The sequence below is a fragment of the Pseudophryne corroboree genome, chromosome 9 (assembly GCF_028390025.1).
Source record: "Pseudophryne corroboree isolate aPseCor3 chromosome 9, aPseCor3.hap2, whole genome shotgun sequence".
NCBI classification, from domain to species: domain Eukaryota; kingdom Metazoa; phylum Chordata; class Amphibia; order Anura; family Myobatrachidae; genus Pseudophryne; species Pseudophryne corroboree.
In genome coordinates, this window is record NC_086452.1 from 185,486,959 (window position 1) to 185,559,047 (window position 72,089).

A 72,089-nucleotide genomic window follows, 5' to 3' on the forward strand; every position below is an offset into this window, starting at 1 on the left:
GCAACCGACACAATTGGAGTCGGACTCTCCTTGTGGATTTGGGATTTCGAAGAACGCACAGTTCTTTGCGGTGCTACTGCTTTTGCCAGCTTTAGTCTTTTCATTTTTCTAGCGAGAGGCTGAGTGCTTCCATCCTCATGTGAAGCTGAACCACTAGCCATGAACATAGGCCAGGGCCTCAGCCGTTCCTTGCCACTCCGTGTGGTAAATGGCATATTGGCAAGTTTACGCTTCTCCTCCGACAATTTTATTTTAGGTTTTGGAGTCCTTTTTTTACTGATATTTGGTGTTTTGGATTTGACATGCTCTGTACTATGACATTGGGCATCGGCCTTGGCAGACGACGTTGCTGGCATTTCATCGTCTCGGCCATGACTAGTGGCAGCAGCTTCAGCACGAGGTGGAAGTGGATCTTGATCTTTCCCTAATTTTGGAACCTCAACATTTTTGTTCTCCATATTTTAATAGGCACAACTAAAAGGCACCTCAGGTAAACAATGGAGATGGATGGATTGGATACTAGTATACAATTATGGACGGGCTGCTGAGTGCCGACACAGAGGTAGCCACAGCCGTGAACTACCGCACTGTACTGTGTCTGCTGCTAATATATAGACTGGTTGATAAAGAGATAGTATACTCGTAACTAGTATGTATGTATAAAGAAAGAAAAAAAAACCACGGTTAGGTGGTATATACAATTATGGACGGGCTGCCGAGTGCCGACACAGAGGTAGCCACAGCCGTGAACTACCGCACTGTACTGTGTCTGCTGCTAATATATAGACTGGTTGATAAAGAGATAGTATACTCGTAACTAGTATGTATGTATAAAGAAAGAAAAAAAACCACGGTTAGGTGGTATATACAATTATGGACGGGCTGCCGAGTGCCGACACAGAGGTAGCCACAGCCGTGAACTACCGCACTGTACTGTGTCTGCTGCTAATATATAGACTGGTTGATAAAGAGATAGTATACTCGTAACTAGTATGTTGGTATAAAGAAAGAAAAAAAAACCACGGTTAGGTGGTATATACAATTATGGACGGGCTGCCGAGTGCCGACACAGAGGTAGCCACAGCCGTGAACTACCGCACTGTACTGTGTCTGCTGCTAATATATAGACTGGTTGATAAAGAGATAGTATACTCGTAACTAGTATGTATGTATAAAGAAAGAAAAAAAAAACCACGGTTAGGTGGTATATACAATTATGGACGGGCTGCCGAGTGCCGACACAGAGGTAGCCACAGCCGTGAACTACCGCACTGTACTGTGTCTGCTGCTAATATAGACTGGTTGATAAAGAGATAGTATACTCGTAACTAGTATGACTATAAAGAAAGAAAAAAAAACCACGGTTAGGTGGTATATACAATTATGGACGGGCTGCCGAGTGCCGACACAGAGGTAGCCACAGCCGTGAACTACCGCACTGTACTGTGTCTGCTGCTAATATATAGACTGGTTGATAAAGAGATAGTATACTCGTAACTAGTATGTATGTATAAAGAAAGAAAAAAAAACCACGGTTAGGTGGTATATACAATTATGGACGGGCTGCCGAGTGCCGACACAGAGGTAGCCACAGCCGTGAACTACCGCACTGTACTGTGTCTGCTGCTAATATAGACTGGTTGATAAAGAGATAGTATACTCGTAACTAGTATGACTATAAAGAAAGAAAAAAAAAACACGGTTAGGTGGTATATACAATTATGGACGGGCTGCCGAGTGCCGACACAGAGGTAGCCACAGCCGTGAACTACCGCACTGTACTGTGTCTGCTGCTAATATATAGACTGGTTGATAAAGAGATAGTATACTCGTAACTAGTATGTATGTATAAAGAAAGAAAAAAAAACCACGGTTAGGTGGTATATACAATTATGGACGGGCTGCCGAGTGCCGACACAGAGGTAGCCACAGCCGTGAACTACCGCACTGTACTGTGTCTGCTGCTAATATAGACTGGTTGATAAAGAGATAGTATACTCGTAACTAGTATGTATGTATAAAGAAAGAAAAAAAAAAAAACCACGGTTAGGTGGTATATACAATTATGGACGGGCTGCCGAGTGCCGACACAGAGGTAGCCACAGCCGTGAACTACCGCACTGTACTGTGTCTGCTGCTAATATATAGACTGGTTGATAAAGAGATAGTATACTCGTAACTAGTATGTATGTATAAAGAAAGAAAAAAAAAACACGGTTAGGTGGTATATACAATTATGGACGGGCTGCCGAGTGCCGACACAGAGGTAGCCACAGCCGTGAACTACCGCACTGTACTGTGTCTGCTGCTAATATAGACTGGTTGATAAAGAGATAGTATAATCGTAACTAGTATGTATGTATAAAGAAAGAAAAAAAAACCACGGTTAGGTGGTATATACAATTATGGACGGGCTGCCGAGTGCCGACACAGAGGTAGCCACAGCCGTGAACTACCGCACTGTACTGTGTCTGCTGCTAATATAGACTGGTTGATAAAGAGATAGTATACTCGTAACTAGTATGACTATAAAGAAAGAAAAAAAAACCACGGTTAGGTGGTATATACAATTATGGACGGGCTGCCGAGTGCCGACACAGAGGTAGCCACAGCCGTGAACTACCGCACTGTACTGTGTCTGCTGCTAATATAGACTGGTTGATAAAGAGATAGTATACTACTAATATTATATATACTGGTGGTCAGGTCACTGGTCACTAGTCACACTGGCAGTGGCACTCCTGCAGCAAAAGTGTGCACTGTTTAATTTTAATATAATATTATGTACTCCTGGCTCCTGCTATAACCTATAACTGGCACTGCAGTGCTCCCCAGTCTCCCCCACAATTATAAGCTGTGTGAGCTGAGCACAGTCAGATATATATATATATACATTGATGCAGCACACTGGGCTGAGCAGTGCACACAGATATGGTATGTGACTGAGTCACTGTGTGTATCGTTTTTTTCAGGCAGAGAACGGATATATTAAATAAAACAAACAACTGCACTGTCTGGTGGTCACTGTGGTCGTCAGTCACTAAACTCTGCACTCTCTTCTACAGTATCACAGCCTCAGGTCAATCTCTCTCTCTCTCTCTCAACCCTAATCTAAATGGAGAGGACGCCAGCCACGTCCTCTCCCTATCAATCTCAATGCACGTGTGAAAATGGCGGCGACGCGCGGCTCCTTATATAGAATCCGAGTCTCGCGAGAATCCGACAGCGTCATGATGACGTTCGGGCGCGCTCGGGTTAACCGAGCAAGGCGGGAGGATCCGAGTCTGCTCGGACCCGTGAAAAAAACATGAAGTTCGTGCGGGTTCGGATTCAGAGAAACCGAACCCGCTCATCTCTATTGTACTCATATTATAGTTTTGTTTGGGTGTACTCTACATGCGTGTTACCAGCTGCTAACTACTTAATTAGAGTGCAAGGCTTTTACCATCTTTTGTTTCCTATCAATAATAATAATAAATCCCATATAAAGAACCAATAAACCCTAGAATTTTAATTTACGAATTTGAATTATGATGGTAACTGATTGCTATGAGGTAACACAATATAGTTCTGTAAAGAGTAATGTATTACCTCTACACTTCATTACACACAAGCAATCTTCCTCCCCAGGGGTGTTACCAGAACTTTGTGGGCCCCATAACAAAATTTTGAAAGGGCCCCCCTATGCCATTTCACTACAATGCCCCTTATGGGAGTAGGGGAGAGAGAGTGTGAAGGGACTGAAAATGAGAGACACAGGGTATCAGGGAGAGACAAAGAGAGAGGAGCAACAAAGAGAGGGAGAGAGGGGGTCAGAGAGGGAGTTTCATGGAAAAAGAGGGAAATGAGAGAAAGAGACAGGAGCAAGAGAGAGGGTGTCATGGAGAAAGGGATAAGAGGGGGTAGAGAATGAGGGCATCAGGGAGAGAGAGAAGTTGTCAGAGAGAGAGAGAGAGAGAGAAAATGGGGAGGAGGAAGAGAGAGAGGGATTGGAGCAAGCAAGAGTGAGCTGGTCAGGGAAGGAGAGAGAAAGAGAGGGGAGCAAAAGAGAGTGAGAGTGTCAGGGAGAGATGGATAGGGAGAATGAGGGAGAGAAGGTGTCAGGGAGGAAGAGAGTGTTAGGGAGAGAGAGAGAGGTAGACAGTGTCAGAGAGGGAGAGAAACTGTCAGCGAGAGAGGGGGAGAAAGACAGTGTCAGGGTAGAGAGAGAGATAGTGTCAGGGAGGGAGTGGGAGAGAGAGGGAGATAGAGAGGGACAGCATCAGAGAGAGAGACAGTGTCATGGAGGGAGAGAGAGAGGGGGGCAGTATCAGGGAGAGAGGGAGACAGTGTAAGATAGAGGCAGTGTCAGGAATAGAGAGAGAGTGTCAGGGAGAGACAGTGGCAGGGATAGAGAGACAGTATCAGAGAGAGAGAGCAGCAAGAGAGAGAGTGTCAGGGAAAGATGCGGGAGAGAGAGGGAAGGATAATGAGCAGGAGATACAGTACATCACCTGTCCTGAATACAGCAGAGGTCTCTGATGGGGTTGGGCATTTCATTGAATTAGGCCCCACCCCCTAAATATCTGCAAATCATGGTACTAGTGACTGCTCTGCAGCCAGGACTCGAAGCCGGTTAGGTAGAGCCTCCGCACCACCCCCTTTATATCCTCCGCATGGCTGCAGCTTGACTCGTAGGTGCTATCTGCGGCGTCGGCAGTTCTCACCATGGGAGATGTGCGGGTTGGTAGAGTTATGGTTAATATTGTGTTACACATTATCATCAATAATTCAGCTACTGAAACTGTACATTTAAAATTGTTCCTGATTATTAATACTTATTAGCACTGTCCAATTCATTTGTGGTAAAGGTTAAGTATCCCATATCCAAAAGGCTTGGGACCAGAAGTATTTTGGATATCGGAATTTTTTGTATTTTGGAATAATTGCATACCATAATGAGATACAGTATCATGATGATGGGACCCAAGTCTAAGCACAGATTGCATTTATGCTTCATATACACCTTATACACACAGCCTGAAGGTAATTTTATCCAATATTTTTATAACTTTGTGCATTAAACAAAGTTTGTGTACATACACACAATTAATTTATGTTTCATATACACCTTATACACACAGCCTGAAGGTTATTTAATACAATATGTTTAATAACTTTGTGTATTAAACAAAGTTTGTGTACATTAAACCATCAGAAAACAAAGCTTTCACTATCTCACTCTCTCTCAAAAAATTCCGTATTTCGGATATATTTGGATATGGGATACTCAACCTGTATTAATGATATACCAATGACATCTTTACGCTCAGCGGTGCAAGTATGCGGGTACGCCCGGGTGCGGAGTACCCATAAGAATTTGGCAATGGGTACGCAGTACCACCTGCCACACACTCTGCCATTACCACAATTATAATGTGCCACAAAGCAACAAGACCATTGTGCATGGCAGCATGACGGCTCCTCCCACTTTGTCAGGGTTACTGGGAGTGCGACTGTGGCTGTGTTTTCCTGTTATAAGAGGTATTACTATATATAGTTATTAAATTGGGGTCATCACTAAATATTTCAATTATACTATAGGTGTCACTATATATTGCTATTATACTGGAGGCATTACTATATATTTTTAGCCTTGCCTCCAGATAAAAAAAAAAGGCTGTCGTGTGGCCACACCACTAGTGTCATGTAGCCACTCCCACTAGCAGCATGTGGTCACGGCCCCTCACAACACATGACCATGCCCATATTCCGGCACTCAGTACCACTAAGAAAATATTTCTACTTGCACCACTGTTTACGCTTTACTAGTAGACAGAGGAGTACAATGAAATGATTCATGGTTACTTAGTGTCTGCTGGACTACAAAGAATTGCATTCTGTATTCTGATCCACTTTCCAGTTCCAGTTAGTCGATACTGATAAGGTGTACAAGGCCCAAAACAGATATTCCAGGCAAGCTTAGGATCAGAAAGAAAGAGCTTCAACAAATTGGGTTTTACACCTAATCATTCGGCAAGTTCATCCATGAAATCTATAAAATCCACTTGTATAGTGTGACGCTGACTGCACACATAGCTGTAATAAAGGGAGATGATAGATTAGTGGAAAGCATACTTACCAGGAGGTATATAATTTAGTCATGTCTTTAGCACACAATTACAATTATTATTACATTATGAGTTGTGTTATTTTTTTCAAAATTTTAACACCCAATATACGTACAGTTAAAAAGTAGTGATGAGCGGGTTCGGTTCCTCGGAAACCAAACCCCCCCCGAACTTCACCCATTTTACACGGGTCCGAGGCATACTCGGATTCTCCCGTATGGCTCGGTTAACCCGAGCGCGCCCGAACGTCATCATCCCGTTGTCGGATTCTCGCGAGATTCGGATTCTATATAAGCAGCCGCGCGTCGCCGCCATTTTCACTCGTGCATTGGAAATGTTAGGGAGAGGACGTGGCTGGCGTCCTCTCCGTTTATTCATTGTTGAGTTGATGCAAATATTTGTGCTTGCTTATATCATTGTGGGGACTGGGGAGCAGCTTTATATTAATATAGGAGGAGTACAGTGCAGAGTTTTGCTGATCAGTGACCACCAGTTTTATCCGTTCTCTGCCTGAAAAAAATGTCCTTATCTGTGCTCAGTGTGCTGCATATATCTGTGCTCACACTGCTTAATTGTGGGGACTGGGGAGCAGCTGTATTATGTAGGAGGAGTACAGTGCAGAGTTTTGCTGACAGTGACCACCAGTATACGTTGTCTGCCTAAAAACACTCCATATCTGTGCTCAGTGTGCTGCATATATCTGTGCTCACACTGCTTTATTGTGGGGACTGGGGACCACCAGTATAATATTATATAGGAGGAGTACAGTGCAGAGTTTTGCTGACCAGTGACCACCAGTATACGTTGTCTGCCTGAAAAAAACTCCATATCTGTGCTGCATTGTGTAGTATATAGTAGTACAGTGCATAATTTTGGTGACCACCAGTATATAATATATAGAAGTACGGTACAGAAGGCCACTGCTGTAACTACCTCTGTGTCGTCAAGTATACTATCCATCCATACCTGTGGATGCATTTCAGTTTTGCACAGTTTGCTGACCACCAGTATATAATATATAGCATTACGGTACAGTAGGCCACTGCTGTACCTACCTCTGTGTCGTCAAGTATACTATCCATCTAGATTCTATACCTGTGGTGCATTTCAGTTGTGCAGTTTGCTGACACAGTGACCACCAGTATATATAGCAGTACGGTACGGAAGGCCACTGCTGTACCTACCTCTGTGTCGTCAAGTATACTATCCATCTAGATTCTATACCTGTGGTGCATTTTAGTTTTGCAGTTTGCTGACAGTGACCACCAGTATATATAGCAGTACGGTACGGAAGGCCACTGCTGTACCTACCTCTGTGTCGTCAAGTATACTATCCCTCTACATTCTATACCTGTGGTGTATTTTAGTTTTGCAGTTTGCTGACACAATGACCACCAGTATACTATATATAGCAGTACGGTACGGAAGGCCACTGCTGTACCTACCTCTGTGTCGTCAAGTATACTATCCATCTACATTCTATACCTGTGGTGCATTTTAGTTTTGCAGTTTGCTGACACAGTGACCACCAGTATATATAGCAGTACGGTACGGAAGGCCACTGCTGTACCTACCCCTGTGTCGTCAAGTATACTATCCATCTAGATTCTATACCTGTGGTGCATTTCAGTTCTGCAGTTTGCTGACACAGTGACCACCAGTATATATAGCAGTACGGTACGGAAGCCCACTGCTGTACCTACCTCTGTGTCGTCAAGTATACTATCCATCTACATTCTATACCTGTGGTGCATTTCAGTTGTGCGCAGTATATATAGTAGTAGGCCATTGCTATTGATACTGGCATATAATTCCACACATTAAAAAATGGAGAACAAAATGTGGAGGGTTAAATAGGGAAAGATCAAGATCCACTTCCACCTCGTGCTGAAGCTGCTGCCACTAGTCATGGCCGAGACGATGAAATGCCATCAACGTCGTCTGCCAAGGCCGATGCCCAATGTCATAGTAGAGAGCATGTAAAATCCAAAAAACAAAAGTTCAGTAAAATGACCCAAAAATCAAAATTAAAAGCGTCTGAGGAGAAGCGTAAACTTGCCAATATGCCATTTATGACACAGAGTGGCAAGGAACGGCTGAGGCCCTGGCCTGTGTTCATGGCTAGTGGTTCAGATTCACATGAGGATGGAAGCACTCATCCTCTCACTAGAAAAATGAAAAGACTTAAGCTGGCAAAAGCACAGCAAAGAACTGTGCATTCTTCTAAATCACAAATCCCCAAGGAGAGTCCAATTGTGTCGGTTGCGATGCCTGACCTTCCCAACACTGGACGGGAAGAGCTTGCGCCTTCCACCATTTGCACGCCCCCTGCAAGTGCTGGAAGGAGCACCCGCAGTCCAGTTCCTGATAGTCAAATTGAAGATGTCAGTGTTGAAGTACACCAGGATGAGGATATGGGTGTTGCTGGCGCTGGGGAGGAAATTGACGAGGAGTATTCTGATGGTGAGGTGGTTTGTTTAAGTCAGGCACCCGGGGAGACACCTGTTGTCCGTGGGACGAATATGGCCATTGACATGCCTGGTCAAAATACAAAAAAAAACAGCTCTTCGGTGTGGAATTATTTCAACACAAATGCGGACAACAGGTGTCAAGCCGTGTGTTGCCTTTGTCAAGCTGTAATAAGTAGGGGTAAGGACCTTAACCACCTAGAAACATCCTCCCTTATACGTCACCTGGAACGCATTCATCAGAAGTCAGTGACAAGTTCAAAAACTTTGGGTGACAGCGGAAGGAGTCCACTGACAACTAAATCCCTTCCTCTTGTAACCAAGCTCCTGCAAACCACACCACCAATTCCCTCAGTGTCAATTTCCTCCTTACACAGGAAAGCCAATAATCCTGCAGGCCATGTCACTGGCAAGTCTGACGAGTCCTCTCCTGCCTGGGATTCCTCCGATGCATCCTTGAGTGTAACGCCTACTGCTGCTGGCGCTGCTGTTGTTGCTGCTGGGAGTCGATCATCATCCCAGAGGGGAAGTCGGAAGACCACTTGTACTACTTCCAGTAAGCGATTGACTTTCCAACAGTCCTTTGCTAGGAAGATGAAATATCACAGCAGTCATCCTGCTGCAAAGCGGATAACTCAGGTCTTGGCAGCCTGGGCGGTGAGAAACGTGGTTCCGGTATCCACCGTTAATTCAGAGGCAACTAGAGACTTGATTGAGGTACTGTGTCCCCGGTACCAAATACCATCTAGGTTCCATTTCTCTAGGCAGGCGATACCAAAAATGTACACAGACCTCAGAAAAAGAGTCACCAGTGTCCTAAAAAATGCAGTTGTACCCAATGTCCACTTAACCACGGACATGTGGACAAGTGGAGCAGGGCAGACTCAGGACTATATGACTGTGACAGCCCACTGGGTAGATGTATTGCCTCCCGCAGCAAGAACAGCAGCAGCGGCACCAGTAGCAGCATCTCGCAAACGCCAACTCGTTCCTAGGCAGGCTACGCTTTGTATCACCGCTTTCCAGAAGAGGCACACAGCTGACAACCTCTTATGGAAACTGAGGAACATCATCGCAGAATGGCTTACCCCAATTGGACTCTCCTGGGGATTTGTGACATCGGACAACGCCACCAATATTGTGCATGCATTACATCTGGGCAAATTCCAGCACGTCCCATGTTTTGCACATACATTGAATTTAGTGGTGCAGAATTATTTAAAAAACGACAGGGGCGTGCAAGAGATGCTGTCCGTGGCCCGAAGAATTGCGGGCCACTTTCGGCATTCAGCCACCGCGTGCCGAAGACTGGAGCACCACCAAACATTCCTGAACCTGCCCTGCCATCGTCTGAAGCAAGAGGTGGTAACGAGGTGGAATTTAACCCTCTATATGCTTCAGAGGATGGAGGAGCAGCAAAAGGCCATTCAAGCCTATACAGCTGCCCACGATATAGGCAAAGGAGGGGGAATGCACCTGACTCAAGCGCAGTGGAGAATGATTTCAACGTTGTGCAAGGTTCTGCAACCCTTTGAACTTGCCACACGTGAAGTCAGTTCAGACACTGCCAGCCTGAGTCAGGTCATTCCCCTCATCAGGCTTTTGCAGAAGAAGCTGGAGACATTGAAGGAGGAGCTAAAACAGAGCGATTCCGCTAGGCATGTGGGACTTGTGGATGGAGCCCTTAATTCGCTTAACCAGGATTCACGGTTGGTCAATCTGTTGAAATCAGAGCACTACATTTTGGCCACCGTGCTCGATCCTAGATTTAAAACCTACGTTGTATCTATCTTTCCGGCAGACACAATTCTGCAGAGGTTCAAAGACCTGCTGGTGAGAAAATTGTCAAGTCAAGCGGAACGTGACCCGTCAACATCTCCTCCTTCACATTATCCCGCAACTGGGGGTGCGAGGAAAAGGCTAAGAATTCCGAGCCCACCCGCTAGCGGTGATGCAGGGCAGTCTGGAGCGAGTGCTGACATCTGGTCCGGACTGAAGGACCTGCCAACGATTACTAACATGTCGTCTACTGTCACTGCATATGATTCTCTCACCATTGAAAGAATGGTGGAGGATTATATGAGTGACCGCATCCAAGTAGGCACGTCAGACAGTCCGTACGTATACTGGCAGGAAAAAGAGGCAATTTGGAGGCCCTTGCACAAACTGGCTTTATTCTACCTAAGTTGCCCTCCCTCCAGTGTGTACTCCGAAAGAGTGTTTAGTGCAGCCGTTCACCTTGTCAGCAATCGGCTTACGAGGTTACTTCCAGAAAATGTGGAGAAGATGATGTTCATCAAAATGAATTATAATCAATTCCTCCGTGGAGACATTCACCAGCAGCAATTGCCTCCAGAAAGTACACAGGGATCTGAGATGGTGGATTCCAGTGGGGACGAATTAATAATCTGTGAGGAGGGGGATTGATTGCTTCTTTTTTTGGTGGGGGCCCAAACCAACCAGTCATTTCAGTCACAGTCGTGTGGCAGACCCTGTCGCTGAAATGATGGGTTCGTTAAAGTATGCATGTCCTATTTATACAACATAAGGGTGGGTGGGAGGGCCCAAGGACAATTCCATCTTGCTCCTCTTTTTTCTTTAATTTTTCTTTGCATCATGTGCTGTTTGGTCACTATTTTTTTGAAGTGCCGTCCTGCCCGACACTGCAGTGCCATTCCTAGATGGGCCAGGTGTTTGTGTCGGCCACTTGTGTCGCTTAGCTTAGTCACACAGCGACCTTGGTGCGCCTCTTTTTTTCTTTGCATCATGTGCTGTTTGGGGACAATTTTTTTGAAGTGCCATCCTGCCTAACACTGCAGTGCCACTCCTAGATGGGCCAGGTGTTTGTGTCGGCCACTTGTGTCGCTTAGCTTAGCCATCCAGCGACCTCTGTGCAAATTTTAGGACTAAAAATAATATTGTGAGGTGTGAGGTGTTCAGAATAGTCTAGAAATGAGTGGAAATTATGCTTATTGAGGTTAATAATACTATGGGACCAAAATGACCCCCAAATTCTATGATTTAAGCTGTTTTTTAGTTTTTTTTTTAAAAACACCCGAATCCAAAACACACCCGAATCCGACAAAAAATTTTCGGTGAGGTTTTGCCAAAACGCGTCCGAATCCAAAACACGCCCGCGGAACCGAATCCAAAACCAAAACACAAAACCCGAAAAATTTCCGGTGCACATCACTATTAAAAAGGATTTTTTTTTAAAAAAAATTTCAAAGCATACATTGGTCACAGCGCTCCTTTATAAAATATAAAGCCAATACTACTGTATATTATTCAGGAAATGTCCAATATGTTAAAGCGTACCCCTCCAATGCATAACCTAGTCCTTAGGCTGCTCCTCCATCCCCCAGCCCCACACCTTGAACATCTCTGCTTTGCTTGCATACTGCCATCAGGCTGCCTCCTGCTTGCTTGCACCTCATGTCATCTGTCTGTCACCCCTCCCCACTAGATTGTTAGCTCTTCAGAGCAGGGCCCTCTTTCCTCTTGTTGTCTAAGCCCTCTTCTGATACTCAGACTGCAGGACACGAACTGTCCATCTTTGATCAGCAGAAGCAGCCAGCTGGATCTCCTTTAAGCAGCATAAGACATCTGCAGGACAGCTCTATCAAAATCACACGGTCGTCTTCTCAAATCTGAGGCTGAGTTTGACTGCACCTAGCATGGTGGTAAAGGAAGTGGAGGAGGAAGCGCAGGGATTATTGTGCAGTGCAGTGAGGGCTGATGAAGCCTTCTGTGCAGTCATAAGTAACAGTCTTACTCGATGCTGTCATTTGAACCCCGCGCCTGGGCTGGACTCTGGCCAGATGGCAGTGGGGGAGGTAGGTTGTGGTGTGAGCAGGGAAGGCTGGAGCTGCAGCTCCAGCCTGCCCATTGGTTACCACACAGACTTGCTGTTAGAGCCACGGCGGGTCCTAGTGTAGTCAGTAGAGATGAGCGGGTTCGGTTTCTTTGAATCCGAACCCGCACGAACTTCACTTTTTTTCCACGGGTCCGAGCGACTCGGATCTTCCCGCCTTGCTCGGTTAACCCGAGCGCGCCCGAACGTCATCATGACGCTGTCGGATTCTCGCGAGGCTCGGATTCTATCGCGAGACTCGGATTCTATATAAGGAGCCGCGCGTCGCCGCCATTTTCACTCGTGCATTGAGATTGATAGGGAGAGGACGTGTCTGGCGTCCTCTCCATTAGAATAGAGATAGATAGATTAGATAGAGAGAGATTGTGCAGAGTCGCAGACAGAGTTAGTTTACCACAGTCAGTGACCAGTGCAGTTGCTAGTTAACTTTTATTTAATATAATATATCCGTTCACTTCTCTCTGCTATATCCGTTCTCTGCCTGAAAAAAAAAACGATACACAGCACAGTCAGTCACACAGTGTGACTCAGTCTGTGTGCACTCAGCTCAGCCCAGTGTGCTGCACAGTCATCAATGTATAAATTAAAAGCTTATAATTAATTGTGGGGGAGACTGGGGAGCACTGCAGGTTGTTAGCAGGAGCCAGGAGTACAATTATATTAATTAACAGTGCACACTTTTGCTGCAGGAGTGGTGACCAGTGCCTGACCACCAGTATAGTATTGTTGTATACTACTAATATCTCTTTAAATATCAACCAGTCTATATTAGCAGCAGACACAGTACAGTGCGGTAGTTCACGGCTGTGGCTACCTCTGTGTCGGCACACGGCAGGCAGTCCGTCCGACCAGAATTGTATTATTTATTATTATATACCTACCACCTAACCGTGGTTTTTTTTTCATTCTTTATACCGTCATAGTGTCATCCTAATTGTTACGAGTATACTACTATCTCTTTATCAACCAGTGTACAGTGCGGTAGTTCACGGCTGTGGCTACCTCTGTGTCGGCACACGGCAGGCAGTCCGTCCGACCAGAATTGTATTATTTATTATTATATACCTACCACCTAACCGTGGTTTTTTTTTCATTCTTTATACCGTCATAGTGTCATCCTAATTGTTACGAGTATACTACTATCTCTTTATCAACCAGTGTACAGTGCGGTAGTTCACGGCTGTGGCTACCTCTGTGTCGGCACACGGCAGGCAGTCCGTCCGACCAGAATTGTATTATTTATTATTATATACCTACCACCTAACCGTGGTTTTTTTTTCATTCTTTATACCGTCATAGTGTCATCCTAATTGTTACGAGTATACTACTATCTCTTTATCAACCAGTGTACAGTGCGGTAGTTCACGGCTGTGGCTACCTCTGTGTCGGCACACGGCAGGCAGTCCGTCCGACCAGAATTGTATTATTTATTATTATATACCTACCACCTAACCGTGGTTTTTTTTTCATTCTTTATACCGTCGTCATAGTGTCATACTAGTTGTTACGAGTATACTACTATCTCTTTATCAACCAGTGTACAGTGCGGTAGTTCACGGCTGTGGCTACCTCTGTGTCGGCAGTCGGCAGGCAGTCCGTCCGACCAGAATTGTATTATTTATTATTATATACCTACCACCTAACCGTGGTTTTTTTTTCATTCTTTATACCGTCATAGTGTCATCCTAATTGTTACGAGTATACTACTATCTCTTTATCAACCAGTGTACAGTGCGGTAGTTCACGGCTGTGGCTACCTCTGTGTCGGCACACGGCAGGCAGTCCGTCCGACCAGAATTGTATTATTTATTATTATATACCTACCACCTAACTGTGGTTTTTTTTTCATTCTTTATACCGTCATAGTGTCATCCTAATTGTTACGAGTATACTACTATCTCTTTATCAACCAGTGTACAGTGCGGTAGTTCACGGCTGTGGCTACCTCTGTGTCGGCACACGGCAGGCAGTCCGTCCGACCAGAATTGTATTATTTATTATTATATACCTACCACCTAACCGTGGTTTTTTTTTCATTCTTTATACCGTCATAGTGTCATCCTAATTGTTACGAGTATACTACTATCTCTTTATCAACCAGTGTACAGTGCGGTAGTTCACGGCTGTGGCTACCTCTGTGTCGGCAGTCGGCAGGCAGTCCGTCCATCCATAATTGTATTATTATTATAATATATACCACCTAACTGTGGTTTTTTTTGCATTCTTTATACCGTCGTCATAGTGTCATACTAGTTGTTACGAGTATACTACTATCTCTTTATCAACCAGTGTACAGTGCGGTAGTTCACGGCTGTGGCTACCTCTGTGTCGGCAGTCGGCAGGCAGTCCGTCCATCCATAATTGTATTATTATTATAATATATACCACCTAACCGTGGTTTTTTTTTCATTCTTTATACCGTCGTCATAGTGTCATACTAGTTGTTACGAGTATACTACTATCTCTTTATCAACCAGTGTACAGTGCGGTAGTTCACGGCTGTGGCTACCTCTGTGTCGGCAGTCGGCAGGCAGTCCGTCCATCCATAATTGTATTATTATTATAATATATACCACCTAACCGTGGTTTTTTTATACCACCTAACCGTGGCAGTCCGTCCATAATTGTATACTAGTATCCAATCCATCCATCTCCATTGTTTACCTGAGGTGCCTTTTAGTTCTGCCTATAAAATATGGAGAACAAAAAAGTTGAGGTTCCAAAATTAGGGAAAGATCAAGATCCACTTCCACCTCGTGCTGAAGCTGCTGCCACTAGTCATGGCCGAGACGATGAAATGCCAGCAACGTCGTCTGCCAAGGCCGATGCCCAATGTCATAGTACAGAGCATGTCAAATCCAAAACACCAAATATCAGTAAAAAGCCTCTTTTTTTCTTTGCGTCATGTGCTGTTTGGGGAGGGTTTTTTGGAAGGGACATCCTGCGTGACACTGCAGTGCCACTCCTAGATGGGCCCGGTGTTTGTGTCGGCCACTAGGGTCGCTAATCTTACTCACACAGCTACCTCATTGCGCCTCTTTTTTTCTTTGCGTCATGTGCTGTTTGGGGAGGGTTTTTTGGAAGGGACATCCTGCGTGACACTGCAGTGCCACTCCTAGATGGGCCCGGTGTTTGTGTCGGCCACTAGGGTCGCTTATCTTACTCACACAGCGACCTCGGTGCAAATTTTAGGACTAAAAATAATATTGTGAGGTGTGATGTGTTCAGAATAGGCTGAAAATGAGTGTAAATTATGTTTTTTGAGGTTAATAATACTTTGGGATCAAAATTACCCCCAAATTCTATGATTTAAGCTGTTTTTTAGGGTTTTTTGAAAAAAACACCCGAATCCAAAACACACCCGAATCCGACAAAAAAAATTCGGTGAGGTTTTGCCAAAACGCGGTCGAACCCAAAACACGGCCGCGGAACCGAACCCAAAACCAAAACACAAAACCCGAAAAATTTCCGGCGCTCATCTCTAGTAGTCAGTGGAAAAATCTTCTAAGAGTACAGTATTTTTGACAAACTATTTTCTCCAGGTAAGCTCTCTAAATGTAACTACTCGAGATGAGCCGGTCCAGTTCTCCAAAAACCGAACTCACCTGAACTTATTGATCTGGTCCGGATTTTGAGTGTAGTCAGTCTGTGGGCAATATACTTAGGCTATATACTGCCTTATACATTACTTAAGAAATGTATTGTAGACAAAACTGAACTGTCCATTTATTATAACATAAATGTTTAACAGTAAAATAAATATATTGGGTGGTATTCAATTCTTTTCAGACCCTTCCACACCTCTTCTGTTTCTGCTGACAGGAGTGGCATAATCATTTCAGCTTGCTACCCTTGGGGTAGTGAGGGCACCCAACCATTTGCACAGCTAAACCTGATTAATATGGGTGCAATATGTGCGATAACGGGAATCACTTTAGAAAGGACATTGGCGTGATATATATATTTGAATACTGCCCATTATGTGCAATATAGATATATGTGCATATTGCTCTGATAAAAGGTGTTAATATATGCATTCATTGATGGGAAGTGTGAGAGAAAGCTCCAGAAGCAGCACATGCACAACATACAGCTGGAGACGCAGGCACTTAAGCAGGTAGACAGTTAGAGGGACGTGCGGCAGACAGAGAGGGAGAGGAGCAGCAGCAATAAGCTAGGTTGTCCCAGGAGTATACAGCTCCCTTTATGGTTTGGAGCCATATTTACCGGTGGGAGAATTGAGAATGGTGGTGAATAGTATCAGGAGTAGTGACCGTGTACTAATCTGGCTGTGCAGGAAGCTGAACGACTTGGGAGGCAGAGTTGACAGAGTGGAGAGGCAGGGGCATGAGCATCAATGAGTACCCAGCAACTGTGGCCCTGTGAGTGTTTATGAGTGGTGATAGGTGGGTACCTGGGTGGTAGTAGTCATCAGCTGCAGCCTGATATTGAACCACAGGAAGCGAGAGGCAGCTCCTGATTAGCGCTGCATAAACTGACTGGAGGCTATCAGCATCTACAGAGAGGAGGAATTGGTAGCATAATAAATAATTGATTACATGAGGGAAATAGCAGTGCCTTGTTCAGTCAAGCTATCTGTGGCATTTAGACTGTGAGGTGAAAGGACAGAGGTTAACACCGACAGAAAAGCGGTTACTACTTCTTTAGCTGGAATAATCTACATATTCTGCATAATAAACTGCATAATCACGGCCCAATAGCAGTGAGCCGGGGGAGTTTGGCCCAGTGCAGCGAATCTACCTGAAAAAAGGGGAAGTGTACTTAGTCTAAAGCTGTATTACCATAGTCATATGAGACGTACAGCACTAGAGGTTATACTAAATTAAAGTATAGAAGAAGAGTTCAACTCAGAGGGGGAGTTAAAGGCCACAATTGTACTAAAAGTACCAAAACAGCGCTTAATGAATAATTAAATATATGCAGACAGGTGGAAAGGATTAATCAATATTTAATGGATGTCTATTTGACCTTTGATAAAGCTGCCCCTGGAAGCCAGCGAAACGCGTAAGGACTCACATATTGGATCTTGGGACAATACTATCCAGGACCTTGGACGGTGGACCTTTAAAACAAGCCTGGGACTTTCTCTGACTACCCATCTACTGCTACATGGAGGACCTATTTTTCCTTTAATCGGTGTGTGGAAATCTCTTTTGCTGAGACATCACCAGGGAATTCTGCATTGGTTCCTCTAGGATTGGTAACTATTAACGGAGAGACTCACATCTGTTTTGGCCTAGGAAACTTAGGTCCACCAACCACTGGCTAATTCTACCATTTATGCCCCGCACAAGATCCCCTGGCTTTTTTAAAGTCAGTTATGTTTTAACCTGTTCTTATGATGCTCTCCATGTGCACTAATTACTTTTAAACTGGTCAAATAGACATCCATTAAATATGGATTGATCCTTTCCACCTGTCTGCATATATTTAATTATTCATTTAGCGCTGTTTTGGTACTTTTAGTACAATTGTGTTCTTTGTTTAGTTTGGAGTGATGGTCCAATTTCCACAGCCGCTTAGGAGAACCAGCTCTGTCAAGCGCGAGGTACAGCCACTCCTGTGAGTGAGGTCAGGTTCCCCTTTCTTTGGGAGTAAAAGGCCACTGGCCCGCACCAGCAGGGAAAAAATAAGATTTTAAACCTACCGGTAAATCTATTTCTCCTAGTCCGTAGAGGATGCTGGGGACTCCGTAAGGACCATGGGGTATAGACGGACTCCGCAGGAGATAGGGCACCTAAAAAGAACTTTGACTATGGGTGTGCACTGGCTCCTCCCTCTATGCCCCTCCTCCAGACCTCAGTTAGAAAACTGTGCCCAGAGGAGATGGACAATACAAGGCAGGATTTAGCAATCCAAGGGCAAGATTCATACCAGCCCACACCAATCATACCATGTAACCTGGATCATACATAACCAGTTAACCGTATGAACAACAACAGTAACGGTCCCAAACCGATTTCAACTGTAACATAACCCTTATGTAAGCAACAACTATATACAAGTCTTGCAGAGTTTCCGCACTGGGACGGGCGCACAGCATCCTCTACGGACTAGGAGAAATAGATTTACCGGTAGGTTTAAAATCTTATTTTCTCTTACGTCCTATAGGATGCTGGGGACTCCGTAAGGACCATGGGGTTTATACCAAAGCATCCAATCGGGCGGGAGAGTGCGTATGACTCTGCAGCACCGACTGAGCAAACGCTAGGTCCTCATCAGCCAGGGTATCAAACTTGTAGAATTTAGCAAAAGTGTTTGACCCCAACCAAGTCGCCGCTCGGCAAAGTTGTAATGCCGAGACGCCTCGGGCAGCCGCCCAAGAAGAGCCCACCTTCCTAGTGGAATGGGCCTTAACCGAATTTGGTACCGGCAATCCAGCCGTAGAGTGAGCCTGCTGAATCGTATTACAGATCCAGCGAGCAATAGTCTGCTTCGAAGCAGGAGCGCCAATCTTATTGGCCGCATACAGGACAAACAGAGCCTCTGTTTTCCTAATTCTAGCCGTCCTGGCTACATAAATTTTTAAGGCCCTGACTACGTCCAGGGATCTGGAATCCTCCAGGTCACTTGTAGCCACAGGCACCACAATAGGTTGATTCATATGGAACGAAGAAACCACTTTAGGCAAAAATTGTGGACGTGTCCTCAATTCAGCTCCATCCACATGAAAAATCAAGTAGGGGCTCTTGTGTGACAAAGCCGCCAATTCTGACACTTGCCTTGCCGATGCTAAGGCCAACAACATGACCACCTTCCAGGTAAGAAATTTCAACTCAACCTTGTTAAGTGGTTCAAACCAGTGTGATTTTAGGAACAGCAACACCACGTTCAGGTCCCATGGTGCCACTGGAGGCACAAAAGGGGGCTAGATGTGCAGCACTCCCTTTACAAACGTCTGGACTTCTGGAAGAGAAGCCAATTCCTTTTGAAAGAAAATCGAGAGGGCCGAAATCTGAACCTTAACAGAGCCTAATTTCAGGCCCATATCCACTCCTGTCTGTAGGAAGTGGAGAAAACGACCCAGATGAAAATCTTCCGTAGGTGCATTCTTGGTCTCACACCAAGACACATACTTTCGCCAGATACGGTGATAATGCTTAACCGTCACCTCCTTCCTAGCCTTTATTAAAGTAGGGATGACCTCTTCCGGAATCCCCTTTTTTGCTAGGATTCGGCGTTCAACCGCCATGCCGTCAAACGTAACTGCGGTAAGTCTTGAAATACACAGGGCCCCTGTTGCAACAGGTCTTCCCTCAGAGGAAGAGGTCAGGGATCTCCTGTGAGCATCTCTTGTAGATCTGAGTACCAGGCCCTTCGATGCCAGTCTGGGACGAGTATCGTCTGTACTCTTCTTTGCCTTATGATCCTCAACACTTTTGTGATGAGAGGAAGAGGAAGAAACACGTAGACCGATTTGAACACCCACGGTGTTATCAGAGCGTCTACTGCCACTGCCTGAGGGTCCCGAGACCTGGCACAATACCTCCGAAGTTTTTTGTTGATGCGTGACGCCATCATGTCTATTTGAGGAGTTCCCCAAAGACGTGTTATGTCTGCAAAGACTTCTTGATGAAGTCCCCACTCTCCTGGATGGAGATCGTGTCTGCTGAGGAAGTCTGCTTCCCAGTTGTCCACTCCCGGAATGAAGACAGCCGACAGAGCGCTTACATGATTTTCCGCTCAGCGAAGAATCCTTGTGGCTTCCGCCATCGCGACTCTGCTTCTTGTCCCGCCTTGGCGGTTCACATGAGCCACTGCTATGACATTGTCTGATTGAATCAGAACCGGTAGGTTTCGAAAAAGACTCTCCGCTTGTCGAAGGCCGTTGTAAATGGCTCTGAGTTCCAACACATTGATGTGTAGACAGGACTCCTGGTCTGACCAAAGTCCCTGAAAGTTTTTTCCCTGTGTGACCGCTCCCCATCCTCGGAGGCTCGCGTCCGCGGTAACCAGGATCCAGTCCTGAATCCCGAACCGGCGACCCTCCAGCAGGTGAGCACTTTGCAACCACCACAGGAAAGACACTCTGGCCCCTGGGGACAGAGTTATTTTCTGATGTAAGTGCAGATGGGACCCGGACCACTTGTCCAGAAGTTCCCATTGAAAAGTCCTTGCATGGAACCTTCCGAAGGGAATGGCCTCGTAGGCCGCCACCATTTTTCCCAGAACTCGAGTGCATTGGTGAACTGACACCCTTTTCGATTTTAGCAGGTCTCTGACCATGTTCTGGATGTCCTGGGCTTTCTCTATTGGGAGGAAGACCTTCATTTGTTCTGTATCCAGTATCATACCTAGGAACGGTAGTCGAGTTGTCGGAATCAAGTGTGACTTTGGTAGATTTAGAATCCAACCATGTTGGTGGAGCACTCTCAGAGAGAGAGCCACACTGCTCAACAATTTCTCCCTTGATCTCGCTTTTATCAGGAGATCGTCCAACTATGGGATAATTGTGACTCCATGCTTGCGCAGGACCACCATCATTTCCGCCATTATCTTGGTGAAAATCCTCGGGGCCGTGGAAAGTCCAAACGGCAACGTCTGAAATTGGTAATGACAATCCTGTACAGCGAATCTCAGGTATTCCTGATGGGGGGCATATATGGGGACATGAAGGTACGCATCCTTTATGTCCAGAGCCACCATAAACTCCCCTTCCTCCATGTTGGCTATTATCGCTCTGAGTGATTCCATTTTGAATTTGAATCTTTTTATGTACAGGTTTAGGGATTTCAGATTCAAAATAGTTCTGACCGAACCGTCCGGTTTCGGGACCACAAATAGGGTTGAGTAGTAACCTCTTCCCTGCTGGTGCAGGGGAACCTTGATTATCACTTGCTGTATACACAGCGTTTGAATTGCAGCTAACACTACATCCCTTTCCGATGTGGAAGCTGGTAGGGCCGATTTGAAACATCGGCGCGGGGGCACCTCGTCGAATTCCAGTTTGTACCCCTGGGAAACTATTTCCAACACCCAGGGATTCAGGTCTGATCTGACCCAGGCCTGACTGAAAAGTCGAAGACGTGCCCCCACCGGTGCGGACTCCCTCAGGGGAGCCCCAGCGTCATGCTGTGGGTTTTGGAGCAGCCGGGGAGGACTTTTGTTCCTGGGCACCTGTCGAAGCAGGTGCTCTTTTGCCTCTGCCCTTACCTCTGACGAGGAAAGAGGATCCCCGACCTCTTTTAGACTTGTGCGACCGAAAGGACAGCATCTGATAGGGTGTTACTTTCTTTTGCTGTTGGGGAACATATGGTAAAAAATTTGATTTATCTGCTGTAGCTGTGGAAACCAGGTCCGTCAGCCCATCCCCAAATAATACATCACCCTTATAGGGTAGTACTTCCATATGTTTTTTTGGAATCCGCATCAACCGTCCATTGGAGAGTCCATAAGGATCTTCTCGCTGAGATAGACATGGCATTGGCCCTAGAAGCCAGCAATCCAATGTCCCTTTGAGCATCCCTCATAAATAAGACTGCATCTTTTATATGCGCTAGAGTTAAGAATATAGTATCCTTATCCATATTATCAAATTGATCTGTCAGCTCATCTGTCCAAGCTGCAATTGCGCTACACACCCATGCCGACGCAATTGTCGGTCTTAGCACAGCCCCCGTATGAGAATAAATACACTTTAAGGTAGGTTATTGCCTGCGATCTGCAGGGTCCTTAAGGGCCGCTGTGTCAGGAGACGGTAGCGCCATTTTCTTGGACAAGCGCGTCAGGGCCTTGTCCACAGTGGGGGGTGATTCCCAAATCTCCCTGTCCTGCTTAGGGAAGGGGTATGCCATATAAATTCTTTTGGGGATCTGCGGTCTCTTTTCCGGAGTCTCCCAAGCTTTTCCAAAGAAATCATTTAATTCATGAGAAGTGGGAAAATTAATAATCTGTTTCTTTTCCTTAAACATGTGTACCCTTGTGTCGGGGACCGAGGGTTCATCCTCAATATACAACACATCCCTTATTGCCACAATTATACACTGAATGGTTTTAGTCACCCTAGGGTGCCATTTTACTTTGTCCTAGTCGACACTGGAATCAGAATCCGTGTCGGTAGTAGTGTCTTGTGTTAAGGGACGCTTTTGAGACCCCGACGGGCCCTGTGAGTCGGTCCAATCTGAGGATTGACCCCCTGATGTCCCCCCTAAGTCAGCCTTATCAAGCCTTTTATGTAAAGATGCCACACTTGCATTCAACATATGTCACAAGTCCATCCAATCCGTAGTCGGCACAGCCAAAGGGGACACACCACTCATTTGCTCCACCGACTCCTTGGAGAAGCCTTCCGCCTCAGACATGTCGACACACACGTACCGACACCCCACACACACAGGGATTAACCTATAAGGGGACAAAACCCCAACCAGGCCCTTAGGAGAGACAGAGAAAGAGTATGCCAGCACACACCAGCGCTTAAAAACACTGGAATATATATACCAGATAGCGCTTTTATATATATATATAGCCTTAATTCCCACTCACTGCGTTCCAAAGTGCCCCCCTCCTCTTTTTTCCAGCCTGTGAAGGTTCAGCAGGGGAGAGATCAGGGAGCCAGCTTTTCCTCATGCAGTTTCTGTGGAGAAAATGGCGCTGGTTAGTGCTGAGGATCAAGCCCCGCCCACCCGACGGCGGGCTTCAGTCCCAGTAAACTTATATAAAAAATGGCGGGGGATTTGTGGATTTACTGTGCCACAGCCTAATCCTGCTTATATTTCCACAAAATGAGGAATATTGCTGCCCAGGGCGCTCCCCCCCCCTGCGCCCTGCACCCTTCAGTGCCTGCTTGTGTGTGAGTATTGCGCGCTTACCTCATGAAGATCTGATGTCTTCTGCCGCCTGATGTCTTCTTGCCTTCTCATACTCACCTGGTTTCTTATCTTCGGCATCTGTGAGGAGGACGGCGGCGCGGCTCCGGGACGAACCCCAGGTGAGACCTGTGTTCCGAATCCCTCTGAAGCTAAAGGTGTCCAGTAGCCTTAGAAACAGTGCCCAACTTGACAAGCTAGCTCTGTTTCTCTCTCCTCAGTCCCACGATGCAGGGAGCCTGTTGCCAACAGGACTCCCTGAAAATAAAAAACCTAACAAAATTCTTTAATACAGAAAACTCTGGAGAGCTCTCTGCATTGTACCCTTTCTCCTCTGGGCACAAGATCTAACTGAGGTCTGGAGGAGGGGCATAGAGGGAGGAGCCAGTGCACACCCATAGTCAAAGTTCTTTTTAGGTGCCCTATCTCCTGCGGAGCCCGTCTATACCACATGGTCCTTACGGAGTCCCCAGCATCCTCTAGGACGTAAGAGAAACTTACCATATTGGGGGAGTTATAGGAGCGAAGTGCACCTCGCCCTGGTACTGAGATTAATTCACAGCTTATTCCTTATATTTTATGCTAAAACCACTAACATACCAGGGAACTGAGTAGGGAAAGACTCACAATTTATGTCATCCGTTTAAGCTATTTATGAGACTATTATCCTCAGTGATTAGACAGTGATACGCCAGAATATACATCACTTATGGGACTTCTGCCTTTTTATTGTAACTTATGAATCACCGCCCTTGGTAACATTGGGACAACAGTGAGTCCGGACTTGTGAGTGACTATTACTGTTCCAACAAGCCAGTGATAACATGAGGCAGACTCAGCTACAGAGTAAACTGGGAGGAAGAGGCAACTGTCAGGAGAGCAACGTTCCCGACTGAGTACCAGTAGATACTAACCTAACTCCATCTAACACCCAAGTGGGTAGATCGCCAACCTGGCAGCAGGTAGCACTTTAATCTGTTTATAATGGATACAAATACATCATTATGAGGAACTGTCATATATCATAGATGTCATCATCTCATGTACAAGCTTGACTAACTTTTGCAGTTTAGCTTGAATGATTGAAAATTACAGCCAGCAACTTCCATTTAAATAGTTCATCATTTTATCACCATGTTGTATAAAGGATCCAAGTCAACAATACCATAAAGTGCAAAAAATAGTGCATAATATGCAGGAGACCAATTAGTAAGAATATAGTAGCATATTAATACTCATCCACGATGTCACAGATGAATAGACAAACTGGCCATCCTGTAAGTGTGTCCGGCTCAACGGCCATTTCGGTGTACTGCCCACACCTTAGTCATAAGCTATGGACACAATTCCAAACAGATGCCTAAATACCCCAGCGCTGATCACAAACACCACTGACCTGCACAAATTCAAATCACCGCCGCGCAGGTGCCGCACCCGGAAGTATCCTCCATTGCCAGGGAACCACACGGGATGCGGAAGTGATGTCACAAATCCTGTCCTGCTGCATGAAATAGTCTTGCCAACCATACGTAAAGCAGCCACGCCAACCACCTCACAACATGTGTCCGGAAAACATATCCGGTTACATGGGATGGCTGGCTCAATCAAAAAATATATATACTGCCAGGACAGAAGCATAAATAATAACCATATACTAAATAAATCTAATAAGTAAACACCATTATACTGGCATATTCTAGTCATTATATAAATATATATATTATATATTATATATAATTATTATTTGTGTGTGTGTGTGTGTGTGTGTGTGTGTGTGTGTGTGTGTGTGTGTGTGTGTGTGTGTGCTATACCCCAGTGTACTATACTATTATTTTTCTGTGGCACTGCCAGTCAGATCGCAGTGCATCATACTGTACATGTGTTGTGTTACACTGTAGGTGGAAGTGAACAGCTGTGTTATATTATTTTTTCTGAATCATAGACGTATTGTGTGACACTAGGTGGAAGTGAACCGCAGTGTTATATTATTAATTCTGACTTATACACATATTGTGACACTGTAGGTGGTAAATTTTTTGTACAAATTGTGGTGTGTGCTGTACCTTTCTTTGTGTTTGTTGATAGATATGGAGGACAAACAATTGAGAGGAGAGCAGGATGAACATGCTAGTGCTGCTGAAGCCCAAGGGTACAAAGAGCTTAAGACAGGGCATGTAAAATCAAAGAAGCAATATCATTTTATAGTGGTAAAGAAAAAAACATCAAAAATAAAGTTAGCTACAGGGAAACAAAATTGGCAATATGCCATTCACTACACGAAGTCTGTGCTACAGGCTAAACGCGTCGATCGCCGAGCAACGGACTTGGGAACACGCTACACGCTGACCACCGTTGCTTATGCCTAGTGTCTGCCGGCAGACATCCGTCTCTTTGGTATACCCACAAGACCCTTCACGGCTTATAGAACACCAGCAAAACTCAATAATAGCGGTGAGTGACATTCGGATTCATCCTTATCAACTACTACTGCCTTGCCACTGCTTACTAAGATCTTGCTGGAAAGACTGTTACTCTGTATCAATATTGGGACATACAAAAGACTATTTCCTGGATACAAGTATCACTCAGGATTCTTTATTATTTAGCACCTACGCACCAGCCTGGTAAAAATACATCGCATGTGCGTTTCTACTAAGGAAAAAGACTATTTTATTCTGAATCATTTTCCATTTTTCATTTTTCCATTTTTATTTTTATTTTTATTTTTATATGTTTGTCCAGTGTCCCCTTTGTATGTATACCGGTATTAGGCATATGATCATACACCTTTACGCACACATCAGGTGTTGATACATATCGAATTTTAAGTACGTTTTTACTTGTATATACCAGTTTCTGCTGTTATTTCTATCCAATATTCACTATTTGGCACCTTATCAGATGTATATTGTTTTTATGCTCTTAAGGAAAATAAAAATGTATAATTTTTTCAAACCATTCTCCATACTGTTTCTTGTGAGATAGCGCTGGGAGGTACCACTCTTTCCATATAGATTATAGGGCTAGTGGAAGCCCTTTCTCTCCATAGCTGCTCATCACACAGAAGGTATAGCGCAGCCCTCACCCATACCCCTTTCTATAATGAAAGGAACTTGGCCTTTATTTATGACTGGTGGTTCTGCCTCTTATGATGAGGTTAGCACTTCTCCCTGTAGAAGTGTAAAAAAAAAATGAAACTCGTTATACAGGAACCAACTATGTGCTCAGAAACATTACAAATCCCTGAGAAGAATCTAAGTGTGTCCACGGGTGCCATGTGTGAGTCTGACCTTTCCAATACTGTACTCAAACAGCAGGTTCCTTCCACCATTTGTGAGCAGTGTGCAAATGTGGGGATGAGCAGCACAAGTCAACATGCTGACATAGAAATTGAGGATGCTCCTGTGGAAGTGCACCAGGATGAGGAGTATATTTGTGTAGCTGGCACTAATAAGGATGTTGATGATAAGGATGTTGTTTATGTAAATTAGGCACCAGTAGAAACAGTTGTTGCCCATTATAAGAAAAAGCCCATTTTCATGCCTTGACAAAAGACAAAAAAAAAACAACACCTCTTATGTGTGGAATTACCCAAATCCAGACAACAACTGTCAAGGCATCTGTACATTTTGTAAAGTCATAGTAAGTAGAGGATGGAACCTTAAAGATCTAGGAACCTCCTCCTTGTTATGTCATATGCAGCGAATTAATCAAAAGTTTTTGACAAATTCAGGAAAACATAACAACAACCCGTCCAGCATCACCTAGCTCCCTTCTCTTTGTTAGATTCAAGTGCCTGCAATCTCCACCACCCACACTTCCATCATTAAGATCCTCAATCATGATTGGAAGTAGTCCTGCATCCAGTTTCATAAGTATGACCGATTCCTCTCCTGTCCAGGTTTCCTCAGAAGGATCTTTAAGTGATACACCTTCTGCTGCTGCTGCGAGTGGATCTTCATCCCAGAAGGGGACCATGAAGACTACTTGTAGTAGTTTAACAAAACAATTGACTGTTAAACAATCCTTTGTATGACAGCAGTCACTCAGTTGCAAAGCTGATTACTGGTGCCATAACAGCTATGATGTTATTAGATATGCATCAAGTATCAGCCACTAAAGCAGCTGAAGAAGATGAAGGGGAAGCAGAAAGGAAGCAATTCCACTAAGCATGTCGGACTTGCAGATCAAGCCCATCATTTACTTTGTCAGGATCCAAGGACCGTCAATCTCTTGAAATCAGATCACTATATTTTAACAACCATACTTGATCCTAGGTTTAAGTCATACATTGTGTCTTTCTTTCCATTGAACACAATCTGAAGAGATGCAAAGAGCTGTTGGTGAACAAATTGTCAACTCAAGTGGAACATGACACGGCAACATATCCTCCTTCAGTTTCTCTGGCAACTTTGGCTACTAGAAAAAACCTAAATTTTCTTAAGAGACCCACTGGTGGTGATGCAGATCTGTCAGCAAAAACTTTTTGCCTCTGGTCTGGACTGAAGGAACTGTCTACAGTTAGTGAAATGTATACCGTGACTGCATATCATATGGTCACCATTCAAAGAATGGTTGATGATTATTTTAGTGATAACATTCAAATAGGCATGTCAGACAGTCTGTTTCACTATTGGCAGAAAAAAAGGCAAATTGGAGGCCCTTGCACAAACTGGATTTGCTTTACTTAAGTTGCCCACCCTCCAGTGTGTACTCAGGAAGAGTTTTTAGCACAGTCAGGAATCTTGTTACTGATCGGCGTAGGAGGTTACATCCCCAAAATGTGGAAAAGATGATGTTCATTAAAATGAATTACAAATTCCACGAGGAAGACCTTTACCAGGAATTATGTCCATAAAATACAGAGGCGCCTGTAATAAAGGATTCCAGTGGGGACAAATTAATAGTGTGTGAAGAAGAGGATGTACAGGCTGATGGAGGGGAGGAATTGGATGATGATGATGATGGCCATATATTGAATACGTAGTGCTAGTTTGTGTACGTAGAGACCATTGTCAGCTTGTTTGAGGGGGCCCAAATAAACCAACCATTTAATCCAAAAGTAGAAGTCTCTGTCACTGAAGTGATTGGTTTGTTAAACTGTGCATGTCCTGTTTAATTGATATATACAGCATCAGGGTGGGTGGGAGGGCCTAAGGACAATTCCATCTTGCACCTTTTTTATTTGTATTATGCGCCGTTTGGAGCAATGCTGACTGCCTTCTTGTGTAGATGACAAAATTGTCATTGTTTATTAAACTACCACCCTGCCTGCCAATGCACGGCCATTCTGTTTTCTGGATGTGCCATGTTGGAAGTTTAAGTGCCACATGTTTGTGCCGCCCACTGCTGTCGCTTAGCTCAGTCACCCAGCTACCTCAGTGCAACCTTTTGGCCTAAACTGTATTATTATAATATTGTGAGCTGTGAGGTGGTCAAAATTTACTGGAATTGAGTGGAAATTAATGTTATTGAGGTTAATAATACTATAGGAACAAACACAGGCCACAATTCTGTAATTTTAGCTGTTTTTATGATATTTGTAAAAAAAAAAAAAAAAAATACAGATCCTAAATCAGGCACCAGTAGAAACAGTTGTTGCCCATTATAAGAAAAAGCCCATTTTCATGCCTTGACAAAAGACAAAAAAAAAAAAACACCTCTTATGTGTGGAATTACCCAAATCCAGACAACAACTGTCAAGGCATCTGTACCTTTTGTAAAGTCATAGTAAGTAGAGGATGGAACCTTATAGATCTAGGAACCTCCTCCTTGTTATGTCATATGCAGCGAATTAATCAAAAGTTTTTGACAAATTCAGGAAAACATAACAACAACCCATCCAGCATCACCTAGCTCCCTTCTCTTTGTTAGATTCAAGTGCCTGCAATCTCCACCACCCACACTTCCATCATTAAGATCCTCAATCATGATTGGAAGTAGTCCTGCATCCAGTTTCATAAGTATGACCGATTCCTCTCCTGTCCAGGTTTCCTCAGAAGGATCTTTAAGTGATACACCTTCTGCTGCTGCTGCTGCGAGTGGATCTTCATCCCAGAAGGGGACCATGAAGACTACTTGTAGTAGTTTAACAAAACAATTGACTGTTAAACAATCCTTTGTATGACAGCAGTCACTCAGTTGCAAAGCTGATTACTGGTGCCATAACAGCTATGATGTTATTAGATATGCATCAAGTATCAGCCACTAAAGCAGCTGAAGAAGATGAAGGGGAAGCAGAAAGGAAGCAATTCCACTAAGCATGTCGGACTTGCAGATCAAGCCCATCATTTACTTTGTCAGGATCCAAGGACCGTCAATCTCTTGAAATCAGATCACTATATTTTAACAACCATACTTGATCCTAGGTTTAAGTCATACATTGTGTCTTTCTTTCCAATGAACACAATCTGAAGAGATGCAAAGAGCTGTTGGTGAACAAATTGTCAACTCAAGTGGAACATGACACGGCAACATATCCTCCTTCAGTTTCTCTGGCAACTTTGGCTACTAGAAAAAACCTAAATTTTCTTAAGAGACCCACTGGTGGTGATGCAGATCTGTCAGCAAAAACTTTTTGCCTCTGGTCTGGACTGAAGGAACTGTCTACAGTTAGTGAAATGTATACCGTGACTGCATATCATATGGTCACCATTCAAAGAATGGTTGATGATTATTTTAGTGATAACATTCAAATAGGCATATCAGACAGTCTGTTTCACTATTGGCAGAAAAAAAGGCAAATTGGAGGCCCTTGCACAAACTGGATTTGCTTTACTTAAGTTGCCCACCCTCCAGTGTGTACTCAGGAAGAGTTTTTAGCACAGTCAGGAATCTTGTTACTGATCGGCATAGGAGGTTACATCCCCAAAATGTGGAAAAGATGATGTTCATTAAAATGAATTACAAATTCCATGAGGAAGACCTTTACCAGGAATTATGTCCATAAAATACAGAGGCGCCTGTAATAAAGGATTCCAGTGGGGACAAATTAATAGTGTGTGAAGAAGAGGATGTACAGGCTGATGGAGTGGAGGAATTGGATGATGATGATGATGGCCATATATTGAATACGTAGTGCTAGTTTGTGTACGTAGAGACCATTGTCAGCTTGTTTGAGGGGGCCCAAATAAACCAACCATTTAATCCAAAAGTAGAAGTCTCTGTCACTGAAGTGATTGGTTTGTTAAACTGTGCATGTCCTGTTTAATTGATATATACAGCATCAGGGTGGGTGGGAGGGCCTAAGGACAATTCCATCTTGCACCTTTTTTATTTGTATTATGCGCCGTTTGGAGCAATGCTGACTGCCTTCTTGTGTAGATGACAAAATTGTCATTGTTTATTAAACTACCACCCTGCCTGCCAATGCAGGGCCATTCTGTTTCCTGGATGTGCCATGTTGGAAGTTTAAGTGCCACATGTTTGTGCCGCCCACTGCTGTCGCTTAGTTCAGTCACCCAGCTACCTCAGTGCAACCTTTTGGCCTAAACTGTATTATTATAATATTGTGAGCTGTGAGGTGGTCAAAATTTACTGGAAATGAGTGGAAATTAATGTTATTGAGTTTAATAATACTATAGGAACAAACACAGGCCACAATTCTGTAATTTTAGCTGTTTTTATGATATTTGTAAAAAAAAATAAAAAAATACAGATCCTAAATCAACAAGGGCAGTTTTGGCAAAACCAAATAGAGATCCAAAACATGAAGGAGATACAGATCCAAAACCCATGACAGGCACCGGCGCACATATGGTTCCTACCATGAGATCATAATGCAGTCAAAGGTTTAAGGTTAAACATTATGGAGATATTTCTTTACTAAACCTGAATAACTATGTAGCTAGTACAGGTTGAGTATCCCATATCCAAACATCCAAAATACGGAATATTCCGAAATACGGACTTTTTGAGTGAGAGTGAGATAGTGAAACCTTTGTTTTCTGATGGCTCAATGTACACAAACTTTGTTTAATACACACAGTTATTAAAAGTATTATATTAAATGACCTTCAGGCTGTGTGTATAAGGTGTATATGTAACATAAATGCATTCTGTGCTTAGATTTAGGTCCCATCACCATGATATCTCATTATGGTATGCAATTATTCCAAAATACGGAAAAATCCCATATCCAAAATACCTCTGGTCCCAAGCATTTTGGATAAGGGATACTCAACCTGTACTGCATACAGATGGAGCCACACTAGTTGTAGCTCCGTCTGTGACTAGGCACACCCGCCTGGGCGCACCAAGTCACTGTGAGCGTCTCCGTCTTGGACAGAGATGCTTACAATGGGAAGCATCTCTGTGCACTCCTAACATGACTAGGCGGATGGATCGCCTAGTCACACCGGAAGTGCACGCATGCGACTAGGCAGGCAAAGACAAGGGAGGCTCCATCTGTATAACACTATATTTTATAAAGCACTTGGAGGAATATTCATGAAGAGTCGGGCTGTAAAGCCCGTCATTCCGGGTCATGTTTCTGCCCAATATTTAAGGGAAATGCTTTTACTAGCAAGACATGGTGAATAGGAACATTGGTCTTTTAAATATTGGGCAGAAACACAATCCAAAATAAATGAAGGTTTCACAACCTGACTCTTCTTAAATAACCCTGATGTGTTTAGGAAATAGTCACAAGTTTAGGAACACAGCATAAGCTCATTTTCTGATTTAATGTAAAATCAGAACAATGAGTTATGTTTTAATCTACGTATTCCAATGACTTCACTGAACCTGAGATGCTGTCCTGCTAACTTCAACAGCAATGTCCCCGCCGGAGTTTCCAATCCCGATTACAATCACTCTTTTTCCCTGAAATTCTTCTGGGCTCTTATAATCTCTGCTATGAAGATATCGTCCTTTAAACTTCCCAATACCTGTAATAAATGAAAATAAATAATTTTTACTGTTATCTGTTACTTGCTGAAGTACCCGGCTTTGCCCGGGGTTACATTTTTCAGTTATTACGTTATCGATGAGTTGGATGTAACTGTCAACATATTAAAAATAATTAGTAGATTAGTTCTTCCAATACATCCATAAGGTGGCTGCCCAGTGTCATTTTTGTTTGTGTGGTGTCGCCAGTAGCCCTGTTGCCCAGCTTTACTTTCAGTTCAGTTTTGTAACCACTTTTCCAAGATTGGTTTAAAGTTTTCCTTCTATTATCAATGTTGCTATTCCAAGCCTTTTGAGTACACAACGTTTTTTGTATTCCCACCTCCTGTTAAGTTAGCTATTTTAGTTAATTGATGTATGGTTATTTCAGTCTGTTGAATTATGCTTATTTCTGTCAGTTATTACAGGTAATTAAATATCTCATCCAAATCCATCCAGTGGAAGGCCTAGAATAGGCTTGCTGGCTGAAAGCTCTTCTCGGTGCATTCCACCACGAGGTCTGACCGTGCCACAAAGCCCCTAGTATGTCTTCTGGGATGCGATGTTACCACTCTGTGAAGTTTTCATCCAAATCCATCTAGTGGCAAGCCCAGAACAGGCTCCCTGGGTCAAAGTTCTGCCCAGAGCATTCTGCCATGAGGACCAATTGACCACAACCCCCTAGTATATCTTCTGAGATAAAATATTATCACTCTGAAGTTTTCTACCAAATCCGTCCAGTGGAAGGCCCAGAAAAGGCTTCATGGGTCAAATTTCTGTCTGGCTCATTCTGCTGTGAGGTCCGAGTGGGACCCCCAACCTCCCTAAAACCTGACCAGGATCCAACTGGTCCACATTGCATTGGTTTCATTCCAATCAGTGCATTGGTGTCTGAATGCATAACCGGACAGACAAACAGATTCATGAATTTTATATTTAAGATGTAAAACCAAAATATGCCATGGTTGAATAACAGTTTATTTTAATCTCTAGTGAAAGAATAGAGATAGAGTATGGAAACAGTGACACATGATAAAATTATTTTGTTGAATTTGAAAGCAATCTGTACATACTCATGTAGTTTGACTAAACAGGGATCAAGTAAAACATTCTCCCCTGTTTACTCATATATACTCATTTCGCCATTATATACATCTACACAGACACTCTTTTGTCCACAATAGATATTCTTGCACCACCTTCCCTTGTCTCCGTTATATATGTTTAGATATACTGTAAATCCCCTTTGTTCAAGCTATGTATGACTACACATCTCCGACCTTTTCAACAATATATGTATCTATTTATAAATCCCCTTTCTCCTTACTAAATAAATATTTCTAAATGGATCCTCCTTTCACTACTTTAAATAGCTAAACACAGCTCCATTCTTCTCACAGTATATTCTGCTATCATCATTAACAGGGGAATTTGCACCAGACCTATGGCCCACAGGGGTACAGGGGAAACCACCGGTAGGCCCCACAGCCTGGGGGGCCCTCCTCCTCTAGGGTTCAGGTTCTAGACTGTGCACTTGAATTATATATTATACATATGCTATCTTATACTGCACAGGATTATGATGTATTCTCTACAGTACATTGCTGTCATTAATCTGGCACATTATCATGCATGCACTAGCATTAATTACTATATAAATTATCAAGGAGTCCAGACCAGGTACTCTATAATGTTTAGTCAAACCTCTGTGGTGGCTGGCCACACCCCCTCTGGAGGATGGCAACACCTCTAATCATGGGCCCCTACCACTGCATACCCCCGGTGGGCCCTTCATGCTCCAGTCCGACACTGCTTACATCTTTAAGCCACTACTGCCCTGCACTTATACATGATCACCCATAACCAACCTACGGTATCCAAGTGCAAGCAGATGCAAGTATGAATTACTCTTAACCCAAGTAACAGAAGCCTGTTCTGCGCATGGCCCGTGGGATGTATTTTATGCAAGTCGCATTTCAATGCAGCGCCAATGGATTTATGTCCGACTTTACATAAGATATATAACATGTCAAATGAACTCTAAAACTGCTATTCCCTTCTAACAGCTGGGTGGAAAAACAGTGTGGTAACAAAGCAAGATACAGAATCATAAGAGAGAGAAAGGTCAGACATAGCAATGGTTGGGGTCACAGGCACAAGATCAGTTTCAGTAGTGCAGGCAGGGGTTGGGATCACTGGCAGATTTATAAATGAAAATGTAGACTGAAGTCACAGGCTAAGAGGTCACCATCAGATAGGCAGAAATCAGACACAGGAACCAGGACACTGGAACAGGTAATGACAACTAATGCTCTGGGACTAGACTGCACAGAACAGATTTTAAATATGCAGAGCTTGGTTTGAATTTGGCACCAGTGACGCCAGCAGTCACATGACCACAAAGTTATTGCGCGTCTGCCCCTAAGGAGAGATGTCAGTGAAAGAACAGAGCAGGCAAGGTATAAGAGTCCAACAAAAACAGCAGGCAATGGGAATCCGTCAGAGCGAGGTAAAATGTGAGACTACGCTACTGAACCAGGTAATAAGGTGCTAGAAAAGGATTCATGATATTAATGTTGATGGTTTGTAAAGCACAACAGTGTTCCTCAGTGAGGAAAAGATAAAAAAAGAAAAGAGCACAAATAAAAAACATGGTGATGTAAAAATAAAGAGTAGAGAGGAACCTGCTGGGACAGAGCTTACCATGGGATAAGAGGAGTGTTCTGAAAGTTGGTTGTTGTTGAGTGCTTTGTAGGTTAGGGTGATTGGTTAGAATTGGATTTTGGAGGCTATAGGGAGCCAGAATACAGATTTGCACAGTGGTGCAGCAAATGTGGAGGAAAAAGTGAATATACAAAACATACCTAAAACGGGATGTAGTTATATTATCAACAGTTAATATGTTGACAAGCAGAAGCTAGACAGCGGTACGATGAACCAGACATGCTGGCATGGTAGTACTGCGCTGTACAGCACTGAGACCATGTCAGCTTTAGAAGTTAAAATATGATGATTTTCCATCATGGTCACAATGCTATACAGCACAAAATTAGCATGTCAGGTTCACCTTCCCCATGTCCACGTCCGCTAGTCTTTTCCAATGTCGGACAGCCATACCGCACACTCCAAAACACTTGGCAAAATTAATAAAATCAGCTGACCTGGAAATGATTCCAGAGGTAAATGGTCATCTGTGTGGTGCCCATTGCAAACAAGAACTGCATCAAAGATGGCTGCCTCCTGCTTGCCATCCTTTTCGGTTATAACATCCCATTGTCCACTTGTGGAAAAGTCTGGCCGTTTCTTGACACTACACACTGTGGTCTGAAATAAAAATGTATAAGTTTATTCAAAAATACTTACAGACTAATGAAAAAAGTAATAGCACAATATTGTTCCAGATAATGTATCCTATTTATCAAGCCATAAAATGCAATGGAAAAGTGCAGTCCACATTGACAATGAATAAGCAAAAAATTAGTCAAGGCCAAGAACATTTACATACAGTCTATTTACAGTGTCATATGAAAACAACAGACTACAGACCTAGTTCATTTATAGGATTAAATATCCCAAAATGACTTCAAAGTTTATTATTTAATTGGATATGAGACATATCCAATTAAACCCTGCAGCTAGTTGTTGTTTCAAACTAGAGATGAGCGGGTTCAGTTCCCTGAGAAGATAAGACAGACCTCTGTTTCTCTCTGTGGGTGGTGGCGTCAGGTGGGGCTAGTGTGTGCTCTGTAGGGGTGCTGCTGCAGTCATTGTGGTGTACCTGTGTTGTGTTATGGGTGCTGCCCTGGCTGTCCTGACTGTCACTGGTGTTTCATGTGCTGCAGCTGTACGTGGGTGATTCTGTGCTGTCTATCACTGTGTTGTACAGGGTTCAGGAGCACTGTCCTCCTGTATGCTTGAAAATATAGGGGTGTTGCTGGCCCTGTATGTTGTAAAAATTCAGGGGTGCAGTTATTAAAAATTAAAAGCACACTGCTCCTGTATGCTTTTTAATATAGGGGTGCTGCTGGCCCTGTATGTTGTAAAAAATCAGAGGTACAGTTGTTAAAAATTAAAAGCACACTGCTCCTATATGCCATAAAATATTGGGGTGCTGCTGGTCCTGTATGTTGTAAAAATTCAGGGGTGCAGTTAAAAATTAAAAGCACACTGCTGTATTCTGTAAAATATAGGGGTGTTGCTGTTCAAAAACCATTGCACTGGCCCTGTATGCTATAAAAATTCTGGGGTGCAGTTGTTAAAAATTAAAAGCACACTGCTCCTGTATGCTTTAAAATATAGGGATGCTGTTGGCCCTGTATGTTGTAAAAAGTCAGAGGTGCAGTTGTTACAAAATTAAAAGCACACTGCTCCTGTATGCTGTAAAATATCGGGGTGCTGCTGGCCCTGTATGTTGTAAAAATTCAGGGGTGCAGTTGTAAAAAGTAAAAGCACACTGCTCATGTATGCTGTAAAATATAGGGGTTTGCTGTTCAAATAACATTACAATGGCCCTGTATGTTGTAAAAATTCAGAGGTGCAGTTGTTAAAAATTAAAAGCACACTAATCCTGTATGCTGGAAAATATTGGGGTGTTGCTGTTCAAATAACATTACAATGGCCCTGTATGTTGTAAAAAATCAGGGGTGCAGTTGTTAAAAATGAAAAGCACACTGCCATATGCTGTAAAATATAGAGGTGCTGCTGGTCCTGAATGTTGTACAAAAATTCAGGGATGCAGTTAAAAATTAAAAACATATTGCTGTAAGTTGTAAAATATAGGTGTGTTGCTGTTCAAATAACATTACTCTGGCCCTGTATGTTGTAAAAATTTGGGGGTGCAGTAGTTAAACATTAAAAGCACATTGCTGTATGCTGTAAAATATAGGGATGCTGCTGGCCCTGTATGTTGTAAAAATTCAGAGGTGCAGTTGTTAAAAATTAAAAGCACACTGTTCCTGTATGCTGCAAAATATTGGGGTGCTGCTGGCCCTGTATGTTGTAAAAATTCAGAGGTGCAGTTGTTAAAAATTAAAAGCATGGGGGCGTGGCTTGGCTACTGAGGAGAGCAGTCATGACCCACAGGAGCTCCTCTAAAGTCAGACGTTTGTCCCAATTTTTCTGCTCAGCACCTCCCCTGATGCTGATCACCTCCTCCCTACCTGCTTCTCTGTGAGCTGGTGCCTGGTCTGCGGAGCCGGGAGCCAGCTTCTATGGCTCTGCAGGTTGCTGCCTTGTTCACCAGCAAGCCGAGACCTCGATTTAGGTGCTGTGGCAGAACCTAGGCCTTGGCCACCGGATGCATCCTAAGGCCTCCCAGACTCACTGCCTCTCTGTCTGGCCCCCCGGCTTACTGATTATTATTTAGTGACAGCGGACGTTTCATCACTATACACCATCATTAACCATGAGGACAGTTTGGAATCAGTGTCATATTTCATCTCCAAAGAACCTGGTCTTAGTATCTTCAAAGAATTAATCTTAGAAGGAATAGAATTGATACTTAAGAATAACTTCTTCATGTATAGTGAGACGTATTATCTACAATTGAATGGCACAGCCATGGGGACCAGGTTTGCCCTGAGCTACACCAACCTGTTCATGGCCAAATGGGAGCAGGAGGAGGTGGACAGTTGGGGTTGCGAAGGGGGCGACCTGGTCTCCTGGGTTCGGTACATCGATTACATATTCTTTATATGGAGGGGTAATTCCGTATCACTACAAGAATTTTGTCAGTCATTGAATAACAACACTAAGAACATCACCCTAACTTTTGATATCAGTCAAACATCGGTCAATTTTCTGGATTTAGAAATTTTTGTGGAGGAAGGAGAATTACATACCTGAACCTACACCAAACCCATGGATTGCAATTCATTTATTCCATCCTATAGCAATCACCATACCAATTGTTTGACATCGGTACCCAATAGTCAATTCCATCGGGTAAGGAAGAATTGTTCCAAATTGGGAGACTACCGGATACAGGGTTCAAAACTTAGGAAACAATTTACAGCCACGGGGTACGCAGCAAAAACAGTGGACACTCCCTTTCGGAAATATGAGAAGATCAATAGAGAGGATCTCATTGAAACTAAAAAAACAGGACAATAAGAATACTGAGGACTTTGGCATACCATTCATCACCAAGTTCAGTAGTCAACATAAACAGATAGAAACGATCATCAAGAGACATTGGGGAATACTATTACGTGATCCAGCTCTAAAAGACACCCTTAAGGATAAACCAAAATTCATATATAGAAGAGCAGATAATCTTAAGAACCATTTGTTTAAAAGTGTGGTACATGAAAAGAAAAGGATGACTACGGTCCTGACAAAAGGCTTTCATAGATGTGGCACCTGCAGTATGTGTAGGAACTGAAAGAGCGCAACCTCCTCTTCTACTGGAAAAGTAAGACAGATCAATCAATTTATCACGTGTAACAGCAATAATGTCGTATACCTATTAACATGCTCTTGCAAAAAGCAATATGTTGGAAGAACAATGAGGAAACTAAAAGATCGAATGGCAGAGCATGTACGGAACATCAGAAACGGGGTTACTACCCATGGAGTGTTGGCATACTGTTAGGGTCTCCTGCCCTGTGCTGCCACGTCGTCATGGCAACCGGGAGACAAGTGCTAGCGGAGTAACCTGAGCGCAGCTGATACTCCGGTTCGGGTCTTTTGCTGTGCAGTGGTTACAGGCTCTGTGCACGGCAGGGGATCCGGTGCTGGTTTTTGTGCTCACAGTCTGTGAGGTCTGAGTGGGGCATGGACAGCACCTGCTTTATAAGGCCTCTTCTCAGGTTAAGCAGATGCTGCTGAATCTTTGTTGGTTAGTCAGTTCCTGAAAGTTAGCCAGTACTGTGTAGCTTTGTATTTGTTGTTGCTTACTGCAAATAGGCCTGGGGATTTGGTACTACACTCTGCCAATCCAGACCTAGCAGTAAGACTGGAGTCAGTCGTTTAGCTTGCTGGGGTTCTTTTACTACTCTGTGAACTTAGCAAGTTTGCGGCTGTATTCTAAGACTTGCCTGCCTAAATCCTGTCTCACTGTGCAAGGTGTCAGGTGTCAGTTTAGTGGCAGTAAGCTGAACCTGTGCACTGCAAGTGAGGATTAGGATTGTGGAGACTCTCCTTGTGTCTATCATTCCATCTCTGACCAAGGAGTTTACTGCCACACCCGTTGGTAACCCTTTAGGGTTTTGCTGTTGCCCTTAGCAACAGCATTTCGGGTTCTCTACGTATTAAAACACAACATCTTGCTTTTCCCATCTGAGCATTACTAATACTAGGGAGACACCCAGTTTCTTAGCCTCTGGGCTTCTCTGTTCACTTTGTGTTATTTTGTTACCCTATCACCTTCTGTGTACGTAATGTCACATTCCCCAGTCTGTCTGTGAGTTCATTTGTTTTGCATACCTATCCGTTCAGACACCAGTACATTCCTGCAGGCACTGGTGTGCATAACAGTTCAAACACCAGTACATTCCTGCAGGCACTGGTGTGCATAACAATTCAAACACCAGTACATTCCTGCAGGCACTGGTGTGCATAACATATTCAGCAGCCTAATACTCCTGTTGAAATTTTGTGGGAATATGGAGCATACCCCTCAAAATACGTTGCAACAGGTGGTCGATCAGGTGCAGGTCCTGACTCGACAATTTAATGATTTGTCCATTAAAATGCACACCTCCCAGGCCGTTGGCGGAGCTCCCGCAGCAGCAGCACCTTCAGGGGTTAAGGAGCCGAAAGTAAATCTCCCGGATCGTTTTTCTGGAGATCGCTCGCAGTTCTTTTGTTTCAAGGAGAGCTGCAAGCTATACTTCCGGCTTAGGCCTCAGTCTTCTGGGTCGGAGATTCAGCGGGTGGGCATAGTGATTTCCTTGCTACAAGGAGACCCACAGGTCTGGGCATATGGGTTGCAGCCTGACTGTCCGTCGCTTAAAAGTGTTGATGCTTTTTTTACGGCACTGGGCATGTTGTATGATGACCCTGACAAGACGGCCTCAGCCGAGGATCAGATTTCGATCCTTAAGCAAGGGCGAAGGCCAGTTGAGGTTTACTGTACGGAGTTTCGGAGGTTGGCCCATGATACCCAGTGGAATGACCCAGCCCTGAGACACCAGTACCGAAGAGGTCTTTCTAACCAGATAAAAGACCAACTGGTACAATATCCCTTGCCTGATAGCTTGGATCAGCTCATGCAGTTATCCATCCGGGTGGATAGACGGCTGAGAGAGCGTAGGCTTGAAAGGGAAACTGAGGTTTCCTTCTTTCCCAAGGGAACCTCAGACTCTGAGGAATTTTCAGAGGAGCCTATGCAGATTGGGGCTACCCGCCTCTCCTCGCGTGAGAAGACGCGGAGGAGACAGCAGGGGTTGTGTTTGTACTGTGGGAATAAAGGTCATGTGGTAGTATCATGCCCAGAAAAGCCGGAAAACTTCAGGGCCTGAGGGTGATGGGAAATATCCTGTCAGGCCAGAAGTCAGAATTTCCCAAGAAGACTTTTATCATTCCGGTGACCTTGAAGATCCTCGGTCAAACTGTCAAGACTGAGGCCTTTGTGGACAGTGGGGCCGACGGGGTTTTTATGGACCGCCAATTCGCCCTGAAACACTCTGTTCCCTTAGTACCCTTGGCATCGGAAATTGAGATTTGTGGGTTAAACGGGGAACCATTATCCCAAGGTAAAATTACCTCTTGCACTAGCCAGATTTCTTTGTTTATTGGAGCCACACACTCTGAAAAATTGTCCTTTTATGTGACTGTCTGTACTTTTGCCCCATTGGTGTTGGGGTTACCCTGGTTAAGGGCCCACAATCCTCAATTTGACTGGGTCTCTGGGGAGATTCTTAGTTGGGGTACTGATTGTTTCAGGAGTTGCTTGAGCCTTCCAGTCAGGCTCTCGCAGCTAAGTTTGCCAGGATTGCCAGGGTGTTATGCAGATTTTGCGGACGTGTTCTCCAAAAAAGTTGCAGAGGTACTACCTCCCCATAGCCCCTATGACTGTGCCATTGATTTGTTGCCAAATGCTAAGCTTCCCAAGAGCAGGTTGTACTCCCTGTCACGTCCTGAGACTCAGGCTATGGCAGAGTACATTCAGGAGAACTTGGCTAAGGGATTTATCAGACCTTCACAGTCTCCAGTTGGGTCGGGGTTCTTCTTCGTGGGTAAAAAGGACGGTTCGTTGCGACCCTGCATCGACTTCAGGGAATTGAACCGTATCACGATTAAAAACTCATACCCACTGCCTCTCATTTCGGTCTTGTTTGACCAGCTTCGTACTGCCACCATTTTTTCTAAGATTGACCTACGCGGTGCGTACAATCTAATCCGAATAAGAGAGGGGGATGAATGGAAGACTGCCTTTAATACCCACTCAGGGCATTATGAATATTTGGTGATGCCTTTTGGGCTCTGTAATGCCCCGGCAGTCTTCCAGGATTTCATGAATGATGTGCTCAGGGAATATTTGGATAGATTCTTAGTTGTATACTTAGATGACATCCTAATCTTCTCCCATTCCCTGGAGGAACATCGGAAGCATGTACGCTTAGTCCTCCAGAAACTCAGAGACCACCGGCTTGGGGCGAAGCTGGAGAAGTGCGAATTTGAAGTTCAGCAAATCGCATTTCTAGGATATATTATCTCCCCAGAAGGTTTCCAAATGGAGGGTTCCAAGGTACAGGCAGTCCTGGATTGGGTGCAGCCCACTAGTTTGAAGGCGCTTCAGCGTTTCCTGGGCTTTGCGAATTTTTATAGACGATTTATCGCTGGATTTTCGTCTATAGTGGCGCCCTTGGTGGCACGCACTAAGAAAGGGGCGGATGTTGCTCACTGGTCTTGTGAGGCTAAAGCGGCTTTTGCCCGTCTCAAAAGGGCATTTGTATCGGCCAAGGTGCTGCGACACCCAGATCCAGAACGTCCTTTTGTGGTGGAGGTGGATGCCTCTGAGATGGGTATTGGGGCAGTGCTTTCTCAGATGGGAGTGTCTGATAATCGCCTTCATCCCTGTGCTTACTTTTCCCGTAAATTTTCGCCTGCCGAGATGAATTATGACGTGGGTAACCGGGAATTGTTGGCTATTAAGGATGCACTCGAAGAGTGGAGACACTGGCTTGAGGGGGCTAAGTTTGTGGTCTCAATTCTCACCGACCATAAGAATCTGGCATATTTAGAGTCAGCGAAGCGTCTCAATGCCAGGCAGGCACGATGGGCTTTGTTTTTTGCTAGCTTTAATTTTTTGATAACATATCGCCCTGGGTCAAAAAACATCAAGGCTGATGCGCTCTCGCGGAGTTTTGCTCCAATCCAGGAGACCACCAAGGAGCCATTGCCCATTGTGTCCCCATCATGTATTAAAGTGGGCATTACCCAGGACCTCTTATCATTAGTCCTTAGAGCACAGGAGCAGGCTCCTCCAGACCTTCCGGTAGGTCTTTTGTTTGTGCCTCCTAGGTTAAGACAGCGAGTGTTCCTGGAATTCCATGCCAAGAAGTCGGCAGGTCACCCGGGTATTGCCAGAACTCGGGAGTTGCTGTCTAGGGCGGTGTGGTGGCCCTCGGTGGCTAAGGATGTGGATCAGTGGGTTCGGGCATGTGACATCTGTGCCCGAAATAAGACTCCTAGAGGGGTTCCTGTTGGCCCATTACATCCACTCTCTATCCCATCTAAGCCATGGACCCACATTTCAATGGATTTTGTGGTGGACTTGCCCAAATCCTCGGGGATGACAGCCATCTGGGTTGTCGTTGACAGGTTTTCGAAGATGGCGCACTTCGTTCCACTGGTTGGGCTGCCATCGGCCAGACGCCTGTCTGAATTATTTATGCTGCATGTTGTGCGTCTCCACGGGTTGCCACTTGATGTGGTCTCTGACCGCGGATCCCAGTTTGTGGCCAAATTCTGGAGGGCATTTTGTTCCGATCTCCAGATTTCTGTCAGCTTGTCGTCAGGCTACCATCCGCAGTCTAATGGGCAGACTGAAAGGGTGAACCAGTCCTTGGAGCAGTTCCTCAGGTGTTATGTCTCCAAGTGTCAGACTGACTGGGTTGCTCATCTGTCCATGGTGGAGTTTGCCTATAACAATGCGGCTCACTCTGCTACAGGGATCTCTCCCTTCCTTTGTGTGTATGGGCATTATCCTAAGGCCAATTCTTTTGACCCCCTGGACTCCACGCCTGGTGGTTCCTCTGTGGTTTCGGTCCTTAGAGGTATTTGGCGGAAAGTGAAGAAAGCCCTTGTGTCTATGTCATTAGTGACCAAAAGGGTTTTTGATAAGCGGAAAAGACCCTGCAGCCTCAAATTAGGAGACTTCGTCTGGTTGTCTACCAAGAATTTGAAGTTGAGACAGCCATCTCATAAGTTAGGCCCCCGGTTCATCGGCCCTTATAAGATCACCAGGGTTATCAATCCGGTGGCATTTCAGTTAGATCTGCCCCGTTCTTTGGGTATCAATAAAACATTTAATTGTTCCCTTTTAAAACGGGCGATTAGTAATCCTTCTTCCAGTGGAAGACCTTCCCCTCTTCTGATACGTGGCCAGAGGGAGTTTGTTGTTGAAAGGATTCTTGACTCCAAGATGGTTCGGGGTCGGCTGTCATTTTTGGTGCACTGGAAGGGGTATGGCCGGAGGAGCGGTCGTGGGTGCGCAGTTGTGATCTTCATGCCCCCAGACTGATACGCTCTTTCTTCTCGCAGTTCCCCGATAAACCCGGTGGTAGGGGTTCTTTGACCCCTCGTCAGAGGGGGGGTACTGTTAGGGTCTCCTGCCCTGTGCTGCCACGTCGTCATGGCAACTGGGAGACAAGTGCTAGCGGAGTAACCTGAGCGCAGCTGATACTCCGGTTCGGGTCTTTTGCTGTGCAGTGGTTACAGGCTCTGTGCACGGCAGGGGATCCGGTGCTGGTTTTTGTGCTCACAGTCTGTGAGGTCTGAGTGGGGCGTGGATAGCACCTGCTTTATAAGGCCTCTTCTCAGGTTAAGCAGATGCTGCTGAATCTTTGTTGGTTAGTCAGTTCCTGAAAGTTAGCCAGTACTGTGTAGCTTTGTATTTGTTGTTGCTTACTGCAAATAGGCCTGGGGATTTGGTACTACACTCTGCCAATCCAGACCTAGCAGTAAGACTGGAGTCAGTCGTTTAGCTTGCTGGGGTTCTTTTACTACTCTGTGAACTTAGCAAGTTTGCGGCTGTATTCTAAGACTTGCCTGCCTAAATCCTGTCTCACTGTGCAAGGTGTCAGGTGTCAGTTTAGTGGCAGTAAGCTGAACCTGTGCACTGCAAGTGAGGATTAGGATTGTGGAGACTCTCCTTGTGTCTATCATTCCATCTCTGACCAAGGAGTTTACTGCCACACCCGTTGGTAACCCTTTAGGGTTTTGCTGTTGCCCTTAGCAACAGCATTTCGGGTTCTCTACGTATTAAAACACAACATCTTGCTTTTCCCATCTGAGCATTACTAATACTAGGGAGACACCCAGTTTCTTAGCCTCTGGGCTTCTCTGTTCACTTTGTGTTATTTTGTTACCCTATCACCTTCTGTGTACGTAATGTCATATTCCCCAGTCTGTCTGTGAGTTCATTTGTTTTGCATACCTATCCATTCAGACACCAGTACATTCCTGCAGGCACTGGTGTGCATAACAGTTCAAACACCAGTACATTTCTGCAAGCACTGGTGTGCATAACAATTCAAACACCAGTACATTCCTGCAGGCACTGGTGTGCATAACACATACTTCAAGGAAACACATCACTGTCAATTATCAGGACTCATTTCCTCCTGCGGAATCCATATCATAAAGGGGAATTGGAGGAAAAACGATATGGAAGAACAGCTAGCGAGAAGAGAAATGAGAAGTATTTTTGAACTGGGTACGTTGCACTCGGCACGACTCAATTTGGACTTTGAAGCAAAATGTTTTTTATAAAAAAAACACCTTTTTTTCATCTTGTTTAAAAATACCAACATCTGCACAATGAGGTTCCAATCAGTCCAGAACCAGGGTGTACAATCTCTTTGTACCTCCACATTATCAAGAATAGGTTTAGACAAATTGCAGAATAGAAGGATATATCTTGTAACAGGATTCATATAGGTGCATAGCTAAGAACCTACACCTATATACCTACCTTTTAGGGCACTGTACCAATAAGTACTGTCAATATGTGTGCTTAGCATCCACTCTGTTATTATCTATTGGATATCAACAGAAATCAAATATTTGTTAGCTATAAAAGTGAACATCCTGCTGTGTCCTAATCAATTTGGTCCACAATATGGCAGTTACTATTTGAATGGCCAGTGACCACTTATGTACCATTATTATTATCTTGTTTATAAAAGAGAATTTTTCTTGTTATTATCAGTTTACTCTCCCCCAGGAGTTAGGATCTATTACGTACACCTTATGTGTTCCGATGGATGTGAAACACACTAGGGTGGGATTTATTCATAAATATCCTGAATAGACTGTCAATAGTCACTGAGATATGTCCCAGAAGGATCAAAATATATACTTAAAGGAATTATCTAAATATAATTATTATTGGTTTAAGTTTGTTCCCCTTAAGGATTATATTAATACTGGCGCCCCATGCATTCCAACTGATGTGGAAAGCATGAAGGTGGAAGTGCACATCAGAATGTATGCCATCAGCAGCATCTTTAATGCGGTCCAAGGGACGTGGAACGCATATGATATATAGACGCTGCACCACTTCCGCATTCAGCACCGAGATTCGACGTGTCCAGAACGTACTGGACAATGCACCGGATATCCGACAGAAGAGCAGTGTGTTCCACGGCATTTGGAATGCATGCCGAGAAGCACATTCTGTGGTGCTATTTACCTATTTAAAGCCTCATTTTTACATATTTTTGTAATGTTCATATAATTTATTGATATTAGTTCCAGTTGATGTCACTCTTTATGAAATGTAATGTATAATTAACACTCACCCCGCCCAGGAAGAGATGGGGCATATATGGTCTACATAGTATAAATATTATCCAAGTCGGTCTTCACATGCACCTTGAAAAAGACTTAAGTTGAAACGCGTTGGTGGAGCATGTGAAAACTGAGGAATAACCACATCAGTAAATTCGGCGAAAAAACGGTGAGATACCCTGGGTTTCCATCTTTTTCTCACGTTGGCCAGCTGTATCACTTGGCTATTACATCACTTATTTTATATGATATGTGGAATCAGTTGTTTTTAAGAAGAAGCGTTGTATTTTATTTTTATTAAACATTGTATGTACCTTCATACATTCCCTTGTTTTTTGTGCTTAATATCGAGCATAAAGCAAATTGAAGAAATGAAAGAGGACGACATCTGGATACATTTAAATTAAACCTTTATATGAGAGTACTTTGCATCTTGAAGTAAGCATATATGTGAGCATCTTATGCCAAGGAATTTGAATATGGGTGTATGATTGCACACGGTTCTTAATACAGCAATACCACTTATAGAAGGGTGAAAGAAACCTTTATAGGTGTTGTTCCAACTTTTTTAATTAAGCATACATGTGAGCGGCATTTCATATGAACCACGAGGTGAACCTTACGAATAAATCTGCATATCCCAAATATTACATAGCCAAAGGAGTCTGGGTTGAAATTTCCTCTTGGGTTTCTACAAGGAGTGTTATTGAACATTTGTCTTTGAATTGTGCTTTTTTCACATATCACCTCCCAGAAATGGACTCATATATGGACTTTCCTGTATGAAAAATTATGGACTTTGACCCACATGGGTAATACATTGAAATACTGTTGATTATTTGAGCCATCTAAGGCTCTGTCCAAATCTCTTTTATATATATTTGTCTTTTGGTGTGTATGGTGACACACCTGGGTAGTACCTTGGGTTGGCTGCAGTCAGAGTGTGCAGGGATAGATCTTAAAAAAATGTATTCTTTGTATTAATGGTATCTTATTCACTAATGAACAAGATCGTTCATATCTTTCAGTATTATTGCCCAGTGTGTAGGGCCCTTAATTCAGAGTTGATTTCAGCACGAAATTCTTAGCAGTTGGGCAAAACCATGTGCACTGCAGGTGGGGCAGATATAACATGTGCAGAGAGAGTTAGATTTGGGTGGGGTGTTTCAAACTGAAATCTAATTTCAGTGTTAAAATAAAGTAGCCAGTATTTACCCTGCACAGAATCAAAATAACCCACCAAAGCTAGCTCTCTGCACATGTTATATTTTCCACACCTGCAGTGCACATGGTTTTGCCCAACTGCTAACAAATTTGCTGCTGCGATCAACTCTGAATTACCCCAATGTAATTTTCCCAAAGAATATAATACATTTTTTACATTTTAATTAAAAAAGTATTTATCATCAAAATTGCCAGCTATACTGTGCCATATCTATAATCAATTTATAATAAACAACAATATTTGCAAACTTTATTTTTGTTGTTGAGTTCTTACAAATCACTAATTAGAAACACAATGTTAACTCAAAAAATGTCAGAAACATATTTTATTGTAATATAAAAGTATAATTACAGATACATAGCCGATGCAGAATTATAACAAAGCATTTATAACAAAACATTTTCATTATATTCTTCTGTATAAAAATTACAAATATGAGTTCTTGAACCATTTTAGTTATAACACAATACCATTCAAATAAACTGCTACAAATAATGACACTTACAAATTCTAAAGCACAAAATAACAACATAAAATAGGTATATGTTATAGACTTAACCACTGGGTTTCCTGAAACAGATCTACAACTCTTTTCCTAGGCAGTTAGTAACCATGTGGTGTTGTTGGACCAGTGGATCTTAAAACATTTAAACATCTTTTTTAAGGGGTTGTAGCAAAGCTGGTGTTCTTACACCATCATCAGGTGCGACACATGTTTCTGGTTTTAAATGGTCTAGGTCCAACCTATTTGATGCATTTCCAACTACAGTGGATGGTATATTTAATTCAGCCATAGCATACATAAATTCAGGCCAACCATTCAGAATCTTGGGGCTAGTCACGCTGTGGTTTTGTGTGATGCTTGTTATTAAATACAGTATGTTAGTACCTGGCAACACTGTGCCTCTATAGAGAAACTTGCCTTTAGCATTCTAGGTTGTGATGTGTTTAGAGTGTATAATTTTGCTCAATAGTATTTCACTGTTTTCCTATAGCTTGCATTAACACCATCCATAACTTCACAACAAACAGCATCAGAAGCATTTGGCTGCTCAGAGCTAGTTGTTTGATGAACAGCATTTGTTTGGGGCATTAAAAGAGTTTAAGTTGACATTTTTCTATCAGTCTGCTTACTCAACACCAGATATTTCTGCAGCTTTGTAATGCTTTGCCTTATCATATTCTGATAAATTGTTATCCTGTAGTAAGTTTATGATCTCTACATCTAGATCTTGTGTGGCTGTTTTACATATATCATCTTCACTCAGTTTGTTGTGTTAGCATTCTATCTGTTGCTGAGGCCCCAGATAAATTTTCTACACCAACGACTAGTCAGTAGACCTGTTATTAACAGAAAAGCAAAACCAAGCAGTGAACCAACAAATCCACCAAATTGTTTAATCAGACTCTTCTTTTTACCAATAGTGCATTTCTTATTGCAAAGTTATTCTATAAGGTCACACTTCTTTTTAAGGTACCTTAATTGCCATTGTGACAATGGTATTTTACCTTTAAGTGTGTTGATTGCTATCTCACAAATGGCTTTCATTAAATCATTTGAAGCTGTGGATAAAATAGCATTTCTTGGATTAGTGACACATTTATCAACATCTTTAAAAGAGCCCAATTACGGCAAATCTGGCATGACATGTTCACTGCTGATAGCGCTATGTTGAATGACTAAAAGTTAAACAATTATAACTTTTTAGAACAAAGCTTTTTAATGACATAAGCAACAAATGTTTCGGGTGGAAATAAACTGCTTCATAAATGGTACTCATCAAGCATAACGTTTCTTAAATGAACCAGTAAATACCCATAAGGCAGACAAGTCGCATCTTCATAATCCTTTAAAAAGTAATTATGTTTACCTGTGTACATCTATCTAGCCAGCATTGTCACCTGCAATTTATCCCTGGGATTTTTGATAAGGACCATATACTGTATTTTGGGTTTGAATGCATTGTCCTACTCTTTTCACCTTGACAAAATACATTTTGCATGAGGTACATGATGCTGAGATTTCTATGGTGTACATAGAGTATTTTTGTGAAAGTTTTCTCAGTCTCAGAATTATTACTAACTGATTCCATCAGATCATCAACAACCACTAAATTAATCCTATCAGGGGGAAAAAGTTGGTTGTCATTAAAAGTGTCAGGTAACTCCTCTATAAAATGCATACCGGGGAAAATAACGCAACAGCTGATCATACATAGGCTGCCAACAAGCATAAAACCAAACAATATTATAAGGCACTTGAGATAGGTGCATAGCGGAATTTTGTAGCATTATTTTCACAAAATAACTTTCCCCTGAATTGGATACAATGCATGAGAAGGTATGCTGCAGGTGGGTGTCAATATTAATATCCAAACTATAATGTTGTGAAGTTATATGTAAGCTTTCTTTTAGTGTAAATGCACTTTTGCATTTTCTTTATAGTGTGGGTTTCAATCTGCCAATACTTTTTAAATCTGACTATACCAGCTTGACATATAACAATTTTTTTCTGATCAACACATTTGGGGTTTAAAGGGTAATCTTAGACCAAGCTTTTCAGGCTCTCAAAGTTGACATGTTGCACATTACCATCATTGAGCGTAATATCTTTAACTTTTAAACTGGTCTTGTTATAATAGTCAGCTCACTTAGATAATCTTCGAATTATGGATTCCAGTCACCTCATCTACTTACAAAAATCACTAAGTCTGTATCATGGTAAAGACAATCCTCTTGTAATCTATCCAGAAGGTTGTAAAGTTCAATTCAATTGTACGCAGTTATAAAAACTGCAATATATATGTTTGTATTTGTTTCTTTGGGGTTATGATCTTTGGCATTCTTCCAATACAACATGGTCTTATCATCATCTATAAAGTCTAACACAGACACCTCTCAGTGCGGTAAAAATGCATAATCAAAAAGTTTGTCAGGGTCAGACACTAGACACGTATTGGGCAATTTACTATGTTGACCAAAAATTCCCCACACAAGGAATTTAAAAACAATTTTGAAATCTATTTTTTGAAGGGATAATATTTATGTGGCTCAGTTATAAAGACATGTCTTCTTTTTTTCGTAAACATCAATATACATAAACATCAATATACGCATGGCTTTGCTCAGAGGGAGTAATTCCAAGTTGATCGCAGCAGGATTTTTGTTAGCAATTGGGCAAAACCATGTGCACTGCAGGGGAGGCAGATATAACATGTGCAGAGAGAGTTAGCTTTGGGTGGGGTGTGTTCAATCTGCAATCTAATTTGCAGTGTAAAAATAAAGCAGCCAGTATTTACCCTGCACATAAATAAAATAACCCACCCAAATCTAACTCCTTCTCTACATGTTATATCTGCCTCCCCTGCAGTGCACATGGTTTTGCCCAATTGCTATCAAAAATCCTGCTGCGATCAACTTGGAATTACCCCCAGAGTCTGTACACCACGAGGGATAACCAGAAGCCCCTTGTTTATCCCTGAGATGTAATTTAATGTAGTCTGAAATCAAATCATCAGACTGTGTATCAAAATGCTAAACCTCATAGATTTTACACACTTTGTACCCCTTTTTAACTCAATGGTGCACCATGTACCTGCCAGATAGCAGCACTCATCATTATGTACACATGGTGCGGTCTGTCCAGACTCGGCGCAAGTCTGACATAAATAGAACATTAGTATTCCACGCAATTTAGCAAGTAGCACAGGAAAGCGAAGGGTAAAATTTTACTTTAGCAATTCCGAAATATCTTGTAAGGTCATCGAAATCCTTATAAAAGATGCTTGGATGGTTTATAGGGTAAATCTTGGTTTTGTTAACAAAAGGTTACAGACTGGTAAAATAATAGTAGTGTATTTGTTCATATACAGCTTTATGGCATTTGTACGTCCACCATACAGGGCTGAGCATGAGTCCATGGGTTCTGGTAATTCCTTACCCTTAAGAAAAGCCTGTAGACACTCAGCAATCTCAGTGTTTGCCACTCACATTCCCATATAATGTGCACCTGAAAGCTGCAGTGTTTATCTGTGACTTGTGGTGTAATTGAACATAGAATGTTTTAGTCATACTCGTAACAAGCGCCACAACCGTGATAAAAAAACCTTGGATTTCAAAGGTTATGTGTACACCATTAATCACGGCATGACCATCCAGGTAGTAGTTACCAACTTTCTTCTCTCCCCCTTGTAAAGCATGTAATACATCTATATCCTCTTTGATATGTACAATAACCACTGTATGACTATTGTAGAGTAATGCATCCAAATATTGTGATAGTTAACACACAGAGTAAGCGCCAACATACAACAACCTCTCATTCTGTCATAGAAATCACTGTCTCTAAAACATTTACAAGCTGTTTTCAAGATTTTTACATCATCCATGCAATAATGTTTAAGCTCATCCTGCAAGTTAAATAAAGTGTCGATTATCTCTTATATTTAAATTGGTTACAGTTATGCACAACAGTCAACCATCTTATGCCAACACATCGATCTTAATTTTCTCTTAATCAGTTGCCATATTACAAAGTACACATCATAACACCCTGCATTATGGGCTAAGAATGTGTAACCCTCAAATGTTGGTCTCATGAATGTTTTTACAAAATCAGCGATTCAAGCAGCGCCCTGAAACTCCCAGGATTTCTCATCCATTAGTTTCAATTCATAACAGTAATTTGGGATGTGCACACTGGTCTCCTGCAAACACTCAAAATCATAAAAAAATAAATAATTAGTGTGTTTCTCAGATGTAATGCATTGTATGTAACACAAATGCCTAGCAAAACCATGCACATAAATCTTGCAAATGTTACATTTCATACTCTGACAATTTTGGTCCTGTATGGAGTATTTCACACATGTATTGCAATATTGTTTATAAAGACATGATATCTTGAGAGCCAATGCTAGCGACTTGTGTTTCTCTAAACAATCTGTCAACCTGCTAAATGTTCTACCAACAGGACAATGTAGCGCTGACGCACCATACTCTACACAGGATTGTCTGAGGCAGGCCTTACAAAAGAATATGCATGCATGATTATTTCTGTAATGATAGATGGTGTGGCAATATGTGCAAAAGAGATGTGCCCCTACAAATGCCTAAATATCTAAAATACTAAAGTAGTGATCATCATGCTATAAGATGTCTTTGTACTGACTGTAATGTCAATCCCCATTGTTGTGATACAGTGTTTTAAATGTCACTTTTAAGTGGTTATGGAAAAAAGAATATCACTAAAGTTAATTGCTTTATCAAGCCATAGATTCAAAGCTTTATGAATCTATTGAGCCCGTTTATGAATCACAATGTCAGTGGCGTTATCTTTGTCCAGAAAACTTTGTTATTGACCGGTGATGCCGGTATGTTTGCTACCACATATATGGATGAACTTGCTGGTGCAAAATCATCTGGCGGTGCTGGTTCATGCGCTAATCCATTTGTGGATAAAGATGCAACACATACATATGGTTCACTAACACTCTTGAATCCACCACCAGTCATAGATATTCATAGTTGTGTTTCAGCAAACACATTGCTATTGTCACGAAGAAATAACATTGTATCATGGCATCATTGTTTGAAACATTCTGTTTTTCTAGCTTTTATGTGTTATATTTGGGTGTGTCTCACTATGATGTCTTTCGCTAGCCACTGAAGGTAACTGATGTCCTCTAAAATTCTACCTGATGCTGCTTAATAATGATCAGCATCTGATTGTTCTGTCATTGTACAGACAGCGACATTGTTATGTTGCTCACTCACCACATCTGATGTTGCTGCATTGTAACTTTCTGCCTCCAGTGTGACATTTTCTGTTACCACCACATCATGTTGGTTACTCTGTGTGTCTGAAACACTAAGGTTGTCATTTATGCAAAGGTGAACCGTACAGACATGGTGCCTGGAGCACATGCGTGCTATGGCGCCCCCTCCCAAGTGTGCACGTGGGGTTAAATTTAAGGGGAACAAAAATAAATATTAGGATAAAATCCACAGTTTTGTCAGTACTAAATAAAAATACACAGTATACAAAATATGAAAAGGAGAAACCTTTCAAGAAATTGATCCTCCCTGGGCAACAGCGTCTTTAGTCGGTATTCACTAGTCATGTAGAGATCACATGGTCTGGAAGATGCCTGTTTGTGTAGGAATATAACCAATGTCATCATCCTACAACAGTGTCCCTTATTCACATTACAACAGACAATAGAGGTCATTCACATTTTGCCACACAGTAGTAATGACCCTTACACATTAGACCACACACAGTAATGCCGCTTACACATTAGACCACACACAGTAATGGCCCTAATACACTAGGCCACACACAGTAATGGACCCTATAATAGGCCACACACAATAATACCCCTTATACATTAGGCCACACACACTAAAGCCCCCTACACATTTACCTCCCCAAGCAACTCACCTCCCCGATGTGTCCCTCTCAGAGCCGGCACTAACCAATTTGATGCCCTAGGCAAGACTTTGGTTGGTGCCCTGAGCACCACTGCTAGTTCCACCTCTTACCAAGCACCCCTCTCCCAGCACAGCACCCATCACCCAGCAGCACAGATCACAGCAGCAGTCAGCAACACCCATCACCCCTCACCCACAGCAATCCTCTTTTTGGTACCCTTGCCAGCATTGGCGCTACTTATTTGAAATAGGTACAGTGTACGTGACTCAAAAAAGGTGCATTTTCTTTCTGGGAAGGGGCATGGCCACACAATAGTACCCCCAATTCAAAAAGTGTGACACAGTAGTGCAAGTTTATTCACATTATATCTCCTTAGTAATAAAATACAGTGGCCTTAAAAGGGGGTAAAAAACCAACACATTAGCCCCCACTTGAGAAAAAACACACACGTAGCCCCCACATGAAAATTCAGATGTGTCCTCATACATCTAGCCTCAATACGCCATGCACAGCAAGATGCCTGAGTGAGGCATTTCTACTCAGATAGGTGTTAGTATGTACACATATGTGGTATATGATAAGCAAATGAGTGCTAAACTTTGGTGATTATATATCATATCCAAAAAACATTTGTTCTTCATTTTAATAAACTTATTGAAATATAAATAAGCCTCTGTACTTCTGGGTCCGCCCCTGCACTTGCTGCTGCTTTACTCTGTGGTGGGGGTAGAAAGTAGTGTGGTGGCTGGCAGACCAGACTAGCCAGAGTCTTGTCAGACTCCGCAAAGGCCCATTGGAGAAGGAGCTGCTGTGGCTAGGCATGTGCAGTGCCGCAGCCCTCCATCAGGACCAGGACCAGCGTGGCCATGTTTGTAACTGGCAGGCCACATGAATAGGAAGCCTCTTCTCCCCCGGAATCCGGCAGCAATGAGGCTTGTTATTACTGTGGCCAGCAGCGCCGCGTCCAGCGCCGATGAGCAGCCCGGCCCTGGAGGCAGCAATGTACTGTGGCTGTGGTGCCCTTATCAGAACAGGTGCCTGGAGCTCAAGTTTCACTGGCGCTGTCCTCGCTATGCTCCTACATGTGGGGGAGTATTGGCCATGAAAAACTTTTGTGTATTTTCATAAACAACTATTTCAGAGTCATTTCTCTGCATGTTTGTTTCTGCTATAACTACAGCTTTACTGCCAGTTGCTACCACAGTCATATCAGTTGTTACTTGACATGGCGGTTGATTAGCCTGGGTATCTTTGATTGTAATAATGGCAGTTGTGGAATCACATTATCAACTTTTCTTTTTGAAATTTCACCCACTCTCTTAGCTTTTGCTACCAATGAAATAGATTTACCACTGTTACTGTCACATTTGTTCATCAACCTGTGTATTTACAATTGTAATAATGTTAGCACCTGCATAATCTGTTGTGTGCATAGTTGCTTTTATGACAGCTACAGGATCTGACGATGCTTTTAAATGCTTAGTCAATCTCTTAGTTTTTGTATTATATGTAACAGATTTGTCACTGCGGCTGTTGGTATTAAAGACATTTCATATAGAATGTAAGGGCATCAACTTGGGTATTTTAGTAACATCACAATCTGTATAGTATAGCTTTCTCTTTAGACAGGCATTATTTTGGCTAGAGCCTAGATCATTTTTTTGTGCGCGACGTACATCTTATTCATCTCATTGGTTTGGTTTTAGATTGCTGCTGAATTATAATCATTGTCTCAGAACCATCTACATGCTGAGTGTTCAGAAGTGTTGCTGATTAGTGAACCAAAAATATAATGTACACATATAATTATTTATTTATTTATTAACAGTTTCTTATATAGCGCAGCAAATTCTGTTGCGCTTTACAATTGGAAATAACAATTATATAATAAACTGGGTGATAAACAGTCATAGAGGTAGGAAGGCCCTGCTCGCAAGCTTACAATCTATAGGGAAATAGGCATGTATACACAAGGAAAGGTGCTATCTATTGCATAGTTGTCCGCCAGATTGCAAAGGTACTTGGTGGGCTGTTTGATATGGTCATACAGCAATGATGAACCGGGTTTGAGAGGAAGGGAAAGTGAAGAATGAGAAGACATGTGAGGATATGTGTGGACTATACAGAGTGGATGCAATTTGATAGGAAGGTTTATGAAAGTTATGTGGGCGGTTCTGGAATTTGATATGCTTGCCTAAAGAGGTGAGTTTTCAGGGATCGCTTGAAGGTTTGGAGACTAGAGGAGTGTCTTGTTGTGCGTGGTGGGGCATTCCACAGAGTGGGTGCAGCCTGATGAAAGTTCTGCAATCATGAGTGGGAGCGAGTAATGAGTGTGGATGAGAGACGCAGGTCTTGTGAAGAGCGAAGAAGTCAGGTTGGGAGATATTTTGAGATAAGTGAAGTGATGTAGATTGGTGTAGCTTGGTTAATGGCCTTGTGTGTGAGTAAAAGTATTTTATATTAAATGTGGTAGAATACAGGTAACCAATGGAGGGACTGACAGAGTGGATCTGCAGATGATGAACATCTAACGAGGAAGATTAGCCTCGCCGCTGCAGTCAGAATGAATTGTAGTGGTGAGAGTCTCGTTTTGGGAAGACCAGTTAGGAGACTATTGCAATAATCAATGCGGGAGATAATGAGAGCGTGGATTAGAATTTTAGCAGTGTCTTGTGTAAGGTATGGTCATATTTTGGATATGTTTTTTAGATGCATGTAACATGATCTTTAGACAGATTTAATGTGGGGAGCAAAGGACAAATCAAAGTCAAGGATGACACCAAGGCAGCAAACTTGTGGGGTAGGGTAGATAGTCGTGTTTTCAACAGTGATAGAGATATCAGGTTGGTACCTACTATTGTCCGGTGGAAATATAATTAACTCTGTCTTTGAAATATTAAGTTTGAGGTGGCGAGATGTCATCCAGGATGAAATGGCAGAAAGGCATTCAGTGACACGGTCCAGTACAGATAGGGACAAGTCAGGGGAGGATAGGTAGATTTGAGTATCATCTGCGTACAGATGATACTGAAATCCAAAAGAGCTGATTAGTTTACCGAGAGATGAGGTATAGATTGAGAAAAGCAGAGGACCCAAGACTGAGCCTTGCAGTACTCCAACTGAAAGAGGTAGCGAAGAGGAGGTAGATTCAGAGAAGAGAACATTGAAGGAGCGATTAGATAGGTAGGATAGGAACCAAGAAAGGGCTGTGTCTTTAATACCTAGGGATTGTAGTGTCATATATGAGAAGAGAGTGGTCTACAGTGTAAAATGCAGCAGATAGTTCTAGAAGAATAAGTAGTGAGTAATGGCCTTTAGACTTTGTAGTGACCAAATCATTAACCACTTTAGTCAGTGCTGTCTCTGTGGAGTGTTGGAAATGGAAGCCTGACTGAAGTGGATCCAATAAAGTGTATGAGTTAAGAAAGTGTGTGAGTCGAGTGTAGGCAAGTCTCTCAAGTAGTGTCAAAGTCAGAAAAATATCACGATGCACACTGCCATATTTGCACCTCATACAGGTCCGCGCTGCGCATGCGTGCGCTCTCCCGTGCGTGCGCATACTCGCTGTTGCGGGCACCCGCGGGCGCGCGGTATGTGCATTTACAGTAGAGTTCATGTGTTCGTAGCGTGCGACTCAATCGTTACATATTTCCACTATATAATGTATTTTGTAGATCATGGTCCCTTTGATAGATTCTGAAAGTTTGGTTAATGTAGCATGTTCATGGACAGAGAAATCCCTCTTTGTTTGATACGAAGGGTCAGACAGGAGTAATACAGTGGTGTTTAGTATCCATCGGAAGAGTATTTAATTAGCAATATTCCGGTGTTGGTTTGAAGCGGATTAATCGCTCGTGCGAATAGTTATGGACATAAGAAGTTTATGTCCATTTACTATTATTTGCACTTACTTATCCATGCGGCGGGAAACCTAGTTTCCCACCCACCTGAGCAGTTGGAAATCGTCACAGCTCACCTGTATGAATCAACCTATGACCTTTTGTTATAATGCGAGGAGGAATTCCTGTGTCCAATGAACAATGAGATTGTAGGGACCATTGAATTGTATTGTGTGTGGGGCATAAATAGACAAGCCGATCACATCCAGCTCTCACTCTTCAACGGTTATCATTGCTGAAAATCGGGAGCTGGATGTCCAGAGGCGCATGCGATCGTTTCCTTTGTGCGTAAGTTTTCTCCGCAATCATATTGTCTTTCTTGTTGTTGTGGGCCATATCTCTCTCTCTCTCTCTCTTCTCCTCTTTCTCTCGTATTCTCTTAAACGTAATAGTATTGTATTGTATTTCCTGTGTAGTTATCTGGTTAGTTAGTCTATGTTATATTGTAGTGTGTGACTTGTATTGTTTTATTCTTTTTGCAAGTAATAACATTCATATAAGGCGTTAGACCCTAAGCACGGTATCTGTGTATTTCTTATAGTGTTAAGTATTCTCAGAGCGTCGGTGACGCTCAAACAGCTTTTAAGTTAATAAGGTTACACTGTGTTGCATCTACACCCTATCTCTACACTAAGGTTTTACAGCATATTACATTGTTTATGGTTTAGATATAAAGGTTTAACATTGTGAGCGTCTGCGCCGCTGGTGATCTCCTCGTGGTCCCTAGCGGCCGCTACGCTATAGCGAACCATTACGTTAGTCAGCAGCCAATAGCGTGCCTGCCTGTGATCTCTTGGCCGTGAGCGAACGTGACGCTTGAGCGTCTCGACCACGGCTAAGCGATTGTTACGCAACGTGCGTACCCTTACGGTACTCCATACGTGAATAGCGTACAGTGTTCTTAGACCTCATAAAGGGTGTTATATAAGATAAATATTTAGCTTTATCAATTGGCGGCTCGTCCTGTCCTTCACATATCTCTGCTAGGTAATTTCAGCAGACATTATCCATCAGCAAAGGGCGTGAGATCATATTCTTCGCAGTGCTGACGGGATAAGCGTCTGCTTCGCTTAGTAAAGGGTGCTGAAGGAATCCGGAACCGGAGGTAAGAACAACACACTAGTGTCTTTTAAAACTGTTTTTTCTATCTTGCGTACACACGCATATATCTGCATTTCTTTTTCATTCGTGTATTTTCATATATCACTCTCCTGTTTGCCATTTTATAATTGATAAAACGTGCTAAGAGAGATTTGTCGCTATTTCATAGTTAAAGTGTAAAAGTAATGCGTTAAGGGATAAAGTGTAAAGCACACACGCAGCTCTACCTAAAGGTAAAAGGAGAGATTGGTGTGTTGCGCGGTAGACGATCGAGGATCATCTACATTGATAAACGTGTTAGTTGTGTTACGGTGGACACTGGTTTTGTGTACACGTGTCTCTAACAAAGGGCTGAGACTCGCGTACGCAAAGGCCGACGCACGCAGCGTAAATTACGCAACGGAGCGTCTGGGTACGCCCACGTAACTCAAGTCACACGATAGTGTTGATTTTTAAATAGCGCAACAGGCGATAAATAGCGCAACAGGCGATAAATAACGCAACAGGCGATAAATAGCGCAACAGGCGATAAATAGCGCAAATCTATTTTAAATCCGAAATTTAAATTAACAGATCCTTCTCCAAATTTACAACACATCTGGTCTAAAGAAAAAATTTCTGCGCAGAAATAGAAATAGAAACAAAAGTGTACATGTGATGAGTGAGTGTTTGTTTTTACAATTTTGGGGATTGAACCACAGAAATCACCGAGTTCTCGTGAAGGTACATACGTGTAAGTGACATACATGGTGGCTAGGGAGGCATCTCTAGTTAAACATAAAATTTGAGCATTAGAGTGTAGCAGACCAGGAGGTCATACTGTAACAGACCAGGAGGTCAGACCAGGAGGTCGCATAACAGACCAGGAGGTCCAGGTACAGCAGACAAGGAAGTCCGCTATAGAGACAAGGCACAACACCAAAAAGGGTTGGTGCAACACCCATATAGGACAATAAAGCTCAGGCTGAAGGAATTCGCAGCTGCCGAATGTCGATTCCACTGGTCGCTCCGTACATAAGATTAGTTGCTTATGTACTGAACGATTGTACCGCACGTAATTGTGTGCATTAGTAACCTGACCAGTACCATTTGTGTACGAACCCGGTCATAAATGCTATTTGTACATTCTAACGTGATTTGTGTAATTTTTTATTTTAACCAAAAAGGGAAGTTCTCTGGTCACTCAGGAATTATCCGACAACCCCACCTTTACTGGAAAGGGTCAATGCTCTGCGGATCACACCCACATGTTCCAGTAAACGAAGGTTCATAGGGGCCCTGGGTCGAGTACGCCAGCACTATATCAGTGTGTGGGCATATTGGTCGGCGTGGGCGAGTGAGTGAGGTGCTCGGTAAACTTCACCGTCAACCTATCTTTGAATATTTTGGTTTTTTGTAAGGGTTCGCTGAACACCCTGATATAAAGGTCAGAGGTAGAACAAGCAACACCTGCAAATTATGGGGGCCAGTTGTTCAGGAAGGGGGCGATCAACCTCGGTTCGGGTTGATTCTATAAACCGACCAATCGGGTCGGCCAGGTACGTAATGTGTGAAAAATACGGAAGGCACACAGAAATTTTATGTGATGAATGGGAGAAAATGACTGTACATGACGGGGAGAAATTCCCAAGAGTAGGTAGCTTCAGCCCAGAAGTGTTAATGAATTTAAGGAGAAGGATATGTCTCATTAAATCAGCAAAGAGACGAATCCAACATTATGATTATTTGCAGCTATGGCAACAGGAGGGTGAAATACAGAGAGGATTGGCTCAGGCGGCGGGATCTGGCCCTATCAGGAAACTGATAGCCACGGCCCCGCCGCCACCATACATATCAGGAGAGAAATTGGTTGCGGAGAATGACGCATCAGGGGGTAACAAACAGGCACTTAGCAACTGTATAAATGTTAAGGATAATGTTAATAAGTTAACCAATGCAAGTATTAACCCGTGCAAGTTGTATCCTGTTTTGAACTTTCCCCAGGAGTGTGATCAAGAGGACGAATCGGCAACAATATCGGCGCTCTCTCTAGCAGCCACCATATCAGAAACAACAGTAGGCACGGCCCAACCCATAAGATTAGTAACAAAGCCCCCTAGCGGAGGGACAGGTGAGGTCGTATCAACGGGTAAGTACGGCACCATACACTATGCTGAGACTATTTCACCACAGGCTGTAGAACCTACACAGAATGATGTTGTTAGAATTAATCCTGTTAAGGTAATAGTAGTGCCAAATGGGAAAACGGACACTTCAGGAGTCACTCCTGTTAGGAACATTGCCATGTACAGCCCGTTTTCCCGAATGGAATTAAGGACCATAGTGTCTGAATTCCCTGACCCCAGAAAAGACTTAGTTGCTAGCCAAAAATACATCAGAGACCTAGGAAACACTTTAGAGCCCAATAACAAAGATTGGCAGGTATTGCTGAGGGCTTGTTTACCCTCCAATGTCGACGCAGCTCAATTTCTAGCTGACTGTGGACTGGATCAGGATGTACCTCTTACAGATGTGTACAACAAAGATAACGTAAAAAGAATAAATTCACAGTTAAAGGAGTATTTCCCAGCTGTAGCCAAATGGAATAGAATTTTTTCCATTAAACAAAAAGAGTCAGAAACAGCTGCTGATTATTTTCACCGGGCATTATTAGAAATGGCAAAATACACTGGCATAGAGGACATTAGGACCAATGCAAATCATCAAGAAGTAGCAGTATCTGTGCTAATGGATGGTTTAAAAGAGGCATTAAAGACCAGGGTACAGACCACACAACCATGTTGGCGAGGTCTGTCGGTGGCTACTTTGAGAGAGGCTGCTATTGATCACGACCGGAATATCACCAGACACAGGGAGTCGCAAGGTGATAAGTTAATGTCAGTAAGTATACAGGCCCTGACCACAAAACAGCCTGTGTTTATATCACCAAACCCTGTGGGTAAGTCAAATGTGGTAACATGTTATTTTTGTCATAAACAGGGACACATAGCACGAGACTGTAGAGCGAAAAATTCGCAAAGATCATACCAACCCCCTAGACAACGACACGACACACGACATTGGGAGCAAGGTCCGCAGAGACGGAGTTATGAGCCACATACAGGGGAAACAAAAAGATACCCCCCGAACAGAGACTGGCAAGCCACTGGTAGTTCCCATTTAACCCCTTCACAAGTAGTTGCTGCCAGCGGGATTCAGGGAGGTCACCATACCCAATAGGGGTGTGGCCATACCTGTAATCTGCAGCCAGTAAAATTGATTGCAAATCTTGGGAGTGAACCAGAAATTGCAATCAATGTAGCTGGTAAATCATTAAACTTTCTTGTAGACACAGGGGCGGCCAAATCAGTGATAAATTCGACAGTGGGCATGAGAACCACTGGTAAGACAATTCCAGCCATAGGGGTAACGGGAGTAGTCCAGCACTACCCTGTTAGCAAACCAGCCGAGATTACAGTAGGGCCTTTACATACCAAGCATTCCTTTTTGCTGGCTGCATCGGCACCGACTAATCTCCTGGGAAGAGACTTATTGTGTAAAATGGGGTGCGTCATTTATTGTACTCCTGAAGGTGTATTCTTGGACATACCTGAGAATCACGCTCAGGAAGTGCGAGACATGTTAGACTCCCCGTCAAAATTAATGTCACATACCATTATGACAAATAGGACTCCATCCCAAGTAGAGGAAATGACATCCCAGATACCAGAGTCACTTTGGACTAAAGATGGACAGGACACTGGATTAATGGCAAACGTAGCTCCGGTAGTTGTACAAGTAAAAGATGGTAGGATAGCTCCAAAAATCCCACAGTACCCTCTGAAGCCAGAGGTGGAGTTAGGAGTGTATCCCGTAATAGAGCGCTTGCTACAACAGGGCATTCTGGTAAGAACGTCCAGCACTGCCAATAGTCCCATCTTCCCTGTGAAAAAGAGTGGGGGGAGGGGTTACCGGCTAGTGCAGGATCTAAGGCGGATTAACAAAATAGTTGAGTCAGTTCCCCGTAGTGCCAAATCCAGCTGTCATCCTTATGCAAATCCCTCCCACTGCGAAATTTTTCACTGTTATTGACCTCTGCTCCGCTTTCTTTTCGGTACCTCTGCACCCTGACAGCCAATATTTGTTTGCATTCACATACAGAGGAGTCCAATACACATGGACTAGATTACCACAAGGTTTCATAGACAGTCCAAGTATATTTTCCCAGGCTTTGCATGATTGTTTACAGTCTTTCCAACCAGAGAGTGGATCAGTATTAATACAGTACGTGGATGATTTACTACTGTGTTCTGATTCAGTGGAAGCATCCCTGAAGGATACGAAACAGCTCCTGTTTCATCTTTCAGACACAGGACACAAGGTTTCCAAAGACAAGTTGCAATTATGCCAAACTAAGGTAAAATATTTGGGACACTGTCTAACACAAGGACTGAGACACCTGACCGCTGATAGAATTCAAGCAATTAGAGACATGACTCTGCCAAAAACCCAGCAACAGATCAGAAAATTTTTAGGAATGTGTGGGTATTGCCGTAACTGGATCCCAGGGTTTTCCATACTAGCGTTACCTTTGCAGGAGATGGTCTCCTCAAACAAACCTGATCGGATTTCGCATACAGACGAGTCCGAGATGGCATTTGAGAGACTTAAACAGTGCCTAACGCAGGCACCAGCATTAGGTATGCCAGACTATGGGAAACCCTTTGAGCTGTACGGAACAGAAAGTGCTGGTTGCGCGGCAGGCGTCTTAACCCAAAAGCACGGTGATGCCAGCAGGCCAGTAGCATACTACAGCGCTCAGCTAGATACGGTAGCGCGATCCCTCCCCACATGCTTGCGAAGCGTTGCTGCGATTGCATTGCTAGTAACAAAAAGCGAAGATGTAGTGCTAGGTCACAACCTCACAATTCATACACCACATGCAGTGTCAGCCTTGCTAAATTCTGCCCAAACCAGGCACGTCTCATCAGCGCGGTTTACAAGATGGGAATTGGCACTAATGGCCCCCGTAAACATCACCATAAGGAGATGCAGTGCATTAAATCCTGCAACATATCTCCCAGGTGTGCCTGGACAGGCACAAAGGGTGGAGGATGAGAGTGGTGGGGAAGGAGAATTTAACACAAAGGAAGACACACATGATTGTATGGAATATTTGACCCAAAATTTTACCGCAAGGCCTGACATCAGTGACAACCCACTGGAAGATGTAGATCTAACTTTCTACACGGACGGTAGTTGTCACAGACAGTCAGACTTGGGAGACTTGTGTACTGGATACGCAGTCGTAGATGACCAAGGCACCATAGAAGCGGAACCGCTAGGCCCACCTCACTCAGCCCAGGTTGCTGAACTGGTCGCCCTAACCAGAGCATGTGAATTGGCTAAGGGCAAATCAGCCAATATCTACACCGACTCTAGATACGCATTCGGGGTAGTCCATGATTTCGGAGCCCTATGGCGCCTCAGAAATTTCATGACGGCAGCTGGTACACCGGTAGCGCATGCAGCCCACATCAAAAGGCTTCTAACAGCGATACAGGAACCCGACAGAGTGGCTGTTATCAAGTGTAAAGCACACACATATAGCCAAGACCCAGTATCACTTGGTAACAGCCGAGCAGATGAAGCTGCTAAGTTAGCAGCTGGTACCCCCAGACAGACAGACACCACACAACTGATGGTATTTAATACCATCAACACACAGAAGTTGTGTGAAATGCAAAATTTGTGTTCCACACAGGAAAAGGCAGTCTGGAAGGCAAAGGGATATGGCCAGGAGTCCTCAGGACTCTGGACGGATGGACAAGGTAAACCGGTGGCCCCCAGAGCATATCTTCCATGTTTAGCTGAGGCAGCACACGGGCTGACTCATCTGGGCAAGGAGGGAATGTGCAAGTTGGTAAGAGCATATTGGTGCGCCCCAGGATTTTCATCTCATGCAAGTAAGAGAGCAATGTCATGCCTTACCTGTTTGAGAAAGAACATCGGAAAGGCAATACCAACAGAACCATCTCATATCCCACCTGCAGGCGGCCCTTTCCAGGTAATACAGATTGACTTCATTCAATTACCCCCTTGTCGAAATTTGAAATATGTACTTGTTTGTATAGATGTGTTCTCAAATTGGGTCGAAGCATTTCCTGCGGCCACAAATACCGCTATGTTTACTGCTAAGAAAATTGTGCAGGAATTTGTATGTAGATATGGTATCCCTAGAATAATTGAAAGTGACAGGGGTACCCATTTTACAGGTGATGTCTTTCAAGGAATGTGTAAGTTGATGGGAATTGATAGCAAGCTGCACACTCCATACCGTCCACAGGCGAGTGCGAAGGTGGAAAGAGTGAACAGCACTATTAAAAATAAACTGAGCAAAGTTATGGCAGAGACAGGATTGACATGGCCAGAAGCTCTACCCATTGTACTGTACAGCATCAGAACCACTCCCAGGTCCCCTCTTAATCTGTCTCCCTTTGAAATCTTGTTTGGTCGACAACCGCATGTTATGATTAACCCTCAGGATGATTTGAAGTGTAACAATGAAGTGACTGTAAAGTACTTGATTAACATGAGAACACTGAACTAATCCCCTCTTGCGCTGTAAATAGTATGATATGGCTCAAAGTTCAATAAGGACAAATGGATAAATTCATATATTCTATATATTTTTTAATAATACATATAAATATATATATATATATATATACACTTTACAATGAACTATTAGACCGGTCAAAATAAAATCACTAACAAATATATTACCTAACTATAGGAGGTGGATCTCAGGTAAACTCTGTGCACAGAGTATTTTTAAAAATAAAAATCAAAATCAGTCCATGTATTGGATTAAAAAATCAATTGACCAACTATAATTCGCACCCATGTAGTGAATAACATATTTAAACGTGGTTATGTATTGGAATTCCTCAATATGTTACCACTTAACCAGGAAGATAGTATTGTGCAGAATAACCGCTCCACACTGGAGCCTTACGTGTAGCTTGCACCAGTGGTTGTATCACGGGAGAGTCCAATGACAGGAGAGACGGTCTCGGGCTGCGGGAACGGCGCTTTACTGGCGCCTGCTGTGCTGATAGTTTACCCGACTTCCAAGCTGCGGGAACGGCGCTTCACTGGCGCCTGCTGTGCTGATTGTTTACCCGACTTCCAGGCTCTCTGAGTACACGTCTCCAAGTGCCGTATGCAGACACCTCAGTCACGGTTGTATTCCGCCAATCTCCGTTTGATCCACGAATAGTACCGCTGGATGATGGTATATTGTAGGGGTGCAAATAAGCTGGTACAAGGGTCCAATGGTCTATTAACATGAGTAAACAGCTAAGGAATCAAACAGCTAAGGAATCAAAATGATAATTTGAAGTTAGTGATTCCTGATTTACCAGATAGTAATTGTCATGACATTGAACCTGGGGATTATGTAATGATACGGAATTTTCTACGCTCAGGTTGCCTTATTGACAGATGGGAAGGACCATACCAAGTCTTATTGACTAGCACTACAGCATTGAAAGTTGCCGAGAGAGAGACTTGGGTTCATTCGTCCCATTGTAAGAAGGTTGCTGATCCAGAGAGGTCCCGTGATAAGGAACAGACGGTAGAGGAAGTTGTATCACTGGAGTGTCTGTTCCAGGAGGACTGAGGCGGCACCTGAGCATCGAGAATCACAAGATCAAAAGCAGTTGTCGATCCCCCGTTTCCCTTTTATTGTTTTTCTCCACTTCCCATCCCCTCTCCCTCAAATTATTTTTTCCCCCTTCTCATTCTTCTTCGTTTCCTCCTAAGATGGACTTGCCTCAAGAGACTGTGATCCGGATTTTCCTGTTGACCATGATGTTGACCAGAGCAGTCTGTTCCGGCGAGAGTACCATGGAGCTCGAGAGAGGTTCTGGAATGGGTTCTGATGACAGAGATGGAGGCGTAGGTTCCCAAGAGCAACATAATCAACAAGCAAAGGCGAGTATCAGAAAACGATCCGATAGCATTGACCATAGAAGGAATTGTGAAGGATTGTTAGCTGAAGAAAACTGTATCTGTAGGCTCTGTGACAACGTAGTTGAGGATGGGTGCATCAAGAAATGCCAATCCAGTTTTAATATCCACATGGACCGGCATCCCTTGAGTGACTATCACTCCTTAGTGGGTAGTGTGTTAAATCAGACAGATTGTTGGGTATGCTCTCAAGTACCGCAAGGTCATAGCAAATCAGGACTAGTACCATTTCCTTTAACGATAGGGGAGGTACTTGAGCTAAGTGGTGGGAGGCCGGTGGACAGGAGGTTTAATATCTCCAGTCCTCCTAGTTTGAAGCTCCACCAATATCATGTGGATAGATCCCTCATATGTTTTAACATTTCCAATCCCCGAAAGCCGGGAAATTGGGAAGTGTCATGGAGTAACCAAACCATGACCTTTTCATATAGAGCAGATAGAATGCCGACAGATACAGAGCTTATACGCCACATAGCCAGTAGAAGAAAATCTTTCCGATATAGGTATACCCTAGGAAATAGGATTACGAGAGTTGGAGAGGTATCACCAGGATACTGTGCACATATCGTACAAGCTGATACGTGTACTAGACAGATGGGAGAATTAGGGTTAGGAGATTTCACATGGAAGATGTGTAATATGGTTATGTCCTACTCCGTCCCATATGTTCTCCCCGATGATGCATATTTCATATGCGGGAGGAAGGCGTATAAGTGGCTTGCCCAAAACTCTGAAGGATTGTGTTATATTGGAAAAGTACTGCCTGAAGTAATGACTGTATCACATGCCAAAATGAAAGATATACACCGTGTTGCCCAAGCTCCTTATACTCACACCCATTACGAGCACGTAGTTAAACGGCACCTGATAGAAAGAACAGAGCATCCGGCCTCTGACATGGTCCATGAATCCACCGGGATTCAGTTTCTAATCGCGTTAGATTTCACTCGCACCGCCAGAGGAGTGTTGAATTATAAATACATATCTGCGCTCGCAAATTTGTTAGACAATATCACAGAAATGTATGATGACACGTTTAGGTATACTGGAAGAGAACTTCAAGCTTATAAAACAGAACTGGTTCAGCATAGAATGGTTCTCAATTATCTCACGGCAGTAACAGGTGGATATTGTGTCACACTGGCAACGCAGTACGGCGTGAAATGTTGCACATATATTACAAATAGTACCGAGGACCCGGTCGAGGTCATAGACCAAAAGATGGACGATATTCTCCAATTGAAGTGGGAATTTCGCAGGAGACACAATCTCACCCTTGCTGCTGTGAGTAATGAGCTGACTGGTTGGGTGTCATGGTTGAACCCGCAAAATTGGTTCTCCGGTTTAGGAGAATGGGCTCAAGGAGTCTTAATGAATGTAGGGAAGTTTCTCCTATGTATCTTAGGTGTTATCATAACGATTGGCTTGATATTTAGATGCGGTCAGGCTTTAATGAAGTGCAAACGAAGTACCAGGGTGATGAGTTTAAGGAGTAAGGAAATTGTAATTCCAATGGATTTGATTTATGACCCAACTGTAGAAACAATGATGTGATGAAAATGCGATTTCTACGGTCCGTTTCTTTCACCTGTTTTTCCGGTTTCTCCAAGGTAACAAGACCTACGTTTGACGAGGAATTTGATGACCCTGTATACAGACGACGGATGGATTAAAGAAGAAGTTTTGACAACCTTATACACAGAGATTTGATGAACTTTGCCATAGACCCCCAGTTTCCCTAGAAATTTTTAAATTACGCTAGCCCAACACTTTTGTAAGTCTATGGACATTGACAAAGCTTTTTGCCCACACGCCTTTTTGGCAAAAGCACAAAGAAGACTGCATTCAACAGACACCGAACAAGACTTCAACCGACAGATGTTCATTTACCTGACATAGAATACCACTGCATTTACCGTAATTATGTCTTTTCTTCATCTCTACAACCTTCAGGTAATTACACACATAGTATAGGGAATACAGGCACAGATATCAGCAATCACATATTCCCCCATTCATGTATCATCAACTAAAATGTGCTCCCCATTTTGTTGCAACCAAAATCCGAAAAGAGCTCGGTAAAGTTTGACAGCCCATCCACAGACCCGTACCACGGGATAAGAAGGAATTCAAATGTATACTTCGCAATGCCTCAAAGCTTGATTTAAAACACGTACGGCACGATGATACATGACCCCCAAACACGGATTCATACACACATACTTCTGCTATCTCACTAGGTCATACCCTTTTCCTACCTTCTCCTCTCCTCCCCTACCCAACCATGTAAGTGTATTAACCCCTGACATATATTTTTCTCTTTTTGAAATGTTTTAGGAAGTGGCAGTTATTGTTGACTGCCAAAGGGTGGACTGTCAAAGTCAGAAAAATATCACGATGCACACTGCCATATTTGCACCTCATACAGGTCCGCGCTGCACATGCGCGCGCTCTCCCGTGCGTGCGCATACTTGCTGTCGCGGGCACCCGCGGGCGCGCAGTATGTGCATTTACGGTAGAGTTCATGTGTTCGTAGCGTGCGACTCAATCGTTACATATTTCCACTATATAATGTATTTTGTAGATCATGGTCCCTTTGATAGATTCTGAAAGTTTGGTTAATGTAGCATGTTCATGGACAGAGAAATCCCTCTTTGTTTGATACGAAGGGTCAGACAGGAGTAATACAGTGGTGTTTAGTATCCATCGGAAGAGTATTTAATTAGCAATATTCCGGTGTTGGTTTGAAGCGGATTAATCGCTCGTGCGAATAGTTATGGACATAAGAAGTTTATGTCCATTTACTATTATTTGCACTTACTTATCCATGCGGCGGGAAACCTAGTTTCCCACCCACCTGAGCAGTTGGAAATCGTCACAGCCCACCTGTATGAATCAACCTATGACCTTTTGTTATAATGCGAGGAGGAATTCCTGTGTCCAGTGAACAATGAGATTGTAGGGACCATTGAATTGTATTGTGTGTGGGGCATAAATAGACAAGCCGATCACATCCAGCTCTCACTCTTCAACGGTTATCATTGCTGAAAATCGGGAGCTGGATGTCCAGAGGCGCATGCGATCGTTTCCTTTGTGCGTAAGTTTTCTCCGCAATCATATTGTCTTTCTTGTTGTTGTGGGCCATATCTCTCTCTCTCTCTCTCTCTCTTCTCCTCTTTCTCTCGTATTCTCTTAAACGTAATAGTATTGTATTGTATTTCCTGTGTAGTTATCTGGTTAGTTAGTCTATGTTATATTGTAGTGTGTGACTTGTATTGTTTTATTCTTTTTGCAAGTAATAACATTCATATAAGGCGTTAGACCCTAAGCACGGTATCTGTGTATTTCTTATAGTGTTAAGTATTCTCAGAGCGTCGGTGACGCTCAAACAGCTTTTAAGTTAATAAGGTTACACTGTGTTGCATCTACACCCTATCTCTACACTAAGGTTTTACAGCATATTACATTGTTTATGGTTTAGATATAAAGGTTTAACATTGTGAGCGTCTGCGCCGCTGGTGATCTCCTCGTGGTCCCGAGCGGCCGCTACGCTATAGCGAACCATTACGTTAGTCAGCAGCCAATAGCGTGCCTGCCTGTGATCTCTTGGCCGTGAGCGAACGTGACGCTTGAGCGTCTCGACCACGGCTAAGCGATTGTTACGCAACGTGCGTACCCTTACGGTACTCCATACGTGAATAGCGTACAGTGTTCTTAGACCTCATAAAGGGTGTTATATAAGATAAATATTTAGCTTTATCAGTAGCTTAGAGAGACAAGGGAGCTGAGAGATAGGGCGGTAGTTTGAGAGAGCATTAGGGTCAGAATTTTGTTTTGTTTTTAAATGGGAGTAATCACTGCATGCTTGAAGAGTGAAGGAAAAATACCAGTAGAGAGAGAGATTACAGATGTTAGTTAAGGTAGGGATGAGCACCAGAGACAGAGCTTTACTTATTTGTGAGGGTAAAGGATCAAGAGGAGAGGTAGTAGAGAAGCAGGATGAGAAGAGTGATGATACTTCATCTTCATTTGTGGGATCAAATGAAGAGAGAGTGCCAGAGGGTTCAGGTAAAGAACGGAGCAGGTCGCTGGCTGCCGAAGAGCATACCATTTCATCTCGGATCTTATCAATCTTCTCCTTGAAGTAGGAAGCAAGATCCTGTGCCTTGATAGTGGCTGGTGGGGTAGGTGAGGGAGGATTCAGAAGTGATTTACATGTATTAAAGAGTCGTTTGGGGTTAGAGGCTTGAGCAGAGATAAGAGTTTGGAAATATGTTTTTATGGCAGTGTCCAGGGCATTTCTATAAGAGTGGTAGACAGTCTTATATGTGAGGAAGTCACTTGAAATATGAGATTTGTGCCACTGACGTTCAAGTTTTCATGTGAGTTTTTGTAGTTGTCTTGTTAATTTGGAGTGCCATGGTTGACATCTAGGCCTATGTGGAGTGTGATGGGTAGCTGGAGCCACTTCATCAAGGGCTAGTTCTAGAGTCTCGTTCAGGTGTGAATTAGCCATCTCAGGAGAGGTGAATGCAGAAATAGGTGAAAGCAGTTGATGGAGTGAAGGGGAAAGTTCTTGAAGATTAATTGTGTTAATATTTCTGTGGGTTTGAGGAAGAATTGATGACTTCAGCAACACAGGGTTTGAATTAAAAGAGGAGAGCATGCAGGTGATAAGGTTATGATCTGAGAGGGGGAAAGGAGTGTTAGTGAGTTCAGATACGGAGCATAGTGAATACTAGATCAAGGCAGTGGCCCTCCTGATGAGTAGAGGAGTCAGTCCATTGTGAAACGCCAAGAGAGAAGGTTAGAGAGAGTAGTTTGGAGGCGTGCGCAGCAGATTTTGGACAATCAATAGCAATATTGAAATCACCCATGATAATGGTGGAGATGTCAGAGGATAGAAAGTGAGGGAGCCAGGCAGAAAGATCTTCCAGAAATTGTTTGGGATGCCTAGGTCGGCAGTGGATAGCTACAACACGCAATGAGGAAGGAGAGTAAACCCTAATGGAATGTACTTCAAATGATGTAAATGTGAGTGATGGAACCTGTGATAGAACAGTGTATGCGAAAGATTTAGAAAGTAAAAGTCCAACTCCTCCTCCTTTATGGTTACCAGACCTGGAGGTGTGTGTAAAGTGGAGACCACCATGTACTAGTGCTGCAGGGGAGGTTGTGTCAGATTGTGTGAGCCTGGTTTCTGTTATAGCCAGCAGATTGAAGTTGTTGGATATGAAGAGGTCATGGATGGATGTTAATTTGTTACAAACAGAGCGTGCATTCCATAAGGCA